The sequence below is a fragment of the Alligator mississippiensis genome, chromosome 3 (assembly GCF_030867095.1).
Source record: "Alligator mississippiensis isolate rAllMis1 chromosome 3, rAllMis1, whole genome shotgun sequence".
NCBI classification, from domain to species: Eukaryota; Metazoa; Chordata; order Crocodylia; family Alligatoridae; genus Alligator; species Alligator mississippiensis.
Window position 1 is genome coordinate 246,206,607 of NC_081826.1, and position 72,089 is coordinate 246,278,695.

A 72,089-nucleotide genomic window follows, 5' to 3' on the forward strand; every position below is an offset into this window, starting at 1 on the left:
TTAGAACCGGCCAATAATGTGGCACGAATTCTCATACAAATGGCGGGAACTCCTTGCACCGTGCATTTCTTAGATGCAAAAGAAATGCATCATGCAAAGAAAGCTTCAAATTGGCGGGAAATTCTCCGTTGCACCGGGGTTCTTTTCTGCAGCAGAAAACTCCATTGTGCAAAGAAGCTGCAATTTAGCGGGAAAATAATTTAGCAGTGCTGAAGCACACACAAACAAAAAATCACAACTTTGGGTTGTGACAAGTCTGTCTACCTGTGTGTCTGTCTGTCCATAATGCTTTTGGACAACTGTGCATGCGCTGCCAAGAGGGCTGGAGGAGATTGGCTGCAGGGGCTCCACCCCCTTAGGCAGGGAGGGAGCTGCTGCCACCTCAGGCAGGGAGGCAGGAGCCCCACTGCTCCACAAGAGGAGGCTGAGGTAGGCGGGCAGGGGGGAGGGAGGAGCCACTGCCACCACCACTGCCACTACCTCCTCAGGTGGGGAAAATCCCCACTGCTCCACAGGAGGAGCTGCCACCACCACTGCCACTTTCTCAGGTGGAGGTAAGCCCGTCTGCTCCATGGGAGGAGGCAGAGGCAGGCAGGCAGGTGGAGGACGGAGGGAGGGAGGGAGGGAGCTGCCGCTACCACCGCCGCCACCTCAGGTGGAGGGAAGCCTTGCTGCTCTACAGAAGGAAGCAGAGGTGGACAGGTGGGGGGGTGGGAGCTGCCACCACCACCTCAGGCAGAGGGAAGCCCTGCGAGAGAAGGTGCAGGTGGTCAGGGGGGAAGGAGCCGCTGCTACTACCTCAGGCAGAGGGAAGCTCTGCTGCTCCATGGGAGGATGCAGAGGCGGGCAGGCTGGGGGAAGGGACCTGCTGCCACTGCTACCACCACTTGCTCAGGCAGAGGGAAGCCCCACTGCTCTGTCGGAGGAGGTGGAGGCAGGGGCAGATGGTGGGGAGGGAGCCACCGTGCTGAAGGCTGGAGAAGGCAGAGGGACAGTTTACATGGCTGGCCCCCGAAGGGTGAACGGGAGGCAGGGGAGGGAAGGAGGGGCATGTAAACACTCCCAGAAACACTCCATCATTCATGATGGGCAATTGGCTAGTTAATACAAATATTTCTCTAATAGGTTTTTTTTCTCTGCCACTGCCAGAAGCTGTACAAAAGATAGTCCGTTAAAATTGTCATGTCCAGCATCACTATCTATTTTAAACAATCAGACATCTATTTTGAAATCACTTGTTGTTTTATTATCCTAGCAGTGAAAGTTTCTTGTCCCTGTTAGCAGAGAAATAACAAGCAACCATGTGTGAAAAAAGGAAAAGGGGATAATATTGAGAAGCAGAAACTAAAGGAGGGCACAATGGATGATGAGGTCATTCCACTGTTTGGATGAACAATACATGTCTCAGCATTGTTCTTTAGACAGGAAAACAATTAAAAGGATATAACTCATCTTGGTCTGAATTAAATTTTAATAAGTCTCTGAAATGAGAGCAAAAGCTGTTTTTCTAGTGGGACTGCATAAATAATGGCCCTGCAGGTGGGCGGACAGACATGTGCAATATATGTAGCACTGAAGCTGTGTCAAGCACTGTGGCTGCTGACTGCTACCTTTTGCACTCATTCAGAAGATAGATTGATGAATTAAAATCCCATTATCTGAGTTACATTATGTAGCCTTGTTATTTGCAATTATCAAAGTCAATTTGCAGCTACAATGTGATGACCAAATCTTAAAAGAGCTCCTTCAAAATGCAAGCAGTCACTAACAGTATTGTAAGATTTCAATAGTTCTTTGGGTAGATTTGATATCTTTTATTAGACCAATTGAATAGTTGGAACAAAGTTCTTTGCAAGCTTTTGGGCACAAGCAGGCATACGGAGACTTTATAGTTGTTCTGAGATCTCCAAGGAATGAAAGAAGATAGAAGTGTTACAGGAGATGTAAACATAAATAGGTGGAAATTAGGAAAGCAATGGGTAAAGAAGGGAAAGGAGGGGAGGAAGTGGGGAATGTAAATGGTAAGTTCAGGCAGGTACCTGATGAATCTGATGTCAAGCAGGTTGTAATGTGTCATAAATCCAATATCTATATTGAGTCCATGATTTTTTGTATCCAGTAGATTTATGAAGTGAAGTTTGTAGGCTCATCTAAGGAAGGTATTCTGTAAGTCCCTTTGAGGATTAGAACTGAGAGGTCAGAAAGGGAGTGATTGTCTTGTGAGAAGTGGGCACCCATAGGTAATTGGATATTTTTGTCTTTGATGGATTTTCGGTGTGCTTTCATCCTGGTGCGCAGTTCTTGTTTGGGTTCTCCTACATATTTTCCATCAGGGCATTTGGTGCATTGTATGAGATACATAACATTTCTGGAGGTGCAGGTATAAAATCCAGGTGGTGTTTCTGTTGTGGGGGGTGGTTATTGTGCAAGTGAGGGTATGTCAGGTTTTGCATTTCTTCTCCTGGCATGGTCTGCGTCCATTTGGTGTGGTTTGGATCATAGCGAGTTTGCTTCTGGTGATGAGGTTAGCAAGGTTTGGTGCTTGTTTAAAGGCTAGGATGGGTGGTTCTGGAAAAAGCTCTTTAAGAATTGGGACAACTTCTAGTATGGGTTACAATTGTTTGAGGATTTTCCGTGAAGATGCCAGGGAAGGGTGGTATGTGTCATAACTAATGGTGTGTCAGTATGCTGCTTTTGTTAGCATATTTTCCCTTTACTTTCTGTCTATTCAGTCATGGTGTGCACATTACTTTAATACATTTAAAGAAACAGGGGATGCATCTACACATGCACTTCACTGCAGATTTGACTAGTTAGCTCTACAGTAAAGCATCACCATTTACAACTGTGTTGGTATTAGGGCACAATAAATTGACTCTGCCGTAAGATAGTAACATCGGGGAAGTACAGCAGAATCATTTACTTTGTTGAAATGCACATGTTGACAGTGACAGGGGCTGGTTGGGGCATGAGGGTGTTAATGTGCAGGGGATGCCTACCACATGGCTCTGCACTTTAGCACTCTTGTGCCCCAGCCAGCTCCTTCTCTGCCTGGCTTGACCCCTACCTCCCCCCCCCCACAAGCCTGCTGCCAGCTTGGGGCTACTCCACCCTGGCTCCAACTGCTGCCATCCCAGGTGGACGTGCAGACACTGTGCCTGGGAGCCACTGACCCCAGTGCAAACTGAGCCAGTGTTTATCACATCACTTTAATAGCAAGGCTGGAATGTTGTAGATGCACCTGGTGTCAAGTTATGACTAAAAAAGTTCAGAAAATAGAAAAAGATCCTATTTATGGAGACAGAATTGAGGTATGTGGGGAAAACAGCATATATTTGGACTTTAAATTACACTCCCTTTAGGCCCTGCTTATGGCGCCAAAGCAGCATAAAGCACCATTAGTGTAATTCACACTTGTGCCCCTTCTTAAAACATTGAGACTACCCCTTCTAAATAGGGCTTGATATGAGATTCTACACTGGTGCAGGAGTCCGTGGCAATAAACACAGAGTCAGGAAGCTGTAGATAGCCAACTCTTTTCTAAGTAAATGACATTGGATATTGAAGCAGCAGTTTCTGAAAGTGAAAAGCATTAGATAAGTCAATGAAATCATTTCTTCTGAATGCAATGTATTTTTAGAAATTACAGCATTTAATAATTAATACATACTTTCCTTTTGTCCTACATGGTGTGAAATCCTCAGAATAATTTAACAAGTCAAGAAGACCTAGTTTCATTGCTGAGTCATCTTCCTTTCTGCTCTTTTATTTATCTCAGTTTATTTTGTTCCTTGTCTCCTGGAATTACAAGGTCTCTAGGATGGGGAATCTCTCTTTGTTTACTTTATCTTCCCCATACAGTATAGACTATATCAAAGATTTCAAGAACATGATAAAAGCTTATGCTGAACATATTATTGAAACATATTGACCTGTGTCTCTAAATTAAACAATGAAGACTATTTAAAAACATAGAATTTAGTCTTCATTTTATAGGGTAGTTTAAACACACAGTTTAAACAGTTCTAGGAAAATTTCTCAAGTACTTTTGAGATATCTATATTTATTTCCCTTCTTTTCTGTGAGATGGAGCAGTACACAGTTTAAGTAAGTTGGATTCTCAGCATGCCACTAAGTAGGAGCTCTGACAACAAAAAGCGGCTTCTTAGTCCAATGTTGGTAGTGAACAATTGTTCTTATAATTGGTGCCCCCATGCTTACATACATTCAACTCTGCTGCCACTATATTTATTACCTTTTAAGTGCTTTGAGAAACCTTCTCTATGAAATGTGCTTTAAAAATGAAAATCACTTCTACTTCTTCTAGATTAGGTTTTTCATTAGGAATTACTGAAGCATAGGATAATAGAACTGACATTGATAGCTATCACTACTAAAAAGTTAGTGCAGATAATTATCTTGTCTTGGTCACTGGAGTCTCTAGTTTAATTTGCAATGCAAAGGATTGAAGCAAATGTGGGAGCTGTACTAGTTATTTAGGTATCTAGATCTTGCCAGCTTTATTCTCAGGGAGTTAACACTAGGCCTGTGCAAACAGGCAGCTATTCAATCCGGCTTCAGATCCAGCCACTTCGGATGCCAGTGATCCGATCTAGAGCTCCAGACTGGGTTCCCACTTCAATCCGGCTGAAGCGGCTCTGAACCTTCGAAGCCACCTCAGAGATCTGGCCATAGGGTTTAATGGCAAATCAATGAAATATCTATAACTTTGTTGTTTTTCGTCTGATTTGGATGAAACTTGCAGGGTGGTAGCCTCTGCTGACAGCATGAAGCCTGCCAAGTTTCAAGAAGATCGGTACAGCGGTTTGGGGGGAACTGCACCCCAAACTCTTGAAAGAAAAATCATGTCACGTGCATGTTACACCACAGGGGGGTGAAAACTGCAGGGGTGGTAGTTAATCCTTGCTAATTAACTTGTCAACACCGAATTAACACCTACAAAACCACAGACTAAGGAGAGGAAACAATCAAACTGCCCCAGGACAGAGACAGTCAGTTGCACAAGAACCCATGGTACGAGTTTTGTCTGTCAGCAGCTTGGGGTGCAGGGCCCCAGAACCCCCATGCACCTATCTCCTTGACAGCTGGCAGGCTTTGTAGCCACAGCAGGGGCTGCCATCGCTGCAGCTGTCACCCTGCTGCGCCTTAACACACACAGTGTCACCCATGTCACGAGTTTTGCTTGTCCACAGCTTGAGGTACAGTTTCCCCCAAACCCCTGCACTTACCTCCTTGAAACTTTGTATGCTTTGTGGCCTCAGCAGGGGCCACCACCCCTGCAGTTTTCATCCTGCTGTGCCTTAACACACACAGGGTCATCTATGTCACGAGTTTTGCCTGTCAGCAGCTTGAGGGGCAGTTCCCCCCAAACCCCTGCACCAATCTTCTTGAAACTTGTCAGGATTCATGGACTCCACAGGGGCCACCATCCCTGCAGTTTTTACCCCACTGTGGTGTAACACTTACATGTGACATGAGTTTGTCTTTCAAGAATTTGGGGTGCAGTTTCCCCTGAACCCCTAGATCTATCTTCTTCAAACTTGGCATGCTTCATGCACCCAGCAGAGGCTACCATATTTGAAAGTGTCATCCAAATCAAACTAAAATCAACAAAGTTATAGATATTTAATTGATTCCTCATTATACCCTATAGTCAGATCTCTGAAGCAGCTCCAAACCTTTCTGAAGTAGTTCGGAAGCTCCAAACCACTTCAGAAAGCCTAAAGAAGACAGAACTTCAATCCAGACATGCTCCAGATCTGAAGCACGGTCCAAAGCCTCACACAGCCCTAGTTAACACCTTACTCTCTCCATAGTCCTATTGATTTCATTAAGGCTACTTGAGAAAGAGGGTACTGGTAAAAACAGATAAAAGTGTAAAAACAACCCCATGAGCTTTGTAAAAGTGTATGCATCTCACAGCTAGGGTGAATAAATGGAAACATCACTAGGTGTTTACCTTTCTTCCTTTTTCTTTTTTCCCTCCACCACCCCCCATTATATCATTCCTTGTGGCAAAGAGTTTCATAGTTGTTAGGGGCTGGGAAGGACCTTACAGATCATCAGACCAATTGGCTGTGTGGGCCGGGCAGCTGGGGGTGGTGCCAGCTGAGTTAAAACGTGAGCCCTTGTGCCAGTGACACCTTCTCCTGCAGCCCACAGTGCAGCAGCTCCCTCTTCCCCACCTCCACAGAGGCAAAAAAAACCAAAACAAATTGTGTAAAGCACTTTAAAAGCAGAGGGACCAGCTAAGGAAAAGTGATAATGCTCCTCTCTGCCCCCCTTGTAGCGGGGTCAGATCTGAAGGGGGATGGGAGGAGGGTGACCAGCATTGGACCTGAACCAGGGGAGAGGGGAGTGGGGTCGCACCCAAACAGGGGGATAGGCTGGCATCAGACCCAAACCAGGAGGGGGGGTTAGACACAAATGGGGGAGGGGGTCAGTGTCAGACCCAAACAGGGGGGGAGGGGAGATGGGTTTGGACAGTGGGGAGGAGGAGTGGAATGGGGTCAGACCTGAAGTAGGGGGAGAAGGGGGGGAAGTGGGATCAGACCCTAACTGAAAGAAGGGGTAGGCTCGGACCCGAAGGAGGGAGTGGGTGGGGCGGGTTCAGACCCGAACCAGGGGGAGGGGGTGCAGAGTCAGACCCAAATGGGGGAAAAGGGGGGAGTGGGGTCGGACCTGAAGGGTGGGGGGGGGTGGAACGGGGTCAGACTTGAAGTGGAGGGGTGCCAGGCCCAATACAGGGCTCCACCCCTGCCAGCCCCTCTTCCCCTGTCATTCTTGATGGGCAATTTGCTAGATATATATATATATATAGTACACACACACACACACACACACACACACACACATGATAATTAGAGCATGTATAAATTGTAAATCCCTAAATCTCATTCATCCTATCCCTTGGATCATTTGGCCTTTACTCTACTTTGCTTCTCTGTAACCACATTTAACATTCTAAACACTACAATAACTTAAAATAACTCTCCCATCTTGAAATTCTCTTTAAAAAGATCCCTAAACATATGTGAAATAGATGAGATTCAGTCTAGAGACAGCAATAATTTTTCTCTTATTTTAAATATTTCTATGTCCAGCACCTTTGTAGTCAAAAGGGATAAAAGCAAAATATTATACCAATAGATAGGAGAAGAGAATAAATCATAGCACACCCTGAACACTTTCCATTTACACAGGAGAACTCCGTAGGAGACTCAAACCCTGCTCTTTGGTTCTGGGAATCATAGCTTGTCATGGCACTAACCTTCTTTGTAAAGTTCCTTACAATATATTGATGATAATTGCTACATAGGAGTTAAGGTTTATAATTTCACTTCCACAGCATGGGATATGAATTAATAGATGTAATGGAACCCAGTGGAGCTATTAACGTAATATGTCTTTAATTTCAATGTATTGATAGTATGCATGATTTATTTTGTTACATTTTGGTTAGTTATGCATGCAGCACCCCTTGGAAATCATGTGAGTAACTGATAGTAGATATTGCCCAGTATTCCACAAATGCAATTTGAATTAATATGAGCAAATGATTAATTCAGAATCTGTTCTAAAATCTCTATCTGTGACCACTTCACAAAATTATAGATTGAAAATCTTGCTGTAATTAAATTATTTTTGTACATTTTTATATGACTTGTCATTACTACCTAGAAATAGTTAATATTAGGATTACATTATTTTTAACACTTGGTTATTATTATTAATAGATATTCACTGTACTGTTGCATAGAAAAGTACATTTACCATTTTGCAGTGAACCCTATTAATAACCATTGTAAGAATAGCTATTCTAATTCTAAATTACAAAACATGTATTTTACATCATTAACCAATCCTTTCTACTATAAATCTGAGTTAGAAGAAAAATGCATTGCAGTTTGGGCAATATACTGTTATAGTAGCCAGCCAGTCTACTAGTGCACTCTTTACAAAGTGATGAAATTGAACTGAATGGAAATTTACCTTTGATAAAAATATATACAGAACAGGTTCTTGCTTAGTGAGAACAAATTAGAAGGAAGAAAAGATAAAAATCTCCAAGTAAAGGCTATGCTGAAACACTATTTTTTCTGTCATACACTGGTATTACACAAGTAAACTTCATTGACTTTGGTAGAATTATTAATGCAGCTGGGTTAGGCCTATTATTTTCTGGGATGTGTATCCATGATTTTGAAACAGATAGAAGCAACTTGCCATGACAGACCAAAAGTTGCATTGCCCATTGAAGGTGGGGGAAAGAAGGAAAAGCTGAAGGGACACTTAGCATATGTAACTCTCAGATGCTCCACAGTGAAATTCATGTGCTAACATGGAATGATTCTATGTACCCACAAAATCGAATGATGCAACCCCTCTCTTGCTTTATGCAGATGATGCACTCGCTACTAATATCAAAATCTCAGCTGGGTCTCTATAGGTTATTAGATTCTTTTTAAAAACATAGTGTCTCAGATAGCTTTGAAATCCACACTACTAAATCCAAAGTAATGATTTTTACAGAAAAAAATAGAGGTCGTGTCCTCATTTAAATACCTCAGAATTCATTTTATAAAAATCTGTGTTGGAATAAATATAAAAAAAGTAAGTATTAAAGTAAAACAAGCCTCAGGTGGAGCTTTATCCTTTTACAATAAGACCAGTAGAAAAGTGATACTAGAAGCACTAAAGTTCTAAGATATAAGGTAGAATCCATTTTATTATATGGAGCAGAACTAAGGTATACTGATCCCCTGGTTCATTTCAGAATAGGAAAAAATATTGTAATTACATCCAAGGAAGTTTTTATCTTTACTGAATTTCACAATCAGAAAACTCATGTGATCTCTGTCATAACCTAATGATTTTTAGTGCCTCGGCACATTGGAATTTTCCCGCCACATGGAGCTTTCTTTGCACGGTGGATTTCTCAGCTGCAGAGAGAGAACCCTGGTGCAAAAGAGTTCCCTCCACACGTATGCAAATTTGTGTCCCACTATTGGTCAATTCTAAATCATTCCTACCTGGCGGCTAGCGATTGGTTTGTTAGCCGTATAAAAGGTTAGAGCAGTTTCCGCCCAAGTTGGAGGACCCCTCAACCATCTCATGGGGAACTCTAAGCACACTGTGGAGCCTAGCAAACTCCGCGTGTGTCTTGGAGGAGAACTTAGGGACCTGATCAGACTCTAACCACTCCCCGTCATCGTGGAAATATTGACGTATCCCCGTGTTGAGCGCTCGTGGAGTCGCACAACGACGACTCATCTCAGTTCGGTTCGAAGAGAGATCTCACCCCTGTGTGTTTGTGTGCAACTGTAATTCAAGCAAGTTTTCTTCCTGCACTGCGACCATCGGCAGTGTAAGTAAAGCTTTCTTTATACAACCAATACGCTTCCATGCCTAACTCTATTCCATCATGGAAAATACCCACCTGACGGTCTGGGCTACTGGCCATAGCCTTAGACCGCCCTTGGCTCCCACAATCTCTAATGAGGCTTCTTTAGCTCAATCGAGTGAGTGAGTACTTCAGCTCAATTAAGACCTCAATTAAGACAGCCTTTACCCCTATCAGACACCCTAAGTCATTTTAGAAGCCTCTTTTCTTCCAAATTAGGGTTTATTTGGATGGTTAAATAACATTTATACTCTCCCCTAGACAAATGGCCTGGGAAATATGCTGACAGCTGTTGAACTAATATTTCACCCATATTTAATAAAAGATATAAATTTAAGAATTAAACACCCCAGCATGCAGACATGTGTAGGCAGTAAGATTTTTTTCTAACTTCCCCTTTTTAAAATTAATAAAGCAGTCTTTTGACCTAGAAATCAATCTATCTTGTACAAAACCACAAACAATGAGAGGTCATTACAAGACTGCAATTCACCCTTATGAGATCTGTAGATGTTACGGGAAGGTGGTGTCAAAGCCCATATGCAGATAGGTTATGTTCTTGTGGAAAGAATGAGATAGATGGTATAAATCACTATTTCTGGGCTTGTTCATTCTTTTAAGAAATAAAAGGGAAATAGATCTTCCCATTAGTGAAAAATATTAAGTACTGGGCTAATGAAGAAAAAACAATTTGGCTCATCTCTAACAACGTACATCCTGTTCCTCTGTAGCCATCTTTGCACTAATTGTATAAAGAATAAGGGCCAAAATCAAATAAAATTCCTTCTTTTAATCTTTTCTTCTACTATTTTATACTGCTTCATTCTATTCATGTTATGTATCATCATATATTATGTTTGATTTTATTTTAGTAGAAATTAATAGATTGTGTAATTTTATTGTTTGCTTTTACCAGTAAGCACAAATCATGTAATTTTATAATTATACAATTATAATTTTATTGTTAGTTCTATTGCATCATTTTAGTGAAAGCTGCAGCCTGCTATTGTATTTCCTTTCCTTATGTCAGTTTCATAGTTTCATAGTAGGTAGGGTCAGAAGGGACCTGAGCAGATCATCAAGTCTGACCCCTTGCCATGGCCAGGAAAGGATGCTGGAGTCAAATGATCCCGGCAAGGTGTCTATCTAGCCTCTTTCTAAAGACCCCCCAAAGTAGGAGCGAGCACCACTTTCCTTGGAAGTTGGTTCCAGATCCTAGCCGCCCTGACTGTGAAGTAGTGCCTCCTGATATCTAGCCTGAATCTACTCTCCGTCAACTTATAGCCCTTATTCCTTGTTAATTCCAGTAGTGCTCAGGGGAACAGGGACTCTCCCATTGCCTGCTGGTCTCCCTTGGCCAGTTTATAGACGGCCATCAGATCCCCTCTCAGTCTTCTCTTGTGGAGGCTGAACAGATTCAGGTCTCGTAGCCTCTCCTCATAGGGCCTGCCCTGCTGACCCCTGATCATGCGGGTGGCTCTCCTCTGGACCCTCTTGATGTTGTCCACATCCCTCCTGAAGTGCAGCACCCAGAACTAGATGCAGTACTTCAACTGCGGCCAGACCAGTGTCGCATAGAGGGAGAGGATCACCTCCTTGGACCTGCTTGTGATGCATCTGTGGATGCATGACAAGGTCCGGTTAGCCTTCCTGATTGTATCCTCACATTGGCGGCCTATGTTCATCTTGGAGTCAATAATAACTTCAAGATCCTTTTCTGCCTCTGTGCTGATGAGAAGGGAGTCCCCCAGCCTGTAGCTATGCTTCCAGTTCTTTCTCCCTAGGTGCGGTACCTTGCACTTGTCAGTATTGAATCCTATCTTATTCTCATCCGCCCACCCCTGTAACCTGTCCAGATCCAATTTCAGCCTGTCCCTCCCTTCAGTGATTGTCATCAGTGTACCACAGTACCTTTATACATTTTTAAGTGTTCTGTGCAATATCATCAGTGTTAGGTATGCAAAGATCTAAACATAATTCAAAGATAAACTTAGATATTTCAAACTAGAATCCATAGTGACAGAAAAAAAAAATTCAACTGTTGTTTTTATGAGTTCTTTGCAACAGAAGAATTGTTCATTTATTGTTGCATAGTCAAAAATGAGTGAAAGCAAAGAGCTGGCAGTTTCTAAGGTGTGCCTTGAGTCTAATGTGGGATGAGTTGAGTCTAAAAATGATGAAGGCCATTGCTTCATGGCTAGAGTTACATAGAGCTAGTTAGAACTTTCTTGATTTAAAGACATGTAAGATAGGGGATCCAGGGGGCAGAGGAACCAGTTGTCACTCAGACATTTGGGGAGCTGGGAGGTGTGCTGCTGTCTGGAGCCCACATTCAGGACATCACAAAGAGTCTGCCAAAGTTTATGCATCCTTCAGACCACTGTTTGTTTTTGCTTGTCCATATAGGCCCCAACAACACTGCCAGGAATGACACTGAGCAGATCAGAGGTGACCATGATGCTCTTAGCAATATTAAGGAGCTTGGAGCACAAGTGGTATTCTCATCAATTCTTTCCACAAAAGGCAAGAATCAAGGTAGAGACCATCATATCCTAGCCACGAACACATGACTGAGATGCTGGTGTTGATGTGTGAAGGCTTTGGCTTTTTTTGATAATGGGTAGACATTTTTAGGAGGAGGGCTGCTAGCAAGAGATAGGATCCATTTGACAGCAAAGGAGAAGAGCATCTTTGAGTGTCATTTGGCCAACCTAGTCAGGAGGACTTTAAATTAGGTTACATGGGGGGTAGTGATCAAAACCCTCCAGCAACAAAGCACACGGTCCAGAAGGGAAAGTAAACAAAAAAGCAACCTAACGCTGGGAAAAGGAGAGACGGCTAAAGGACTTCAGGAAGCAGCACAAAAGGAAAAAAGGAGATCATCATGTAAAATACATCCAATTCATGTACACAAATGCAATAAGTATGGGCATTAAACAAGATGAGTTGGAACCTGCAGCCTTTGAAAAGTATTAAGATCTGATTGGCATCACTGAGATCTGGTAGGACAGCTCTTATGACTGGAATTTCAACATGGAGGGTTACACTTTCTTTCTGAAGGACAGGATTGCACTGGAACAGGCAGTTAAAGACAACAAGAAGAGGCTCTATACCGCCCCTACACATTACAGGTATTATGCAATAAACTGGTCAATTGCACAATTACCTTAAGACCAGCTACACATGCAAAATAGATCTCACTCGATAAAAAACTCAAAATCAGCTATAACATTAGCCCTTGAAAATGTATACTAACTTCATAGCTGGTTGCTATCAAGTTTGAACATGTAGCAGGGTCTCCCCGGCTGCCAGGAGTCCCATCAGCTGACAAGCCTCCCATCTGCAGGGATGCACCTTGCTCAACATGAAAACCCCTGAGCTAAGGGAATCACAGCTGCTATGATTCCCCAAGGCTGGAGCAGGGAGATTGTGGGAAAACTTTAGCCCATATGGGGTTCTCAGTCCAGCTCCTCACCCATAGCAGGGACAGAAAGACCCCACACTGGAAGGGCTCCCAGTCCTACCTGCACCTCATGTGTAGCCAGGACCATGAACCCCACAACTGATGTGGCTTCTGGCCCTGGCTGCATCTCATGCATAGTCCAGACCAGGAACCCCATCAGTTGCAGGGTCTCTTGGACCCAGATGTGCTTGACACCCACAGCTGGGAGCCCCCTCAGAAGCAGCAAAATGGTCCAGAAAAGGACCAAGGATTCTGTGGGTCCACTGTTAACAAACCAGGGAAAATCATGCTGCGCCTCTCATACACGTGATGGGCAAGGCTGCCAGAGTGCATCAATTTACGTGCACCTGCAGACTCAATTAATCAAGTCTTCTCCAATACACTAGATTTCCAGTGTGTTGGAGCAGGCTCCCCGCATATGTGTAAGTGCCTGTAGATGCACCCTGTAGGTGTGCCCACACATGCAGGCACATGCGTTTGTAGCAGCTCAAATAGAAGCGGTGCAAATTTGAGCTTGGGCTTTTAGCCTCAGCACACACGCCCAGACATGCACTTTGGTATGGTACAAATTGTGCCACTTGGGGCAAAATAACCCTGCCTGGCTTCTCCGAGATCTGCAGCCAGGGGGAGCTAGAGCCAGGTGTTGGCCCCAGCAGTGTAAAAAGCTGCCCTTTCCTGGTCCCATCAGTACATAAAACTGCCCTAGCAGGTAGCTCAGGGCTGCTCACTCTCAGGAGCTTCTGGGGGGCCCCACCAAATCCTGAGACCTCCTGGTCAACCTACCCCTGGCCCTGGCTAAGTGGGCCCTGTACTTAAGCAGGAAGAAGGCTTTGGCCAGAAAGATGCCCAGAGACAGTGGCGTCACTTTCCTCTCACTTGTCTGTGTACATCTCCAGGTGGAGCACCAGTGGGCGGTGTCCACTGGCTCCTTGGATGCCTTTGAGGACTGGTGGGTGCAGCCCAGGGGGCTCTAATTGGTGTCCCCCTCAGGCGCAGTTATTTTCACATTTTGACCCTTTGACCCACACAACACTCCTGTCCTGTTTTTTGCCTAAGTTGTCCCAGTAATTCTGTTGTATCTTTTACCCATTGGCCCCACACAGTAGGGGCTATTAGTTAGCCAGGTGGGCCTTAGGGCCCACGGTACATGAATGATACAAATTGACAGGAGCTTCTGGGACCCAGCCAGTTGGTATCTAGGGACACTACCCCTTGTGCCAGCTGGACTGCTGAAGCAGCCCTTAGAGTTCCCTGCACCCTTTACCCACTGCAGCAGTGGCAGTGGGGCCTGCTGCTTGGCTGTGACTTGCTGCATACCTGCCAGACCCGCATGGGGACTGCACAGCCAGTAAGGCATCTGCTTCTCTGGGCCAGCTGCCAGTGGGCTGTGGCTGCAGAGTTGGCCTTTGTGCAGCACTACTGCCATATGTGCCCCTGCCCAGCCATCTGGGCAGCTATCACCTGGAAGACGTTCCCAGCATGGTGGCCTGCTCTGAACTGTCAAAGCATGTCCTCCTAGCCCCAATTGGCCAGAAGGTCAGTCACCTCCAGCTGGGTCCAAGTTGCCAGCTGTGAGCAGGGTCCTCTGCCTGGGTCCTGCCACTTGCCTGCCTAGCAGGAATTCTGGTGTTTCCTATTTGAAAACTGAAAAATCCCAAAGTCACTGTTTAAAATACCCCCAAATCCATGTTCCTCCACAATTAAAACAAAAGACTACTGCTGGTGACTGTGGGACTTCTTTTTTTTTTGAATTGCCAAGATGCTGGGCTGGGGCGGGGCAGCGATGGGGGGGCTCAGGGAGCAGGTGGTGGATTGCGCTGGGTGGGGCAGTAATTGGAGGTCTCAGGGGGAAGACAGGGGATGGGGCCAGGTGGGGCAGTGATCAGGGGGCTGCAGGAGCTGGTGGAGGATGGGGTACGGTGGGGCAGTGATCCAGGGAACTTGGGGAGTCAGTGGGGGATGGGGCTGGCAGGAGACCTCCATGATCCCTCCCCCCCCCTTACTTACTGGCATGGAGCCTGGGTCTAGCTCCCTGCAGTTGGCACACTGCCTGCCCTGCATGGACAGGCAGCGTGCTTTAGCACCAGGGCGAGGGCCAACCATAGAGATGCTCTGACTGGCTACCAGAGTGTCTCTGTGGAGGACTTGAGCTTCTGGTTGCTTCAGGGCATGGTCCTGGACTGTGCCCTGCCTTGCTTTTTCCCCCTGTGGTATTTTGTGAGCCCTGGATATCCAGGGGTGTAATTTTGCCCCCGTGCTGCAAATTTGCAGTGTGGGGAATATTTTTTTGTTCCCACCCATGCCTCTTGCAGCATCTCAAGGGCTTTGAGATGCTGCAAGAGGCACATGTGTGCTCTGGGAGTGTCCTGTGAGTATTAAGTGTTTAGCCTACTTTATTTTTTATGTTTTACTGAGTTGTTTAAGCAATACAATTTCTTTACATATTTCAGTTTCTCATCTCAAATCTTTTCATTGTTCACTCAATTTTCAGATTAAAAAATGTGCACAGAAGTAAAAAATACCCAGAAGGACCATGGACTACAAAGCACTGAAGGCAATAATAAGTGCTAGATTTACTTCAGTCCAAGATGAGTTTCTCCCCTCCCTGCCCATCAATGGGGGATGGGGAGGAGGGCGTGAAACAAGCCTTCTCTTGTATTCAAGTACCAGGGTTCTGGTATACCAGGCACTGCTGCCCTATTGTTGGACCTATGCTGCTGCTAGATCCCACCCTGTGCTGCTGCTGATCAGAAATATGGGTTAGAAATGGGATATCAGCTTGCTGGGGGGCAGGCAAGCAATGAATGTACTGTTGATCAGGTAGCAGTGCCTGTTGGAGATTTATCTGATACCAGTATCCATGCCAAAAATCTTAAATGAATAGTTGATATTAATTTACCAGAACCAAGTTGAAGCTTACACAATGAAATTAAATTTGTGAAGCCTGAACATTCCACAGCTGAATTATCCTTTAATTCTGTCATTTCATTTTTCACCCAAATGTTCAATTCACTGCTCCAACTGATCACTTGTCACCAGAAGATATTACTTAAAGCATCATCATTTAGCTTCTCAGTGCCTGCATATTTTATTTAACTCTGTGTGTAAAATACTGCCAGGCTCTCAAACTCATCAACATTTTGAAAACTACAAATTAAAAGAATTCCCAGTTCCTCTCGTTAAGCAACAAAGCCTCTAATATGAATACCATATAACTACAGACAAGGTTACCGACAATGACTGCAGATTTGGGTGACTGAAACCTAAACTACATTTCTCAATAATTAAGATTTGACTTCATGCAATATTGTTTCACATCCCATCCCCTATTTGTGCTTGTCTAGAACACAGCATTGTTCTGATGACATTGATATAATTCTATGCTTACATGCACAGTATAATGACTTAAAGTGCATTGGAATTGTGTGAAGTATGATCTGATTTACATTCCTATTGACTCAAGTTTGTTGAATTTATTTTTTTCTGAATAAGTTTCAAGCGCTACAGCTTTGTCCTTTCATCTTCCCCATATAAGCCAATGAAATATTATCTATAAAATGTGCAAAATGTGTGAAGGTCTGTTATGCTCTCAGTTTCCTTTAGTGATCATTAAAAAGATTTTGGAGAGTTATTTCCATGTTACTAATGAAGAAATTCTATTCCATATAAGATCATGTTCTGCTGGGGTTTTACCTCTTTAGCTCTGAGCAAGGAAGTGGAGAGGCTCCTGCCCTGCTTTCTCAGCTGTGTGTTGGCTAAGTATACTGTCAGTTCTTTTCTAAGTTAGGTTCATTACCAGTGCTAGCCACTCAAATAAAGCAGTGAGGTAAAAATTCACAGTACTTGCTCTCCTGACTGCAGAGGCAGCAAGCATGTAAGGGAATGCATGGTGCATCCATTGAAAGAAAGCAGGGTCTGCATTCTTCAAGGGCACTTGGAGGAATTATGACACTTTGCCAGATCTGCATTTCAAGTCTTCGGAAGAAGGTAGGGTTCTTATTTCTAGTTACAGTACCCACAGGGAGGAGATAGGCAGGTAGTAGTAGTACAGATTGCCAATACAATTCTGTCAAAACAACAGTGGTGTCAACTATCTATACTAGCCACTGCTGAGCAACCTGTGGAAGAATTACACTTCCCACAGAAGTAAAACCTCATATGAGCTGACCCTGCCATAATGAATATGAAGCTGAGCAATGTCAAATCAAAGAGCTCTCAGTTTGCTTCCTTATAGTCCAAACACACAATCCAAATACTGGATAGAACTAACACTAAATATGTTATCAGTCAGATCAAAGTAGATACTCATTACACAGGGAATATTAATTTGGTTCACAATGGGTGCATCTACACATCTCCGCACAGTGATGTTGCTATGGCACCGTGCTTTAGTACTTCCCTTTGGAAGTACTAAAGCACAGTGCAGTACAGGCAGTTACTGTGCCATGCGCTCAGCACACAGATTTTTCTGCTATGCCACCGTACCAGCCCACTATACTGGGAGAGTGCATTGCTACAGCGATGTAATTACTGATCATGTGTAAACACACATGATCGTTGCATCAGTGTAGCATGCCGTATGGTGATGTAGCAAGTTGCTACATCACTGTAGGGCTACATGTAGATGTGCTCATTATGAATGGGATAGATATTTGGCTGGGGTGATATGACCCCAACACCCGTTCCTGCCTGGGGCAGGAGGTTGAATCTGATGATCTGTTTAGGTCCCTTCCGACCCTAAGCCCTATGATACTATCAATAAAATGGGGTTTTACACAAAGCAGTATAGTACTAGGTTCCTCTTTCATCTGGATAGTCTACATTATCTTAAATCATTATATGTTTTTAAATATGGATTTTTAAATATTGTTTAGATAGTGGAATTGGGAAATGCTCATTTATCCTCATCTGCATTTTTTAAATCATTTTAAAAAACTGTATGTCGTATCCTAAAACAAGACTGTAATATGAGGTTTCCACTTAGTAAATATAGAAAAATGCTACTAAAAAATTGACATCTAAGGTGTCTTATTTTTAATTAAATAATAAGAATTCAAAGCCAATGTGCCTTTCCATCAAATAATGTATCTGATACTAGAATTATAAGGAGAAATTGCCATTTCATCTGGATTTCTCTCTTTTCTTACGTATGTATAGGTATTCAGGGGGAAGGAGGGATGGGGGGAAGGATTTTATCATAGTAAAGTCCACAATTTGATTTAGGGTCATTGACTGGATAGAATTAGAGTAGTCAAAGCAAAATATTTTGTTCAATGATCTGTAATAAATACACTTTTTGTTGATATTACCCTGCAGGCATTTTGCCTTGTTTCAGTCCTTTTTTTCAGAAGAACACAAAGATACAGGCTAATTTTTAGCAATGGAATGAGTATTAGAGACTGGATTCAAATAAATCCTTAGTTGTAATAATATTATTACAAGACATTGGTTTTCCATTTTTTTACTGGATTTATAATAAACTTGAATTTAAATCATGTAGGAGAAAAAAAATGTTTCAATTTTTAGAGCCCAAAAATGCTGCCAAGCTGTGCTATCTCACAGCATGCTGACAAGAACAACTGTACTTGTAAGTTTGAGAAATGTCCAAAACATACAGGTGCTCTAATATAGCACTTTTATTACCCCACACACCAACAAATTGATGCCAGCTCTTTTTTAGCTTTGTTTTGTCTGTGCTTGAGACAGAATAAAATACACAGCCTTAGAAATATAATGTTTAATTCAACAGAAAAACTTTGTCTAGGCTCCATTTTAAGAAGAGGTCTCAATTGAGACCCTAATCTAATGACATACAAATCAAAATTAAATTTCAGTTGTTCCATTGTAGTATGTTTTATTGTTGCTATTTGCATAAACAGAATAAAACATGTTTAGAACTATAGAATTGCTTGGCTTTACAATGCTTTTAAAATTCTAATGATTGTGAGGCCAAGTGTAGAGTTCTAAGCACAAAATTGAGCGTTCAATTTGAATTTCCAGCCTTGTGCTTCTCTGATGTGCAGCACATTTGGAGTTTTACCTTATTTAGTACTTAAGATAAGAACTTCTTCAGACACCTCTTTATAACTGTAGACAATGGGAGAGGTAATCTTGAAGTCAAGTGTGCTTAAATGATATTTAGGAATTTTTTGGCTTTTGTCTTATTACAAGTGCTTGGGGGAAAAAACAATGAAGCAAAAAAACTTAGGCTGCAATTACACATTATAGTTCATGTGTGAAAGTCTCATAAAACAGGATCTGAAAAAGATGACCTAGGTGCCCTCTGAGGCTGTGTTTAGATGAACATAGTCATGAGGTATGTGGTGCTGCAGACACATCTGAGGTGGCACATACCACATATTCAGCTGTTCTCCATGCTGCAAGGTAGTAGGACTGAGGGGGTTATGACCCTGGGAAATCCTGGGGTCAAAAAAACCTGCACAAAAAAAAAAACAAAAACAAAAAAAAGCAGAGTGGCGCATGCAGAGGTAGTGTGCTCCACCCAAAACTAGCACCTGGCCAGCCAGGGCCATGCTCCAGCTGTCAGGCAGTCTCTGAACAACAGGATAGCCACTGCTGCAGAACCCCAGGTAAGCCTGCTGGGACCATCCCAGTGCTAGCCCCAGCCTCCCCTACTCCACCCTGGGTAACCTGCCACATGCCAGAGAGTGCATGATGCAGGCATTCCCTGGGGACAACTAGCAGTGGCACAAGGTGTACCACTGCTTCTTGTTCCAGGAGAAACAAGCATCGACACTTGTGTTGATGTGGTCTGAATATTTCAGAAATAATCCTCTTTAGGAGAATATTCTCTCTCACTCATTTTAGACAGCTCATGTTGCAGTAACATTAGACTACAACACAAAGCCAATGAGGGTTGGGAATGGTCCTCTAGTATCCCGGGAGGCACTGCTTCTAGCCCCCCTAAATGGATTCTGTATCCTACAAAACATTAGGAGTGAGAGCTGGAAGCCCAGAGAGTCCCAAAAGGGAAGAATTCCTCCCTTACTCCCATCTCTTCCCCCTCTACTCACCTCCCTCTCCCATCTCCTCACTCACCTGAATGGAAACTCCTGTCCCATTCCAAGGACTGTATACAGCCTGGGCTCAATCTGGGGAGCTTTGGGCATTGTAACTGGGTGGGTTCCCTCTCCCTGCTTTCTCCTGGGCTAGTAAGGAATGCCCAGAGGCCTGATCTGGGCCAATGAGTGCAGCAGTGTCCAGTCTGTGGCAATGAGGTTCAAACCTGGAGTCTATGCTACCTATAGTGCCACTAGAGAGCCAGGGCAGGCATGGAGAAGACTTGGCAGGTCCTAGCCACGCGTCTGTTCACCAGCTGTTTAGGTAAGAACTGTGCATGTTGGAGAGGGTATTAACCCTTAGGCTAGGGACAGAAGTTGCACATAAACCAATACAAGTGATCAGAATCTGTTTAGAATCTGTAATACAACAGAAGTTCAGTGTACATAAACAGCTTTCAAAGTGCCCCCAACCAATTTAAGATGAATCTGGATGGATATAGTATCATTCTTAACTGATTTAGGTTAAACCAGTGTATTAAACTTTTGCCCCAGATCCCCTCCAGATTCAAGTTAACTCATAGTTGCCCAGCATCCCAGAGGACTTTGCATCTGCTCTGCAAACACCCCTCACAGAATGGGCAGACTAGCCTTGACTCAGCCTGCCTGCTTCTTAAATTTGATTAAATCTCTTTTCAGTGGGTGCCGACACAAACACTACATTTGTGTAGATTACATTGGTTTGTATATCAATGTAAAATTTCACCATAATAGGAATAAATATATGTGCAGTTAACACCTATTTAAACTTAGCCATAACTCTTGCATCTCCCTTTACTGATAGCTATATCACACAGCATTTCTGTTGCCATGGCAACAAATCACTTTGTTAACCATCAGTCCATCTTTTCTGCGCTTTGGTACCATAGATGATGTAGTCCCAGTGTTCTCAGTACCTCTTACTTTTGCTACTTAATCAGACAGCTAGGAGGAGGTCCATGACCTCCTTTTGGCTCTATCTCGTCATATAATAGTGGCTGTATCTACATGAGATGCTGACTTTGCAGTTCCCTGATACTACTGTGCAGTAGCATCACATGGGAACAACCAGGATGCAACTCTACTGCACAGTAGTATTAGGCTACAATGGAGCACAGTCACAAAAAGATGTTCTTTGGCACTACTGTGTAGTAACTCAGGTAACTGCACAGCCATTTACCAGTAACAACAGCCCAGTCAGCATCTTGTGTAGACACTGTGAATGTTTTGCTGCTGGGACTGTTAGGTGGCTGCTTGTAACAAGATATGAAACAGGGTGGCCCAGGACAAAATGGTGGCATGACCCCTTTGCACTTCCTTTTAAGGACCTGGGTCAAATGTTTTGCCCTTGTTTCAGGGTAACCCAAGTTGAAAGGTAGGTCAGAACAAAGGGCAGTGGGGATAAGAAAACAATGTGTTTCTGTCTGACTAATCAGCCACACTGCTGTGGAGGTGTAAACTGATGGTACCTACACCAGTATAACTTACCCTGATATTGTTCTATCTCCAATTCATTCCATAGCAATTCTACAATGAAGCTGGCGAAGTTATGCTGGTACATTGTCTTCCCTTAACTTTTATGCACTTGTTTATTTCTGATAACACCAGTGTACATTTTTCATCAGTCCATGCCCAATATCTCTAAATACTCCTGTGGCCATGCTTGTTAAGTTTGTTCCCACTGGGAAGAAGGATTTGAGAGCAAGGAATCATGATTGCATATGCTATTCTAGTGTGATTTAAATAGAGCTTATCTGTATTCCATAGCAATACTGCGAAGTACTTAGTAAATAATGTATTTGAAAAAGAGACAGAACTTTGTTGATGGAACTGATTAACATATCAACGTGAGCAGCCAGCTTGCAGACCTTTGTGTTTACAGAAGCATTTACTGGTTGACCTTTTATAAAAAGTCACACAGATAACTGATATGAAGTTTCACTTCTTTTTTTTCCCTCTGTTTTTTAACCTTTAATCTAGATATCCCATACATAAAATTAGAATCAAACCAAACATTAATCCAAGAGACAAATCAAATTAAGATCTCTTTTGAGCATCACAAAAGTTCCGTATTTTGTTTCTTTATGTAAATTTTTTTGCCTCTGGGCCCTGGAGGTTAAGCCAGGTCTGCAAGAGAAAATAGCAAAGAATGTAAAGGATGCTGTTTTTTAATATTAGAAGTCATCTTTATTAAACAGCACAAAAGACTTTAAAAGCAGCAGAACGGAAAAGATGTACTAGATAATGTGCAATTGTGGGAATTGGAGTGAGGAGAAGAGGAAGACAAGAGAAATAGGGAGAAATGGATGTTGAGCATGAAGACCACACAAAACAAGGAATAAAACTAAGAACAGGTAAGCATGAGATCTTTCACAACCCCCCCATTTATGTTTTTATTATATATTCAGTGAGTGAAGCCACATTTTAACAAAACCTTTCTTTCTCAATCACTGATACACGTAACATTGCCTAAGTATTCAACCTTTAAAAATATATCAAAGCTATATCCTCATATATACAAAAATAATTAGTTCTAAATACAGTACTTTCCTTTAGTATCCAGATCCACCAATGCTTCCATTCTTGACGCTCTTAACTTACAACACTTCTCTTAGGTACTTCTCTTGATTTGCACCTCATGGAGGTTTCTTTATGTGGTTCAGAGCCTAGCAGCTTTCAGTTTCTTTCAGCATCAGCAGTGGAAGCTAGTCATCCTGAAGACTAGTAACAGTAATAGTCCCAAAGGGTTCATTTTGCAAACTGCAAAGAGAATAGTTGATTAGGGTACAGTTCCATATGTTAATTGGCTGGATGACTAGTCAGTTTTAGTTCTTAAGAAAAACGAGTCTTCCCTGTCTACCCCAGCAGATGTGGATGATCAAATGGGAAAGCTGATTTCCCTCACTAATGTAGAACTAGGTGCTAAATGTGCATCTGTTTATTCCTATTCTGGTGTAATATTGTATTGATATACAAACCAATGTTGTGTTTTGCCATGCCTATTGCAAAATGATTTAATTAAATTTAAGAATATCCATGTACATTCTCAAAGTTGTATTTGAAGGAACACTGCCAAGTTAACAAACTGAAAATTCCACCCTCGCCTGAGTATGGGGGAGGGTCTTAAAGCAAGAGAAAAATGGGGTTTATTGTAAAATAAAGAAATAAAACATGTAAATACATTACATTTTCAAATTGAAAAGCAATTTCAAATGAAAAATCCAAGTATTTGTTTCTTTATTAAAGTACTTCATTTTGATTTCTTTAAAACATATTCTGATGGGAAAAGTATCAGGAAATGCTCTTTCAACTGCAGTAAAATTATCAGTCAGTCTGAAGTTATCCATGTGATTTTTGTTAGCAACTGTCACTAAGCTGAAATAGTTTCAGGCAGGATGGGACCATGACAAAAGACATTTGAAGAAATGGTCCAATGGACCTCTTAACTGAGAAATTCCTTTAAAAAAATAAACCATCACAGAAGTTGGAAGTAGTTCTTCTTCAAAAGCAGTTTTCTGTAGCTTCTAGAGTCTTTCTTTATAGTATCTTCTTTTTTTTAGTTGACCTGTGTGACCTGATTCTTTTTCTGAGAAAAACAACATCCCCAAGAATTCCTTGGGGCATAGTGGTCCTTTTATTACTGAAGAAAAAACAAACCGCACAAAACTGCATCATCTATATCCTAACCTCAACTATCCTTAGTTTATTTAGAGCACATTCATGTACGCTCCTTTTCCACTATGTTGATCTGAAGAAAATGGACCTGCCACTGAAATTGGATGCCAAAAGTGAGAAGGAAAAGTCTTCTAAGGATAGATGGTCTCTGATGGACTGTTGCCAGTTGACCCATGTACACTTGGTACACTACAGCCAGATGTCAGATAGAGAACAGGGGAGGTCTAAACATGTAACAAACTTCTTGAGAGTGATTTGTTTTCACTATTCCTCTTTTGTCAGAGTTTTCAATTATCATTTTATAGTCTTCTGTGTAGTGATCAAGCTCTTAAAATATCTTGCTGCTGTTTCAGAGGTATGAGTCTACAACTCACCCTGAACTTATGCTAGCTGACCCATCTGCAAGTTGCCACCTGGTCATTTGAGATTGGGGCTGTGGTAGTATAAAAGGTAACCAGATATAACTTTAATTGTGTCATCTCCTTGTGTTCTGTTGGCTATGGTATACAGTGAGTCTTATCCTTACTAACCCAATAAGTCATTAAGCTCAGGTGAACCTTGGATCTTGCCTTTCAAGTCTATTCAAAATCAGGGTTTTCTCATTCCCTGATTATAAACAAATGAGACCACAAATCTTATTTTTCCTTTGGAGTTTATGGCTAGGTACAGACATTCCAAAAGCCTGAGCTTGAATTGATTCAATCTTTGCAGGTTACTTTAACCTGCCTAGGTTGAACCAGTTCACAACTGCAAAATTCCCTCTGGACTGAAGAAATGTTGAAGAAATACTGACACGTGCCTGCAGTGGCTCAGGCTAGAAGCTGGGGTGGGGGGGGGGGGCAGTGCTGGAGCATCCCTCCCTTCCCTTCCAAAGTGCTGAGCTGAGGGGAACCATGGCCAGGCTCAGCAAGACCTCTGATTAGGGAGGGGTGTAAAACCCTGCACCCTGTCCTCACTGTCCCAGGCTTTTTCCCACTTGCTGCTCAAAGGGCAGGAGTCTTGCCAGACCCTGGCCCCCAGCTAGCACTCTGAGGCAAAGGGGTGTGTGCAATCGATGCATCTGTTGATGATACTGAGCTTTTCAATCTCCCTCTCCCTGCTTCTTCATACTATCTGCAAGCCTGACAGTTGAGGGAGCCAGCAGGAGTCTGATTACACAGCATTTATCAGCCCATCAACAAAACAAAAGCCTCACTCATTAGTTCATGCTCTTCCTAAATAGTTTTTTCCAAGGTACGAACAGAGGGACATTACCAGCTGACCTGTTGATTAGCTCTAGAAAGCCCTAAGTGGACAGTATTCTGTCTGCCCATCCCAGTCAAATTGGAGACACACACACAGACACCTCTCAGTAGTAGCTGTCATACACATGCCTAGGGTCCATGGGGCTGGGATCCATGCTGTGGGAGATAAGAGGGAGGAAGGTGGGGATCCCTGCTTGAGCAGCAAGTGGCAAGGTGGGGGTGGGGCAGGGGGAGCCAGGCAGACCCTGCTGTGCCTACAGTCTCTGCCAGAGCGCTGGCTACAGAGCAGAGGGTCAGGGCCAGCCCTGTTCTCTGGAGCAGACACCCCTGCCCAGGGCTGCAAAGCATCTGGGATGCTGGAGGATTCTGATTTAACTTAAACCAGGAAGGGGTCTGAGACAGACATTGCATAAACTGCTTTGACCCAAATCAATTAAGTCTGATACTACATTCAACCAGGTTTATCTTAAACCAGTTTCAGCCATTTTGAAACTGGTTTATGTGCACTGAACTTATGTTCTGTTACAGGTTTAAACCAGTTTCTAATCACTTAAAGCAGTTTATGTGTAATGTCTGTCCGTAGCCTATACGTAAACCTTGCTACAGGTCTCTTCCCTCCTGACTTCTTTAAGAGAACACCTTGGGTGTTGGCCCCTTGCCCTTTCTTCTCTCAGGCTGAAAATTCACAAGTCTTCTAGTCAGAATGGGACTGACATGTTTTTTTGGGTTTTTTTTAAACCCTTACATATATATCTGCTTATCAGGAGGTCTACTGGGCTTGGGGCATTTCCATTTTTCCCTTTTTTGGAACTTTTGATCATTGATATTGTGTCCCCCACCCCTCTTAAAAAAAATGAATTTCTATCATGCAGTTAGGACAAAGTATTAGATGACAATAGGGTTTGGAAACTAAATACCTGTATGTATATTTAGTTTCACCAGTGTGTATCCTTTATTGTCATCTTAGTTAGAAAAAGTTAAGTTCAAGGAACAGAAACTGGCCCAACTCAGATTTTCTGTGCATCTTTTGGTCCTGGTTACCTTCTTATTTTCCTGGAGAGAACCCGTCCTTTTCATCAGATCCATACTCATCATCCTTTATCCTTCTAGGCTCATCCCCTTTTACATGGAAGTACTGGTCTACTCCATCCAAATTGATTTTGGGGGTATCTAGATTAGGTTAGAGTACCATTTCTTTTTCCATTCAAAATGCCCCAAATCAAGACACATACTTTGTTTGGGGGAAAGCAGAATAGGGGAAAAAAAGGTGTTTCCAGAGTTATGGCTCACAGAGCAGGGACAGAGACTAATCTTCAGCTAAGTCAACCTCCTTTTTCTGCTTAACTAAAAGCTGAGACCCTAGCTGCTGCTGAAGACAGGTCTCTGTGGGTCAAGCTACAATTTTGAAAAGAGCTATAGAGTCTTTAGGCCTGTTAAATAGAAGAAGAGAGACCAGGAGCAACCAACAGACCCCAGCATTGCCTCAAACATCAAAATGGCAAGATTTTTTTTAAACCTCTGGAGTGAAAAAGTGAGACATTAATTCAGTTGATTCCCTCAGCTGTTTGAATAGTAATGCCACTGCTGGGGCACTATGGAACAGGAATCATAGTGGGGTGCTTCTATTCTGAATATAAGATTGGCTTTCACACTTAAGATATGCATCCTGATTTTGGGGGCTGTTTTTTTGGTAGGACAGCGCATGTAGTATATGAGTAAATATGGTAATTAGAATTATTTATCTTTCCCCTTCTCAGCAGAGCTTATCAGGATGCTCATTGCACTGCACTGGCATAATTTCCTGTTTCCTGTTCAAGAGTTTCATTTTCATGTTTTTTTGAATTGCAGAAATATAGACTTATTTGAGATTTTATAATTTGTAAGGTAACATATTACATCCCAAAATGCACTAAATTATGAATCCAAATACAAAATGGTTATTAATTTGGCCATTGTGCAATCCATTTAAAACCACGGATGAGGAAACCACAACATTTTTGGAGTCTGATTTAGATAAACACTCCAAAATCAAAATTGGACAAAATGCAGTTTTCTTGGAAGTATTTTTATATAACTGTTCCCAGGCCCAAATCAGCTCCTATTTAATTCAACAGTTTTTTCAGTGAGAACACAAGATATTGTGAGGCTCTTGGTCATGGCTAGAAATTCAGAGCCCCTTGAGAGAGATAAAAAACAGTGTTGTTATTTTTAAGTATAAAACTTTGGGAGTTCTGAGTGAAAGCTTTGAACAACAGCAGGGTGTAAAAGCCAGATTTAATCAATCCTACTTTGAAGTCCATCAGTACAACTGAACCCGTTTGTGACGTAGTGAGTATATTTACATGAGCTATTAATAAATCTCAATAAACTGCAGTGCAGTGCAGTGCAGTTTGTGATGGAGTCAACTTCTCCTGGGTCCAGCATCTTCATTATGCCTGGGACTGCAACAGTTTGAACTGGGGTGGAGCAACCCCAGGCTAGCAGCAGGCTTGTGGCGTCAGCCCTGGGCTCCAAGGGGTGGCATAGGGCAGTGGAGAAGCTTACTAGGGCAGGAGACTGTTGAAACTGTGGAGCCATGTGGTTGACTCCTGAGCCTGCTGTCAGCCTGGGGATGTTCCACCCTGGTTTAAATTGCTGTGGTCCTGGTCACCATCCACACATCAATATCTGTGCCGTAAATGACACCATAAGATAGTACTGTCAGGATGGAATTATCTGACAGTACTATTTTATGGTGAAGTTAATTGATTTACTGCACCATAATATAAGCACACATGTAGACAGTGTTTCTTTACTGCAGGACTAATTAGTCAACTCTGTAGTAAAGCACACATGTAGATGCACCCAATGTTACCTAATATTCAAATTAAGAAAAATATTATTTAATAATTTAAATAACACTTTAAATTTGGAATTGAAAATATTAGAGGTAACACATAATTAAGAAGTAATTAATATTTAACTGCCCATGCTGGAGTTAATTCCAGATTAAATGACCATTTTCTTGAAACTATACCAAAAAGGACCAGGAGGGGAAACTGTTAACATACTATTTCAGTAATGAGACTTTTTTTAATATTAGTAAAGAAATATTGTTTCTTTTTTTAATCTGTCTTCTCTCAACACTACTTGTCAGCATGAAGGACTACACCGCCTCTACAGCAGATTTGAGTGAGGCTTTGTTCAAACTGCATGTGATATGGGAAAATTAAAATGTAACAGTTGAAAAACAAATTATATCCTGTTTAAGAATATTGTCTCCTGTTAAAAGCACACTGCCCTGCAATATACTTAAACCTTGTCATTTTAACAACAAGTGGGAGACTGGAGCTTATAAAGAGGGACTGAAATTAGTTGACCTCCAGTCAGTAATGTTTATTGATAGCCAGTCTCAAAATGCTAAGAGTTTAAAATGCAAGTTCACTTTAATTAAACATCTGAAAGTCTGTCTGAGACCCTCTGGCCTGCCAAATTGGCACTATGCGTATCTTCATGATTTCTTTCTACCTTTTTAAAAATAGTACACAGTTAGGAGCCCATCACTCCAGGCTTTAAAAAAGGGGACATTAGTCAGTGAAGGATGGGAAGAAAGAAATACATAGGGGCTGCTCTGCAGGGTCCTAAACTTTGAGAATGCCTCTAACATAAAGGCATGATGGGATCAAATTAAGGTGACTGTATGTCCTATTTTAGCTGGGACAGTCCTGGATTTCAGATGCTGGTCCTAGCTGACAGTTGAGAATTATAATGGGCTTCCTGGGGTGTGGGTTGTAGTGTAGCCAGAAGTCAAAGTGGCCAGAAGTGTCTTGTAGGCAGGCACAACTGCCTGCCTGGCATGCCACCCTGCCCCTGGCAGCTTGTGAGAGAATGGGGGGAGGGGAGGTGGTCTAGGATTGTCCTAGATTTCTGGGATTTCCATATGGTTAGCCTCAATCTAATGTGCAATCCACACAATTGCATCTCCTGCTGTGACACACGTGCATAGCAGGAGGTGTGATTGTGTGAATTGCACATTAGATCCTATTTTAGTATACTGTAGGTGCAGGGAATGCCTAATCCCAGGCTCCCCTTGAACCAGCAAGAACCAAGGTCCCTACAGCTGGGAGCCCAGGTCATCTGATGGGACTCCAAGACACAGGGATCCCTGGCCACACATTCAATTCATTGCATGATAGGAAGCAGCTATGAAGTTATTACATATATTTTATGGAATAACTTTGTAGTTTATTCCTTTTTTATCACACCATTAATTGATTGAATATATGGCCAGGTAACCACTTAAGGCATGATTAACTGGTTAATTATGCCTTAAGTGTAACATGTAGATGGGTGTGACTCGCACAAGCATCATCCAGAATCTGAATACAGGCAGAAACATGTGAGTATATTTTTTCTTCAGGAATTCCAGAACTGCACATTGGAGATCCATGGAGAGAAAAACAAAACTAAACAGAACCAGCAACAACAACAAACCCTTGGTAGTGCACAGAGGCATGAACAAAACCAGGGTTTTAGTTTAAATGAATTTCAAAACAAAGAAGAAAAAGTTCATGAAACGTTCTCATTTATTCAAATCAGTTTACGCAGCCTGAAATGACTGTGATGCACAAACCTGACTTCCTTATTTATAGTTGTTGTAGTTGTTGTAATTGACACATGCAGTATGCATGTGTATGTTCCTCAAAACATCAAACAATCTTGTACTCATATACAGAGTGTGGGACTAGGTAGAGAAATAGAGCCATATTAAATCTCTAATCAAATATATGTACTATACATGGTGGCATTCAATTCAGAGAGTAAATACAAAGTTCAAAATACTGTGTTTTACAAACAAGATGTTTTTCAAGTATGATCATATTTAGAGTAATTATGCTAAACATTCTAATTACTCTAACAGCTTTCTAAATCTTTTAATTCTCTTCAAATGTTATTTTAAGCAATGCACAATTATGTTACCATATTTTTCTGAGAGTATTAATGATTCATAGATGCAAAACAATTGAGGACAGTAAAATAACAACTTGCTGCAAACATTATACAAGCATAGCATAAAATAATAAAAACCTACTCTAATCCTACATGCATGTGTTATGTATTTGGGCTATTCCTTATTACTTACCTAAGAAATGTGTTTCTTTTTAAATTATTATTTAATCAAAATTGGGAAATACACAAGGAAGTTAATACATTTTGGACATAATCAAGAGGGTCTACCATCATGAATAATAATGAAATGAAAAGTGGAAAAAAGAAGAAACTGGTTAATTAGCAGTTAGGTCTTTGTGCATATTTAGGGATGAGATTAGATATACTTGAATGTGTTTGGCTGCTTATAGGAAAATGGGATGGGAAGGATCTTCCTGGGATATTTTCAAATGGATATTTACCCAAAGATTCCTAAAAAGTACTCATATCAAATTTCCATACACCATAACTACATGGAGCAAAACCAGAAACACCAAGAATAGCCTACAATATGCCACAAGTAGGAGAAAAATTGTAAGGACTGTATGTTGCCAATGGTCTACAATTGCAATGGTAAGCACAGTGGCAGAGAAGTGGTTCCATCTGTTCCTATACTAATTTTAAATTTACTGAGCCACAAATAATCAATCCTATTTCTATAATTATAGAGGACCTTGAGTTTAAGATGCACACAAATATTCTTACTCTCAATTTAACACAAAAATTCAGAAAGGACACATTTTCAAAAACATAACCTCTATTATATTTATATATGTCATTAAAATTTAAGATATAGATGAGCTCTAGAAGAAAAATTTCATTTAAAAAATTGTGTCATATTAGAATAAATATAATAAGTAATGTGAGCTTTGTTTACAATACAATTGGACCAAATTGGGGATGTTACAAATAAGAAATGGTCTCTGTATCTAATTAATTAAGACTTAAAAGATCACCTCAAGTTTTTTACCTAAGGGATTACAGAGAAAAAAATAACACATGAAATCTAATGCATTCTGCACATAACTATCTTCAGATGCAAACTAAAGACAGTATAGGCTCCAGAATAAAATCCTTTATACCACATCATATATCAAGGGATGATGACACTTGTAATCATTGGAAAACTAGCTAACAGTGTAAAACATCACAATATTCCAGAGCATTTCTCCAAAGTAAAACTGGTCAGTAATTCTTTCAATGCAATGTTTTATTTCTGGAATATAACTGTTTGCCAAAACCTCAACATTTTATTACCAATGTATGATGGAGCAGCTTTAGTGCTCCGTCACTTTAAGGGCTGGAGCAGGCAGCCACCAGGGGTCTGGTTGTGGTGGTCATTTTCAAACATAGGCAAGAAAGGCAGCAGTCTGGGTTGTGCAGCCAAGGAGGCAACATCAGGTTGAGTTCTTCCTGGAACACCTGGAGGTAAGGGCAGGACCTATGGGGATGGTTTGGAGGCTCCTGGTCCTGGACAGGACCTAAAACTGCACCCTGGCCAGGATAGGAAGGCCTGGTGGGACTGCCAGTGGTATGGCAGCCCCCACATAAATACCAGGACTGAGAAACTCCCCAGTGTAAGGTGGGCCAGGGTACAAAAACCCCAGTCCCCACCATCCAGTGGGTTGAGAAAGTGTGTGGTGGTAGTTAGGCCAGTTAGGCTTCTTGAACTGCCTGAGCCTGTAGGGGTGGATGGCCCTGGTGAGTTGGGCCAGGGAAACTTTAGGAAGCACCTGAGCCTATAAGGAGGGGAAACCTGAGCCCTGTGAGGGAAAGGGCAGAGTTGTGGCACCAGCTAAGCTTATCAGGAAGTGGCTGAGTCCAAGTGGGCATTTGGGCCCAGGCCCCAAAGGAAGGGGCAGAGTGCTGGCCCAGGAAGGGGCACAGAGGTCTGGTGAGGGGCCAGGGAAGAGTTAGCCCTGAGTTAGGTGAATCAGGCAGTTGCCACTCAAATGAGGGCCATGGGAGAAGCCCAACAGGCTGGCCTAGGGCGGTTTGAAGTATGAGAGCACAAGCCTAATGATCTCCATGGAAGTAGGGCAGTGTGTATGTGGCCTAGAGGGCTGAGTGAAAGAAGTTCCCATGAGAGGGGGTGGTATGCTAGAGACCTTATGAAGGTCTGGATTTGGCCCAGCTGTGAGCCAGAGTGGTTTATTATAACAGCATAGCATCTGCGAGGCATGGGACATATAAGGGGTGGTTGGAGCATGTAAACATTGACCTGTTATAACTGGGGCACTCAAAGGGCAGACTCCCACCTATTTAACATCCTAATTATTTAACAACAAGGTATGGCAGGCAGGCAAGGCAGGCAGTTTACTCAGAGACAGGGTTGGGAAGAAGCTAACATCAGGCCCAGAAGTTGCCCTTGTCACACAATGATATTTAATTGGAAAGTTTTCTTAGGGTGAAACTGAAAGATAGAGAAAAATCAGCTATAGTTAAGACTTGGACATAGATATTCACTCTTTCAGATATATGCTTTGGCTACTAGTTTCTTAGTTGTTCCACTGTGGGTTTGTCACACAGCAGCCATAAAGGAAAAAAATGCACTTCTGAAAACTAATGCCTTAGTATCTTCTAGTATTCTGAAAACTCTGCCTAAGTATTTGATTTAACATGACTTTAGCCATGTTCCTAAAGAGAACCTCATTAAAATGCTAGATATGTGGTAATAAAAGTGTCTTTCACTTTATTATTCTGTCTAGGTCACAGTGTGTAGACATTTTGGCCAGGCTTTCTGATGCCTTTGATTTTATGTGCTGTTTTACTATAAAGTGGGTTTAATGCTTCTGGATAAGAAAACTGTCATGTTACAGATACATTGTAATCACTTTACACAGATGCAAATGACAACACAAGGTCTAAGAAAAAGGGAAAATTGGCCCAATTTCTTTCACTGAAACTGGTTCCAATGTCCCTTATGCTGTTTTTATATTAATGGATTTCACCAAAATTAAACAGATGTACAGGCTAGAGAGAAGGTTTTTTTCAATGGACTGCTGCTGTTGGGCTCAGGCACCTGCTAGTGAGTGATGAGACAATGAGGCAGACGGAGGCAGGATAGTGGGGTGACCAATGACAGTCACAGAACTCCAGAGTATGAGAAACCACTTTCATGATGAGCTTGACTTATAACTTCAGTGGCAAACAAATCTAGATATAAGGTCCCCTCATAGGGAAGAAATGCATGCCTATCACTGCCTGGAAACTCACTATCTTGCGCCTACTCGGTAGCTAAGAGGATTTGTTATGTCAGATCAATCATTGGAGTTGTAATAATGGATATGTGTGCTGCCTTAATGACAAAGATTTGAATCCTATACCTGAGCATTGCATAGAAAGACATTGCTGCACTGATGGGCCGCATACCGATTTGTTGCTGCCTCATCCAAGCCACATTTTGGAATTTACCAACAGACAAGTAATATTGATCTAGGATACCAAAAGACTTTGTTGATCACTGTGGCATGTTTATATTATTTTTGGTAATCTTGATGGGTACATGACACCAGGATCTTTAGAAACTGTTTACTGATGGGTGAATTAAAAATGTTGTTCTGATAATTGGTATGGACATTGGTGGTATCACTGTTTCAATTCCTTAGGTCACTATGAGAGACCCGGTTAACTCTCTGCTTCCTTATTTGAAGAGGTTCTTTACTGAATACTTGCTTAGAAGAATGGGGTTAGTTCAGGTTATGTATATCCTGAGTGGTAACAGAATGATAATGGAATGTACATATGGGGGATTGAAAGTGGATGGATGGGAACCTCATATTGAAGTAGAAAGCTGATTTAAAAGATATTTCTGTCATGACTGATGTCTTCTCTGTTTTACACAATCTTTTTGAGAGAAAGGAAGAGAGCCTAGCAAATGAATTGAAAGAGCAGACATGCAATTGGTTTGAAATTACATGATTGTTGTGGGCATAGAATCAAAAATTCACTGTGCTGCTTCTTTGAGGCTAGGAGCTAACGGTGACATATATGCTTTATGCAAGGCTTTAATTCTGATTACTGTATGTGTCTTAAGGGGAATGTGTAGTGGTGCATGGATTTTATTTACTTTATATTAGGATTACAACGTGATGTGTGCAAGAATTTTATGACTTTGAAGTCAGGCATTATAATACACATAACTTGAAACCACGAATGCAAAGACATTTTAAATGATAATTTAATAAATAACAATGAATTCACCAAGATGAATATTATGAGCAGTAAAAAAACAGATATAACAGAACAGATATAACTGAACAGATATAACTTGCTGCAAAGTTAAAAGCATGACACCAAAGTGTTTCAGACATACATACTTGTGCCTTCAGTGTCAAGGGTGTCTGCAGGATTTCGTTTCTTTTCATCATCTTCAGCAAACATACTTTGGCTGCCCTAGCCACTTCTCTTCTCTCTTTCTCTGAGAAAGACTTTCAGAAGTAAATGTTACTTACCCTCCCTGTAATGAACACAACAGCAAGGTGCTATGGAGAAATAGAGGGAAAACAGAAGTGATTATTGTCCAAATTGTAGTGTCCATTACAGTGATAATAGGCTGGGTTTTCCCTGTTTATGGAATTCTCTTCCCATAGGCTGTTCAAAATCCTAGGTGAGCTTGAAGGTTTTAATATGTTTTTTCACAATTTTCCTCATTTGTAGAAGCATTTTTTGGCCTGTGGTGACAAAAGGGTTGCTGAGGGATGCTTGGTTTTTAACTTCTTTTTCTTTTTACATTTGGAGAAGATAATAATTGTCAGGTCACCGATGGGCATTAAGAGAGTGGTTATTGGGTAGAAGTCAAGCTGTCTAAGCAATTACATATGTGCCTCTTCATATTGTCAGTGGGACAGTCAGTTTGGCATTACAGTAATAGCAGTCTAATACACCTGAAAGCTGTCTTTACTTTGGAATTACTCTGGGTGTCCCCAGATGTCCCCAACTGACAGCGAATTGTGTTAAAAAAAAGAATAGAAAGAGATAGTATGTTGCTGTTCTCTAGAATGGTGCTCCCACAATTTGCCGGGAAGAAACTTCAAGCTCCATGGGCGGCACCAAGAAAACTGCATTGCCATTAAATTTCCACAACAAGTTACAGCAGTACCTTTGGCTTAATTATTTTTTTCCACCACCTGTAAATCAACATAAAGTTCACTGCAAAATAAATAGACTTCTTCAGTAACACAAAGAGCACGTTGTTTAAAGTTCCCCCAAATCCCCCTTATGAAATGTCAGTGCAGTGTAAGATACTCCTTTTATCATGCTTTAGGTCAGAGTTAAAGGGTTTAATGAATCAGAAGTGAGAGGCAAACAATATAGTATATTTTCTTTTCTGTATTTCACAGTACATTAAAAGTGTCTTTCCTATAAGATGTTTCCTATGCAATTTCATGCTTATGTCTTGTGTCGAGTTGTGTGGAAAGCCTATGGTTGACAGAAGAGTAACAAGTACTGTGGTAGTGTGATATACATAGAGACACAACAAGCTTAAGTGGTGATTAAATGTAAAAAAAAAAAAAGGATGGAGTTTGTGTACTCTCTGGCATGGCTTTTATTTTCAGCAATACACAGATGCTTGAGAGAGAGAGAGGAGGGTAGATCAACTTGGCAATATTCTGACCCTACATAGGACTGGATTGCTTCAAAACCACTGTCTGGTTGTACTATAACATACCATAGAGTATTAGAAGGAGTGCCCCCAACCCTTCCAATTTGGGTTTCTGGCTATTGACAATTGTGTCTTTTAACCACTACAAAATGGGAGGAGGAGTTGCCATTCAGGACCACACATCATCTATTACAATGGGATTGTTATGTCTGCATGCTAGTGTAGTAATGTAAATTAAACTGGCTATAACGTTTACCCAAAATGAAACAAGTTTTGTTACACCAGGATAACTACAAAAGCTTAGAAATAAGGTACATGGGAACAGTGTATATCATTTGATGTTGATACAATTGTTACATTTATCTATACCATCTCTCTTTTCAGATTAATCCTCCAGTGGTGATTCACAGATTTTGTGTTTGGATTTTTAATGATGTCTGTCACAGGGTACACTGGATCAATAAGATTCTACAAAATACAAACATACAGTCTAGGTCCATAAATGTATGGATTTTAGGTAACATATAGTCTAGGTCCTTATAGTAACTTCAGATCATGCAAGCTATCCCAAGAAGTCATTACTGCACTCATCTTCATGTACATCTGACTGTGCAGTTGTTACTGCACAGTGATTTAGTTCTTGCTTTAGCTTTAGCAAGTACAAAATGACTGTACAGTAACTGTGTTGCTGTGCAGTCCTGGCAGTCCACGGGTCATTTTCAACCCTACTGTGCAGTAACAACAAGCTACTGCGCGATATCATCCGTGTCATGGTTCATGCCCAGTGAAGCTAAATCACCATAGTGATGAGATACACTGCTGTAGCTTGTTGCTATGGCAATGTGGCATTTCATGTAGATGTGCCCATTTTTTATATTCTTATAGCCTGGTGAGACTTTCTCTGCTTTTCTTAGAGTATTGGCTTGGATCCAGGTTATATCTCCTTTCCTCCTTTAGTTGCAAAAACCTTTTGTAGACTTGTGGTAAGTGACTGTCATTCAGAGGAGCCTCAGCGGGTGCATCTACACATGCATTTGATCCATAATCAATTTAGTCATGAGTAAGCTACTCATAAGTAAAAATTTCCGGGCATGCGTCTACACGGGAAGCAATGTGGGAGTAGATTTCCTGCTCCTAGCAGCATACTGCTCCCACTTCCTGTGGCTCTGAAATGGGACCCTACCACCACCAGATGAAGCTCAAGGCCCTGACCACAGCTGCCAGCACTGTCAACAATTTCAAAAAGTCGGCCCCACTCCCTGCTTCATGGCCAGCCACTTCCCTGTAGTAGCAATTTTTACTGCACAGTAAGCATGTGCACCTGTAGATAAGGACACTTACTATCCTACTGCACAGTAAAGCATCTGGTGTAGATACACCCAGTTCATATGACAGGCTCAGGCTTAGCACTATCACACTGGGAAATGATTGAAAGGAAGTAGATAGGCATACATTTTAATTAATAAACATAAGTCAGTCATTAAGAGAAGTCTACTCATCATGTAGTTATTCTTTTATTTTTCTTGAACGTAGAAGATGAACCTGAGCCTTAGAGATTTTCTACAGTACTGTTTTTAATTGTACTCACTATAAAGGGGAACATATGTTGTGAAACAATTCTATGTTTTTTAATATATCTTTGTATAAGCCGCAACATTTACAACTATACCGTAATACTTTCTATGTACTTTTTAGGAGCATTTCAATCCATGGCTTTTTTATGTTTAGATCACCTTTTCTTTTCTTTGTTTAATCATATTCTTCAGTCCTTGGCCTTACACTAAGTAACATTTCTAAAACCCCCTCCTTTGATGCAGGCTTAAAACTAAATGGCCACAGGGAAATAGCAAGGCTTGAGGAATGCTATTAAAATAAAGCTGCTTATGGTGTAAAAACAAAATAATACTAGATGAGCTGCAAAGGGGATCTTAGACCTTTTTTTCTAAGGAAAGGAAGAAGAGTATATGATTCAGAAAAGTAATTTGTGTGAGGGAAAAAAAAAACAAACAGTAAAACAATACAATAAAATAAAAAGGAGCCCTAAATGAAATATGAATATGAAGAGGGGAAATAGGATGTTATACTCAAAAGGGAAAAAAAAAAGCCCAGAATTTAAATTCTTAACAATAAACTATATGACAATCTGGGAGCTCAAAAAGTTGTGCTAGAGTGTTCATAATGACCACACAACCAGTTGAAAGTAGCTGATATGCTGCTGCAAATTTATGTATGCTATCACCGTAACAACTTAGATGAGAGGATTCTGTTAGATTTCTGTAAATTCACTTTTTTTTCTTTTAATGTAAAAAATATTTTGTACACTTCCAACATTTAACAAGACACATTGTTCTGGAGAAGTATGAGCAAATGTTTATGTTCAGACAAAAATTGCTCTAAAATTCTTTAGAAATAAAATTCTCATTTTCATTTTTTGATAGTTCATCAAATTTAAGATTCAGCCAAGTTAACTTTAGATTTACATTTGCAACTTTAACACTAATAGATTAAGTGTTTATGGTCCCAATGATCCTTATATTCAACTATTAAATTTCAAGGATCTTGTTATCATCCCAGTAACACATTTTGAAGTCTTTGTTCTGGACCATGGTGTTTTCCATAGAATAAATGTCTTTCATAGTATTGGAAGGTGATACTCACACATTAATAGAAGAATATTACTGGAATAGCTATAAACATATATGCCTATAATGGAGCACTTTATACAACATTATACAAGGTAGTACAACATCTTGAATAATGCTGTCAACTACATTCTGTGAATTAACAGGTTGCTAGCTTTCTCAATTTCGTTGAAATTTTTCTGGAGATTGTTTGTACCAAAGTCAATTACACAAGCTAGTTATGCTTTTAATTAGAGAAACATATGTTCAAATCAAGTTCTCCAAGTGCCTTGTTGACATTGCTTCAATAGACTTGGGTTGAAATCCTGGCTTCTTTGAAGTCATTGGCAAAATTCCCATAGGCTCTAAGAGAGTCATCCAGTTTTATTGGGTGTATTTATATGTGCATATTTAATGTGCATTAGACTGATTTCAGGTGATTTAAAGCTATTTGAGCCTAAATTTGATACCTGCATAAAGTAGTTGGAGGTACTTAAAGCAGATATCAAATTTATGTGTGGACAGTTAAATGACATTAGTGATCAATAGGATCAATAGATACACTAATGCAAATTAACACAGTGTGTGTCCATTGACTTGGGACTAACTTTAGTCCCAAATCAATCCACACAAGCGTGTTAATGCACATTAACATTTGCATGTCTGGGCAGGTGCCTAAATCACCTTAATGCACATTTGGCTAATGTGCATTAAGTTTAGGCATGTGTAAAAGGATGTGTAGACACTCCCAATATGTACAAAGCTACTCAACCTCTGTTCATTATTGTTAATTGAAGGTTAAATAAAATTGGTAGGAAAGATATAATATTAGTAAGAAAAGTAGAGTAAAAGAGAGAAAAGAAAAGGAATAAAAAGGGTAGAAAGAATGGATATAGAAAAAAAGGGGATGATTAAAGAGAGCTAAAAATTAATGTGGCTATATGCCATGGGTAAAACTAGTGTTTGCATTATGTAACTCTAAACTTGAATTACATACACAAAAATGGAAATAGATACATGCTACAAATAATAAAATTCTTCATAGTTATATTTCTGAAATTATAATCTTCAATAAAAACCTAGTGGCAAAAATGCATGAATATTCATTCAGATTTTAAAATGTATTTGCTTTGATTTTGTATTATCCCTTTCTGTTCATTTAGACCCTAGTATTACAGTTGATGTCATGGGACAGCACTTAGGAGCTTTAAAAAACTTCCAGAAGAGTAAACAATGGAGCAGGAAGCAAGCTGTGAACAGAACATCTTACAACATGGAGGAACTAGGCTGCTTTGCTTGGGCCTGAGCCAAAGAGCTCCCTTCCTAGTGTTTGGGACAGGCCAGAAAGGCATGGATTTGTAGTACTGTAGAAATTAGTACTGTAGAAATTAGGGAGCAAGCAGGGCAATGGCCTCAGATGCCAAAGTGAAGAGGCGTCAACAGGCGCTGCCCAGCCAGGGCAGGGCATGGGACAGAGCTGTGAGTAGCTTATGGGGGGAAGGGGGTGCACAGGGACAGGGGAGGGTGGCTCCTGCCACCATGTGCACTCCTAGGCAAGCAGGGGGAGAGGGGCAGGTGCCCCCTGGATCTGAGTGTGGGATGAGGGTGGGCTGCCACTGCAGGCTTTGCTCTGGGCACTAATCTTCCTTGCCACAGTACTGTGTTTGTTGTTTTTTGCATAAAAGCTGTGTTTTATTTGGGAAGATTGTGCAGAGCTCCTCAGGGAAGAAACCCCCCCTGCAGAAGAGTCAGCAGAGTAAGCAACCCAAGTATAAGGCCTGTGGTGGAAACTCAGAATTGGACTACATTGCATGATGTACATTTCCAGAACTAGATTAACAATTTTTCTCATACCAGATTTTTTGGTGGTTCACCATGTGCAGATATTCCTTCATCTGTTATACCTATTTTTCCTTATAGATTCAGCCCAGCTTCTCCTCCCTAGCTATCCTCCAACTACTGATTTTTCTTCTTCCTAAATACAACACTCCTTCAGTGAACCAGGCAGGGATATGTGTACAAATCTAAATACAGACAATTAGATCTGGTCAATAAATAGTTTTTTATCACATAAAAATAACATTTTTCTTCAATTATATTCCAGACTTTTATTTTTTTTTTAAATCCCTTAATTTCTCTTTTTTTTCCTCACAAAATTCAAGAATCTTTAATGTAAAGAGAAATATTTGGGCAAAATTCTTATTATATCAAAACCCTTTTTTTTTAAAGAAAAATATTTTTATGGACATTTTTATTCCCCCTCAATACAAAATGGTAAACTTCACCACTATATTTGCAGGGAATACAATTATTACCTTGTAATTACTATATTTGAAAATGTCAAAATCAAGCCAATTGGGGGATTTTTATATGCAAAATGTTGAACTCCACTGAATTTGTCCATTAGTAGTTGCAGTGCTTTGAACATATATATGTTCATTATAGCAAAACATATATCTTAAGAAAGACATAAAGACTACAAGACATAAACTACATAGTACACAGTTATAAAAGAGACTTCAATTAAATTTTCATGTTTGCAAGACAGGCATATTAGAACTATAATTCATCATTTTAAAACTTAAAGTTAAAACTACATTAAACAAATGAACAAAGATCTCTACCTTACAGCTCTAATGCTCTCTGCTTCTTTGAATGTTCATTCAGATAGCTTCTGACACCATTCTTCAAGGAAAGAAAAGAATCGCTCAACCAGCAGAACAAAATATGTGCATGATGAAATGTTTCCTTGGGCAAACATCGTTGTGAAATGCTGACAGGCAAAACAGTAGAATCTTTAGACCTTCCAAACAGACATTTCAGAGGAAACATGGTTTTTTTTATTTATTGTACAAAACTTTTGAGTATTTTCAAGCTCTTTCTTGTTTTCATCAACTGTGATCATGACATTGGGCCTGGAGAGATCAAGACTGGATATATACTACTGTGAATGACAGCACAGGTCAATGATTTAGCCTTCAGTTTTATTTTAGCTCTAACCTTCTAGAGATCCACTTAGAATTTATAAATTATTGAGCCATCTAACTGATGCTAGCTGGAGAAAACATATATCTGTATTTTTAATGTGGACATAGTGGGGGATAATATCATGTCAGTTACAATGATACTGTTAAAGTTCCTTAGATGTCACCTGGCATAAATCTGAAGGAAGTATAAAAACCTACTTCAGCCTTGAATGCTGGCAATCATTTCTCCCCAAGGATCCCTGTTTTCCAAAAGATTCATAACTTGTTTTGTTCAATATGTGATTTGTAGTCTTTGGACATAGAAAGCATGACAATTTGCAGGTTTTTGAAACAAGCTTGTAGAATGGTAACATTGCCCTGCAGTGAAACTTATATTCCCTTTGTATTTGGTTCCTAAAACAAACCATTAGCTTCTTGATCTAGATGTCCCTGCTTTTGAAAACAGGGATATACTTTTGAGCTCATTTAAATTTGCTTTTTTTATGTGAAAGTCACTGGAATGCCTGTGTGGAATTGATTTTCTATGCACATACCTGATTCATCAGTCATCCCAAGACTTCCATTTTGATCATCCTTGAAGCGATCAACTGATAAGAAGCTTGATATCTGCAGTATTACTGTAGCTGTTGTTAGATTTGTTGTATGCTTTTTGTAGTCCTGTAGTGTTGTTACAATATTCTTACCAGTCAAATAAGGCAGCAGAATTGCTCTGCAGGGAATAGTTTTCCATTGGGCAAATTCTTCTCTGAAGTAGCTTCACTGCAGCTGGTGAAATAACACCATAGATAATTTTGTCCCAGGATGTTCTAATGTAAGTCTATACTAAAGGGATAGAAACTGGAGAAATGCTTAAAAAGTAATAACAACAGAAACTGAAAAGCTTTACAGATGTTATTACACAATAACTTATTTCCAATAGATTTTGGACAAACCTTTACTCTAAGGAAATGCTTTGGGCATTCATTTTTTTTCTGTTTTGAGAAAACAACCCAAGCAACAAGAAGTCTGTTTTAAAATTCAAGCCTGTCATTTTTTTAAAGACAGACTCCTCATCCAGCATTGAGGCATATCAGCTTTGCTTCAGTTCCTTTCAATAGAGAAGCATATTCAACAGTCACTCTCCTACTGATAGTTTGTTGAATATAAATAAGAAAAGAGGAGGAGGAAGAATAGGAGTAAATGGAGTAGAAAAATAAATCATATCTATAAAAAATCATAGTTATGATCTCTTAAGGTGGGAGGCCAGCCTATGGCAAACAGGCCACAAATGGTATAGGTAGCCTCTGTGCATAGTGTGTAGTAGACTGGGGATGGGACAGACAATAAAATGGCAAATAGGGCAGGAAGCAGAAGAGAGCAGCAGATCAGGTAGGGAGCACAAGGTAGGAAGCAGAAAGCAGAGCAGAGAGGGGAAGAGGATAGGAGTGTCACTCCAGAAGGGTGCATGGCTAATTTGTGGCATGCCTGCCAAAATGGTCAGCCCCAACTGTCTATTGGATTTATCCCTGTGAAGTAAGTTAGCATATGGAAATCTCAAAGAGAGTTTTCTTTGTGGATACTGTGAACATTTATGGTTGCAGAGGAACACCCAGCCTAGCAAACTAGATGCCTAGAAACTGTTAAAAATCTCCCTGGCTTCCTTTTGAAAATCTTGTCCACAGGTTTCTGTGTCTTACTGAAAAGCTTGTGTGTCATGCATGCATTAAAAAACAAATAATAAAACAACCCCCCTCCCGCCACATATTGTGAGGTAGGTTGTCAAACATTTAAATGGCTACATAAATAAACACCCAATTTCTCTACTTCTGGAGGCATGCTGTGCATATGTGTAGTTACATTTCGTCCTTAACTCAAGTTTCTGGACCTCAACTGGTTTTAATGCAGTCTCATGGATTTTAGTAGGGCTATATTTTGTTATACCAGCTGAGGATCTGGCTTGCTATCTGGTGCTTTAGGTTACTGCTCATATTGTTAGGGTTTTATTTTTTACTCTGTTTATCTCTATCTTTTCACATTTCTGCTCACTTTTTATTAAATAATTAAATATATGGAGTGAGGCATAATGTAGTATGAAAAGCTGATTGTCTAATCCTAAAACCTTGTTCAGTGTTTCCTTTAATTCTTTAGATAACATTAAAGGACAATACTGAACTGTCTCATCATTTGTGAATTAATTTTAGTTTAAAAAAGATGAGCATTGGACATCGCTATCCAGTCTCCAGGGAAATCCAGTGACATAATTTTGACATTGCGATATCACTTCAATAGACATGCATTGGGATTGATTTCATTTTTTGCTTAGCGGAACATTCATAATATCATCTCCCCAGGCTTTGTAATTTCATTGTTTTTTCTTGGCATAATAACAGAATCTGCATATATCTGCATAAAGTCATCAGACAAAAGTGAAAGTCCCAGGCAACTATTGTATATACTCTGAAGTTTTACCTCAACTGGAATGTCTACAAAGCCTTTAACTGGATGTCCCATGGGGAAATAAAGCTAAATTTTAACTTATCCAATATATATTCTACCTATTCTATGCCATATTTATAAGACATACACCTGTCAGCAGGTATAATTCTCGTCCTGCTCTGAATAGAATTTAAAACTCACCTGAAATTTTCTACTCAAGTTTGGCTCTTCCTAGATTTTCCTCTAGAGCCCCTAATAGAAGCTCTATATCTTTATCTCCTGGTTGGAGCTAACAATATCTACCTGTATGTTGAACATCAAAGATTATACTGCATTTTTATTGGACTGTTTGGGCATGTCTGCTAAGGCTGTGAGAAACAGCGCGGTTTCATTTCAACTTCTGTTTCAATGTTTCAGTGGGACAGTGTTTTGTTCTGAGTTTTGTTTCACTTCAAAACCACTGTTCCATTTCGTTTCGTCAAAACTGTTTTGCTGTTTCAACATTTTGTCCATAGGTTATAATGGAGAAGCACAAAACTGCCTATTACTTTGTCATTTCTTGCCTACCTTGGATGAAACTTGCAGGAATGAAATTTTCATGGCCCCTTCTGAGGCCATGAAGTTTGCCAAGTTTCAAGGAGATAGGTGCAGGGGTTTCTGGAAAACTTCACCTCAGGCTGCTGACAAGCAAAACTAGTGACATGGGTGACAATGTGTGTGTTAAGGCGTGCCCTCACTGGCTCTGGGGTCCCTACACAACACAGTAGTGTACTCCAATGAGGTATCCTCCTCCCCTACAGCCTCAGTATGGTCCACCACTTTAAATGACAACAGGTAAAGTAATAACATAATGAGAGCAGCAGCACAGTAGCACCAGCAGCATCTCAGACAGCCAAACTGTGACAGACATTTTCTTTCCTCTCCTGCAGGAGCTTCTTCTCCAGCAGCTACCAGAGAACTCTCCCTGCCAGGCCCAGCCCTGGGACTTTGATGTGTCCTATGTTCTTCCAGTCAGGTGCTAGGGGTGTTGGTCTAAGGACATGGCACTGGACAAGGTCCTTTCCTTTGGGTCAATCTAATCTGATATCTTTTAGCAGACCAACTGAATAGTTAGAGAAATATATCTTAGCAAGCTTTTGTCTTTATCATTAAAGGGAATTTACAAACCACTTTTCACAGAAGAGCCTATGAACTGCACTTTAACAACCTCCTAGGTACAGAAATGGACTCAATATAGATATAGGAATTCTGACACGCTACAACCTGCCGGGCATCTGACTCCCCAGGTACTTCTCCACTTTTACCTGTGCTGCTACATTCCCCTCCCCTCACTCACAACAGCCTGTCCCTCACCCCCTGATGCTTCCATTTCCATTTTCACTGACTGACTTTCTTGCCTGAATTGCATGCCAGCCTCGGGCTTCTTTACTATTCCTTCCATCCAGGAAGAGCGCGTGCGCGCGCGCACACACACACACACACCCCCCCCAACTGCAGGTGATTCCTCAGCCTGACAAAGGGTTTTTCAACCCGAAAGCTGGCATCCCAGGCAGCTAAGCTGAGCTCACCTGGAGCCTCACAACTCCACTGCAACCAGCAAGCCTCAGGCCTGTCAAAGACATGACAGGTCTGGGTTTTCCCCAACCAGGACTGTGTGCATGCGTGTGGTAGCTGGAGGTTATGGCACCTCCAACCCACCTTTCACCAGGGGGATCCTTGGTCCTGGCATTTCCTGGGGCTGCTGCACTGCCAGCAGTCCCACCAGGCCTCCTGACCCTGAAAGAGTACAGTTTTAGTGGTCATGCCTGGGCCTCCTCCTTCCCCGCCCATAACTCCACATTCATTTTGGCACAGGAGCTCAGCAGGGACATGTTCTTCCCCTGCTGGATGGTGATGCAGTGAGTGCCCCCCTCCAGCTCTGAGAGCGGGGCATTAAATGGATTTAAAAAAATGAAAAAAGGAAATAGGTGCAGACAGAGTGAGGAGAGTGGCATTCACTCCTTCTGCACCTGGAGCTTGGGGAACCCCAGCAGTATAAGGTTCACCTTGAGGAACACCAGCTACTCCACCAAACCAGGATCCAAGCAAGGGTGGTGGGGTGTCACTACATCCCCAGCAATACCGAACACCCTCTCACTTGAAACACTGGTTGGTGGACAGGACAGGTGTTCATGGGCAACGGTGGCCAAATCTGGCCACATCTGTATGTGACTTGCCTAGTAGGCCAAGGGGTTGCATAGCAGAGGTTCTATATCCTCAGTGAGATAGGCAGCCACCAAGGCCTGAGTGCTACCTGCCTGATGGTGGGTTCTGGTGGCCCACCATTGCAGCCCACATTGGCAGCCACATTGGCATGCCATTGGCCCACATTGGCAGCACCTGTGATGGAGGAGGAGACTAACTGGTTGAAGGTGTGCTAGCATGGGACAGTAGATCCCCCTGTTTCACATCCCCCCACCTCCACTATTCTGTCTTCCTGACTCTCTTCAGCAGCACCTCTGCCTACTGATCTAGGGTTTGGCTGCTGCATACGCTGCCCTTCACCCTCAGGTAACACATGGCATCCAGCATGTGGACTGTACTGGACTGCAAGGGATCAAGCCATTTCCTGATGTCCTTTTTCAGCCGTCTCACCAGTGCCTGCACATCTGGTGACAGCAGCTTGCCCCAGCCAGGAACATTGATCCCTTGGAAGCTCTCCATTTGGCTCTGAAGTTTCCTCACTACAGGGATCACCAGTCTAAGAAAGGCATCACCAGTGCTGAGGGTCTTGGTGGCCTCAACAAAGGGCTTGAGGACCACTAAGATCTGGGAGATGGTACCCCACTCAGCTCTGTTAAGGAGGCTGCAGATCCCAATCTCCCCAAGCAAGACCATCTCATGGATGGCCTTCTATTGCTCCACCATCCACTTGAACATTAGGTATGTGGAGTTCCACGGAGTCTCCACATCCTGCATAATGTTGTGCTGTGGGATGTTCAGCTCTGCTTGTCTGTCCCACAGCATCTTGCTCCCTTTGATGCTCTGGGGGAAGTAGCCTGCCACCTTCCTGCATTTGGAAATGAGCTTGCTGGTGATGCTGGTGCCATCACTGCCAGCCCTGTTTCTCTCCAAGGCATCTCTGACAATGAGGTGGAACTTGTGTGTCACACAGTGGATGTTAACAAAGTTGGCATCATGGACTGCTTTGACCATATTGACCCCATTGTTGATGACCATGAACCCATGGGTGATTTCACCCTGCCCAATGAGCCACCCCTGCACCAAGTGGTTCATAGCTCTCATGATCTCTGTTGCCTTGTGGGACTCATCCATAACCTCAGCTTGAAGGAGAGCCCACTGATGGCCTGACTGGTTGCACCAGTGCCCTGTGAGGGAGAGGTAGGCGTGATCTCCACCCCGGCTGCTCCAGATATCCAAAGTGAAGTGTAAGACTACCTGTGGACCTGCCTTGCACAGCTCCTCCCTCAAGTACCCCCTGCATGCCTCATACAGGAAGGGCAGCACCATCCTGCTGAAGGTAGTGCGTGTGGGCAGTTGGCAGGATGGGGCCATGAACGCCATGAGCTTGTTGAACTCTGGCCGCTCAACTAAGGAGAATGGCTAGCCATCCACAGCAAGCATCTCCCCAGTGCTCTGGGTGATCTCACTCACCCTTGCAATGAGTCCCCCTTTCTGTCTGCCTTTCCCCCACTGTTCCATGGTGGCTTGCCTCTGCTTTGGAGGGGCAGGAGCTTTGGAGTGAGTAGGGGACTTCCCTTTGGGCATGCTTCTGCTGGTGCCGGGCTGAGGAGGAGCAAGGGCAAGGGGATGGTTCCTGTGGAGATGCATCATTATCCCTGTGGTACTCATGTGTTTTGTTCCCTTGCCCTGGCTGGTTTTGGCTCGGCACTGCAGGCAGATAGTGTATGTGGGATCATATGCCTGCTCAAAATGATCCCAGACCACACTACCCAGTAGCTTCTGGGGTCAAGTGCATGTGTGGATGCTGCACTTTCCCCCTCCTCAGCAGGCAGAGGCACAGCAACAGGAGGAGCAGACTCAGCTGAGCCACTTGCCTCCATAACCTCTACCTCAGCCTCTTCCAAAGTGCCTTCTGGGGAAGAAGACCTGTCTCTAGGGGAAACTTGAGGGGTGTGGAGTAGAAACTCAGCTGATTCCCCCTCCTTCCCCAGAATTTCCCTTGTTAGGGCACTTAGATACAGGTCCAGCTCCAGTTCTTCCTCTGGGACTAGAATGCTTAGGAACTGAGCAGCACTAGGACTGAGGGAGTTCCCCATCCGCTGTGACCCCATGGTGTTGGGGCTGATAAGGACCAAACTCACTCCTGTTCATAATCTGCACATGCCCTACTGTGCAGTATCTACTGTGCAGTTAGTTTACTACCTGCATTACCAATAGACAGATCTGTGTCAAGCTGGCAGAAGGTAGCCAGTGGGATCCCCCAGGATTCAATACTTGGACCGGTGCTTTTCAACATCTTCATCAATGGTTTGGATATGGGGGTTAAAAGCATACTGGCAAAGTTCACCGATGACACTAAGCTGTGGGGAAGTATGGCCATAGATCAGTGTGGGCTGACAATTCAGGAGGAAGGAGGACCTAGACAGATTAGTTAAATGGGTGAACCAGAACAAGATGCTGTTCAACACTGAGAAGTGTAAAGTGCTCCATCTGGGGAGGAAAAATCTGTAACAAACTTACAGGCTCAGTTGAGCTACTGTAGCTAGCACCACATCTGAAAGGGACCTGGGGTCATAATTGACCATAAAATGAATATGAGCCACCAGTGTGATACTACAATTAGCAAAGCAAACAATATGCTGCCATGCATCAACCAACGCATCTCAAGCAAAACTAGGGAAGTTATTCTCCTAATCTGCTCAGCATTGGTGAGGCTGCAGCTAGAGTACTGTGTCCAGTTCTGGGTGCCACACATCAAGAAGGATGTGAAGAAGCTTTAGAGAGTCCAGAGAAGAGCTGCTCATATGATTAGAGGGCTGAAGAGCAAGCCATATGAGGAAGGGCTGACAGATATGGGACTGTTCAGCCTGGAAGAGAGAGGACTTTGAGGGGATTTGGTGGCAGCTTACAAATATATCAGGGGTGAGCATTAGGGGCTAGATGAACAACTGTTCACCAAAGTGCCCCAGGGGAAAACCAGGAGCAAAGTAGATCATAAACTCCTAGAAAAAGGTTTCAGACAGGATATATGGACAAACTTCTTCATAGTTCATGTAACCAGACTTTGGAATAAATTCCCAGTGGGGGTGGTCCAGGCACCTACCCTAGAGATCTTCAAAAGGAAGCACACCTTGCTGGGGTAACTTAACCCCCATCAGTCTTTCCTGCCCAGCATAGGGGGGCTGGACCCAATGATCTCATCAGATCCCTTCCAGCCCTAAACTTCTGTGAATCTGTGAATCCATGAATCTGTGAATTTACAGGTGCTAGGTAGCTTCACTTGTTTACTGAACAGTAAATGGTGCACACATGTAGATGCTGATGTATTACTGTGCAGTAGATTAGTTTACTGCATACAAAAGTATCTCTTGTAGACATGCTGAGTATGTGCTTGAAGTTAGGCATGTTGTTAAGAACTGAGACTGAACTGAGACTGAAATTTGCAAATAAAATGTTAGCAAAATGACTCAAGATGAGTCATGATTCCTGTGCTGAAATCTCATTTTCATTGTCATAAACATATCTAGTTCTTTGAATCTGTTCTCATGATTTGCATTCATGATTATTTGTATTTTTAACATTTTTCTTGCTCTACTTTGTATCCTCTCCAGTCTTTCTATATCCTTCTTAAAATGATGTACCTCAAACTGGACATAATACTTCAGTTGAGGTCTAACAAGAAGTGGACACAGTAGTAGCATTGCTTGTCATGTCTAACATGCAAGTGTTAAGGATGGAATGCAAAAGTGCTTTTGCTTTTGTTGCAACGGTATCATGTTTGTGATCCATTCTAATCCCAGATACTTCTTCACAGTGCTAGTGCCAAACCAATTATACCCCATTCTGTATTTCTGCATTTGATTTTGATTACTTATTTGTAGAATGTTACATTTGTCTTTGTTGAATATTATTGGGTTGTCTGTTTCCCAGTGGTCCAATTTATCAATTTTGCCTTTGCCATTCTGACATTGATTTGTTTATAGTTGTTTTTGCTTGCAGTTATTCAACCAATTATATATCCACTTAATAGTATTTCTGTCTAGGCAAAATGTTTCTATCTTATTTATAGGGTGATGTGTGGAACTGTGTCAAAAGCCTTATAGATACCCAGGTATATTATGTCCACCTGTAACAGGAAGCCAGGAATTCCTTGTAACTTACTATTGAGAAGATGCCAGCAGCAAAGAGACCCCCAGGTGGAGCAGGCTGCTTGCTAAGAGTAGCAGAAGAACAGGCTACTTTAGACTAGGCCAATGCTTACAGCAGAGCTAGTGGCACTGAAACAGTTCAATAGGGCAGACTACCTAGGACAGTGGCCTGCCTACTGCAAAACTGGCTGTACAGAAGTACCAGGAAGCAGAGCATTAGCTGTTACCCCAGCAGCTGGAAGCAGTTCTGAAGACCACGCAGTTAGTCTAAAGAAAAGCACCTATGGCAGCTGAGAGGTCATAACATGGAGTGTGATAGGAGGAAGGGGGGGAGTCTAATCTGCATATAAACTCAGGGTTTGGGCCCAGGAAGATGTCTGTCTTGCAGGCTGCCAGGGAAGCAGCTTTGCACAATGATGACTGAGGATGAGGGACTGGGATATCCCCACACTGGACTGTTTACCAGTAAGGAACTGAGAGTTGACTATGAGCAGGACTTTCCTATACAGCTATAGTGCTTGATTTTATTTATGGCATGAGGGATGACTTTTCTGTCATGGTTCATACTGGAGGACCAGGATTGAACCTGACAGGGGAGGTGGAGGTCCTAGAGGCACTAAGGGATGCATGAGGATTTCAAGCCTTGCCAGAGGCTGGACTCAAAATTCAGATAGAATACAGCTGGGGAAGGCTGCAGCCCAAAGGTAAGGGCACAGGCAGAGGCCCTGAGGGGTACAACCGGGGCTTTAAAAGGGCACTACCAGAGTCCTAGGTGCAAAACTAGAACCCTTTGGGAATGAAAGGGAAGTTTGGGAACGATGAGACAAGAGCTTTGAGGGATGAGAGCAGAGCCCTTAAAGAGGAATCTGGCCCCAGGAGGGGGCAGACCCAAGCTCCAGGGGGTTTGACTAGAAGCTAGACTAGATGAAATATTGAACTGGGGTTGAGGGTTCCTCCCTCAGGATGGCATACTGTTAAAACCTGCAATGTGTGTGTGTGTGTGTGTCTAGAGGGGTGGTTGGAGGCCACATGTCGTCAAAAGGCACTAAGTTACCAGAGTCTCTGTAAGGATGAGAAGAAGGCCAGACCAGTGATCCCCTGGAAAGTGTGCAGCATTCCAACTCTTTTAAGTTAAAGCAGCATCAAAGATATGGCAGGTGAGGAAATGGGGGAGAATCCAAACCCAGAGAGGTGGTGAATGAGAGGCCACCAAGGAGAGATCCAGCCAGCCCTGGATTCAAGTCACAATACACCACCAGATTCCTTCTAGCCAACAAACCAGTTACCCTATATAAGAATCCAGGTATCTCTTGATTTTTTTCTATCTACTTGCCTTCAGACTGCTGAAAGTACAAAAACATTTTTTTTTTAACTAGAAACATGATTATCTCAAGATTTTGGAAGTCATCTGGAACATTCTGATAAACACTCAAAGGGATGAGGCTGTAAGGCTTTAAAGTTTGAGTTCAGCAGTACTTACCTGCACATGGTAAGTACACAAAAGTATAAAACTTTCATCTTCCAACCAGTTTGATTGGCAAAGGAAGGTGATTTTTGGAAGACTAAATTTTCCTTGAGGAGGAGACCCTGACAGGAAAGGAAGCATCTTTGTAGCACCACTCCAGTGGATTTTAGGAGATTTAAAAGCAAAGCATTTGAGTCCTTTTCAGTGTCTCAGCTGCATAAAAACCATGGCCCATTTGTCCACATCTCCTAAAGTCTGTAGGAACAAAGCTAAAGGGAGAATTCTTTTCTCCAGGATCCCAATCGCCAGTTATATCTATGTGTACATATCAGCTGAGTTACTCCAGCATCATTTATCCATACCTTCTTACTTTCCCTGTAATAATACTATTATTAGGGGGAACATTTCAGTGTAATCATTGATCTTGAATCTGCAATTTTTGTAAATGGGAAAATTCCTCAAAATTCTTTATTCAAATAATATTTGTAGGATCAGCCCTACAGTACATTTTTATAATTTTTTATTATTTTCTTTTATGCAAAGCATTATATTATCCCCAGTTGTATTTGAAATAGTACAGGGGACAGGAAACAAATCTTGATGGCATGAAAATAGTGTTACAGTTCATGATAGACTTTGTGATTTGTAGAACATACAGAGAAATTGGGATTAGACCTTGTTAGGTTTTTCATCATGTCATCGTCTTGGAAGATTTTCTTTTTCATCTGGTTCAAGACTAACGGAAATTCTCTCTCTCAGAAGGTTGATGTTTTAAGAAACATCAACCTGGATTCATCTTTCTTCACTCCTAGCTGCTGTAGTTGAAGTTTTTTACTGACACTGTTATATCAAAAAAGTAGAAGGTTAAACATTGGCTCTGGACAAGAAGAACAAGGGCCTATCTATAATAGTGTTATATTCTTGTGTGTATATTTGTTTGAAGGCAAGATATATAATAATAATAGTAATAATAATAATTAAAAAGTAGAATTCCACGTAATTATGAATGGCAGTTTAGGCTTCTCAAACTAAAATAAGAAGAAAAGAAAAAGGACCTTAACCATAAATCATGTAATTTTAAGCATTGATTTCTATCTGTTTTCTAGCAGGTACACTCTTTCTCCATGTGACTTCCAATAACATCAGAACTGTTACCCATCACCCCTTGGGCTTTAATTTGAAAAACTGCTGAGCTCTGCTATATTGTTAACTCTTTGGATTAGGAACCATCTTTTGTGTTTATCCAGCAGTTATCACAGTGGAATTCTGGTCCATGACTGTGGCTCTTAGGTATTATAGTAATATAAATGATCAATAATCCTAATATTATTGAACAGAGAAAAGAAGGAGAAACTGAGCACTCTGGTTGTGCTGTGACCATGAATGCAGGATGGATGAGCAAGCATAACAGTCATCAATACGAACAAAATTTAACTAATCTGAACATAGGTGAGTAGGGTGGAAAATAGAGGACCAGCAGTAGAGTGTAGCCAAAATGTAGATGTTTAATAGCAACCAAAACAGCACAAATAATATATAAAATAAACATTAAAAAATGTAGTTAACCCTACTTATTGAGTGAATTCGAATGTGCATAAATTATAAACTTAATAAAATTGGGTAGCAGAAAAAAAGGGTTTAAAGAATCTGGACAATTACATAGAAATGCATCCAACTCTTCTTAGAAAACAGTACATCTCAGCCAGCTGCTTGGAACCTTATGATGTATGCTGAGCATAGTGTTCTGCTATTTACACAGTCTGTAAAACAGGTTCAGCTCAACCTACTTTACCTTGATACATCACGTAAGTGACTCAGTGTTGAACTTTCACTGCTCTCATTTATGTCTCTGCAGGATCATGACTGCTGCAGGTTTTGATTCTTTTTTACAGGTTTTCCCAAAATATTTGTTAAACTATCATATTTGAAGGACTGCATCCTCAAAGAAGCTTCAATTCTATTTCCAGATATACCTTTGCTACTTAAAACAAACACAACCTTCATATGGTATTTACAGACATTACAGATGCAGATGACTACTGCTCATATTTCCAAGTGCAGATAATACATTTTATGTTTTAACAGCTTAATATCAATGGTGCATTAATTGTTTATACTGAAACAATGTTTTCAGGTATCTCCATTTGCAAAAGTACACATACACTGCCATGGGGTCTTCTGTACATACAAGCACGTAAAACACTGCAGTTTACTACTAAGAATACAATTTGTATGCACACTATGGCTAGGGACAGACATTCAAAAGCCTGAGCCTGAATTGATTCAATCATTGCAGAATAGTCTAACCTGGCTAGGCTAAACTAGTTTGTAACTGTAAAGACATCCCAAGCATGCAGGCACATGCCTGCAGTGGCCCAGGCTAGAAGCCAGGGGGCGGTACAGCATCCCTCCCGTCCTTCCACAGTGCTCAGCTGAGGGGGGTGTGGCCAGTCTCAGGCAGGATGCTCTGATTAGGAGGGGTTCCCCGCCCCCAACCAACCAAGCAGGGAATTGATGACACAGTGTTTATCACCCCTAACTGAGTGTTTATCACCCCATTAAGAAAACAAGGTCTGGAACAGCCTGCCACCGGAGGTGGTTCAAGCGCCTTCATTGAACACCTTCAAGATGAAACTGGATGCTTATCTTGCTGGGATCCTATGACCCCAGCTGACTTCCTGCCCTTTGGGCAGGGGGCTGGACTCGATGATCTTCTGAGGTCCCTTCCAGCCCTAATGTCTATGAAATCTATGAAACAACAGAGGGACATTACCAGCTACCTATTGATTCTGCCTTTGTCCTGTCTGCCACAGCATGGACCATAGCCAGTATGTGGTCCACTAGCTACTACTGATAGGTATCTGTGTAAAGCAGAAGGGATGGGAAGGGGAGGGTGGGGGTGGGGGTGGGAGTGGAGTGGGGTGGGGGAGAGCAGAAGCCAGGCAGATACCTGCAGTCTTTTGTGAGCTCCAGCCAGGGGAGGGGCAAACTCTGTGTGGAGCAGAGAGCCCAGCCAAGAGAACATGCCAGGATGCTGGGGGGAGTCTGATTTAACTTAAACCAGCAAAGGGTCTGGGACAGACATGCATAAACCAGTTTGACCCAAATTAGTTAACTATGATACTACATTCAAACAGGTTTATCTCAAACCAGTTTCAGCCATTTTCAAACTGGTTTATGTGTAGTGAACATCTGTTCTGTTACAGATTTAACCCAGTTTTTTCTCACTTCATCTGGTTTATGTGTCATGTCTGTCCCTATCCTATATGTTTTTAAGCCTCTGGCTGTTCAAAGACTGCCTGGAGCTGAACATACTGGGGCTGTGTACAATCATTCAGGGAGGTTAGATCAAGTTAAAAATGTCCATCTGATCTAAGGTAAGTTGGGATGAGATGGGCTTGTGGGAGGTGGCTGTGGGGATTGGAGGGGCAAGCAGGCTTTGGGGAGGGTTAGGGGGATCCATGAGGGGACTGGGAGGGCAGGTGGGATCCATGGGGGAGATCAAGGAATTGTGGGAGGGCAATTAGGGGTTCCAGGGGGATTGGAGGGCAGGTGACATCCATGGAGGCATCAGGGGGGCAGGTGAAGACCTTGGGGGGAATTGGAGAGTCTGGAAAGGTTTGGGAGGACCAGGCAGGGTCCTGGGTGCTGACTTATAGTGTTAGCAGGAGGGATGGCGGAGTTGTCTTCTCCACCCCCAAGACCAGGGGATATTTTTATCCCCTGACCCTCCCACCCCCAGTTGAACAACTCTCCCACACAACAACCCCCGTATCCTGCATGCCCCTACCCCCACCCGGACTTACTTGCTTGGTTCCTGGCACTGGCAAACACTGGTAAAACAGGCATGGGATTGGCTTGCAGCATAAGGGGTTTGGCAGGCTGGTGTGGGTTGGGCTAGGTGAGGCAGGTGTTGTATGTCTGCTGGAGGAGGCAGAGTACCTCCTCCCGGACCCAAGTGGGGGTCTGCTCCTGGGAAGTGCATGGTTGCCAGGGGGCAGGTGGGACTAGTATCAGGGGCTTAGCAGTGCAAAGGTGACTGCCAGGGTCAGAATGGTGTCCAACACCCCTCAGTCATTGTCCATGGCCTGCATTGCCCAGGCCAGGATGGCATTCTGTTTCTGCAGGGCCTGAACCCGCTCACAGTTCAGGACCAGGAGTTGCACCTGGAACTCCCCATCCACCTGGTCCTGTGCCTTCTTGCAGCAGTCCTTCATGTCTTCGCAGGCAATGTTCTCTGCCTGCCACCTGTCCTGGCATGACACATCCTCTGGCTGTCACCTACTCTGGTAGCCCGTGTCCTCCACCTTCCAGATCCAAGCATCCACCAGCCAGATCCTCCAATGCCGTGACCAGGCAGATGAGCAGGAGGGTCCTGTCCAGGGTCCTCCTCTGACAGAACCTGCACATCCACAGGTCCCCAGCTGTGGGTGGCAGTGACCCTGAGGCTGCATGCCAGCTGCCAAGGGTGGCTTCTCCCCCACGTGTGGCTGCAGGCCCTGTAGATCCATAAGAAAGAATCTATTTGTGAGAGTTTGCACCGTTTTAGAGATAAGATGCTCTGTACCAGGGGCCGTGTGCTGCCCAACCTCAGATTGGGGATCAAGCATGCGCGGGTGGCCAGGGCCATGGTAAGTTGGCCTGGGAGGCCTGGTCCCAGGCAGCCGCACCCAAGCTCTGCATCCCCAGTTGTTCCTCTGTGGGCACTGGGCCATTGGGTGCTGGGCACAGGCAACCTGTTTCCCCTGTCCTTTTCCCAGGGCAAGACAGGGCAGGTTCCTGACAGCACATGCTTCCATGGTTCCAGACCCTGCTGTCCTTCTGCAGGTCAGCCATTGTCCTCTGCTGCCACCCAGCCCACAGCTCCCAGGCTCGGGAGGCACAGGGCTCCTGGATGACTGTGAGGAGGAGCTGCCTGTACCCCTTCCCTCCCCACAGGGCTCTTCTCTGGGAAAGCACCTGAGGCCAGCCCCCCCTCCCCCTGCATAGCCACTGCACCACGAGTGTGCCCCTATTGCACATGCCCTGGGCAATGCATGAGGATCTGTTTGCACGGACCAAGAGGTGCCCAAACCACTACATCCTGCTGCTGCTGATGGCCCCAGGCACACCTGCACACCTGGTACAGGACCCTGAACCATGAAATATGTGTGCCTCCAGCAGCTGCGGGAGGGCGGGGGGCACGGTGGTGGCAGGAGTATGGTGGTGGTAAATGAGAGCTCCTGCAAATGCCACCAGTGCTGTCGGCAGTGGAAGATGGGGTGGCAAGTGCTGATCAGGAGTCGACAACACACTACAGACACCAGCAGCAGCAGCAGCGCTGACCAGTGGGGATCACTTACTGCCTGCAGATGCCACTGGCTGGTGTCAGTTGGCAGGGGTGGTGATGAGGGGGTGGTGAGTGGCGACCATCCACAGGTGCCACCAACAGTGTCAGTGGTGCATTTTGTAAGGGGTGCACCACCACACCTGGGGGGTGCACATGCACCTGTGTGCACCCCCTACGCGTGGCCCCTGCCCTGAACTATGACAGTGTAGGGAGCAAGCCCGGGCTGCCCTGCAATCTCTGCCACTGGCTGGAGGGCTACCTATGGTTGCACTACATGTCCCTGCCCCCTGCTGCCATGGAGGACATCACTGCTGGCATCAACACATTCCTCAGCATGTGAGAAGTTGAATCCCCACCTAGCTGCAGGGGCATGGGCTGCTCACTAAAGTCTGGCACTCTCTCCTGCCTCCCTATGTGTAGTGGGGGGGGATCCAGGGCCAGGAGAATGTGGGTGGACTGGGCAGGGGGTCAGGGTAGGGGCTGCTGAGCTGGCATGGCAGGCACAGCCCTGGACTCCCTGAGCTGCTAGTGGAGCATGCAGCCAGGAAGCTTGGTGGGATGGGCTGCTGGATACCCAAGGGGACCTCCCCTGGTGATGTTCCACCAGGGCTGCGAGGCTAGGGAAGGAGCTCGGGCAGGATGCCCATGCTGCTATAGACTGCATGGCTTCAGCATTGGTCCTGGGGCATGAGAATGTCTGCCAGTGGCTGCATAAAGGACATGGACTTACAGGCAGCCCCTGACCAATGATTGTGGTCAGTGATGGCAAACCAATGTGCCCAAAAAGCATTGATCTTTATAGGGCACTTCTGCGCTGACCAGTTGTGCCACGCTCCAGCATCTAGCCTGACAGCCTCTCATAGACATGGGCAATAGAGTGCCCACCCTGCTCAAACTCGCTCTGTACCACTACCTTATCCCACAGTGTCACAAGGTTGTCAGTCTCCTATGTGGACCACTTGGGGTGCTAGGTGGTAAGCACAGGTATGGACACAGACGTGGATGAGGAGGATGTCATTGTGAGTCCCGCACTGGCTCCCTGGGTCCCCACATGACTGTTTCTATGCTGCCAGGCCAGGACAGCTGCCTGTACCATCCAGCGCAGAAGCCCAGTGTGAGACTGGCAGCTGCACACCAGAGGCAATGCCCCGTAGCACCTGAAACCCCAGGGCAGGCTGCTGGGGGTGGGCTGCAGGCAGGTAGAGCTGTCCTTGGCTGCCAAAAGATGCCTGCAGCTGGGCCTGGGGGCTGACAGACCTTGCTGGAGCCTCAAACAGCCTGCAGGCCTGGACAGTATGGTTCCAGGAAGCAGCACTGGGATGCAGGCAGTCTAGAGCAGCTGGACTGTGGCCTGCCCAGGGGGACACAGGGGTCTGGAATAGCCTCAGGCTCCCTGCTGGTGTGCCCCAGGGCTTGGAATGCCTCCAGTCTTTTAAAGCCAGAGACAGGGGCTGGCATAGAGATAGCCCATCCCTGGGGCAGGCTGGCTCCCTAGTGGCAGCTGACCCAGGAGCTAACTACACATGTGTCTGTGCATGCATAACTGTGCAGTAAATAATTGCACACAAATTTGCTACCTGCATTTGCAAATATCAAATTTACTCTCAATTAGGGGTTTTTACTGTGCAGTAAGCATGTGCACATATAGAGAGTAAATTATGCTACTGCACAGTCAAGCATCTTGTGTAGACATGCCCTGTGGGTATGTTTATACTACAGTCAAAGAAGAGATGAACTTCTACAGCAGCATGGAGTATAGTGTTGCATAATTTACCCACCTCCTTTGTGCATAACCTATTAGTTTATTTTGAGCTCCGTGCTCTTATGGATAGATTATTACTAGTACCCTCACTAGCTTATTACATTTAGCTTGGGTATCTGCTACACTATAGACATTTCTGGAATTTGTTTTTTGACCTGATGTAAAATACTCTGAAATAGGTAATATTCTAAACATGCTGAAAGGACAGTTGATTGAGATTTTTTTTTAGAAAGAGAACATTAGGTGGCGGTTAGCTGGCTAGCCGAGTTCCTATAAATACACCTGAAATAAATTTAACTGCATAGTTTTGGAACCCTGTTTTGTGTTTTCTATGAAGTGGGAAGCTAAGTAGTAAATAAGTCATGGAGATTCCCAATAAGAAAGTATAATACTGTGATTAAAGCAGTTCCTACAGAGTTCCTGAATGGTGCTAAGCAAGACATTTAAAATAGACTTTTCATGGGTGGTCTCCGGTTATGTGTTCCTCAGTATTTTATCGCCAACCTTGTGACAGTCAAGTTTGAGGTACACAAATATTGAATGCTCAGAGCTGTGATTGCAGCCAGTGGAAGCATGTTAACAAAAGAAAAGAAAAGAAAAGAAAAGAAAAGAAAACATTCAATCTGGATCAGGCCCAGAGAAGAATTACTAGGACAATAGCTAATAGAGATCATACCTTACAAGGTCACTGGCAGATAAGTCAGCCACCCAACAGAAACTGTTTTCACATGCTTTTAACCCACAGTAGATAAGTTCATAATGAAAGTCTTTCTTTAACTTAGCAAAAAGAAGGTTGGAAGAAGATATGGTTGTTGTCGATAAATACATTGCAGGTGGGGGGGAAGAACAATGGAGGGAGAAGAGGTATTTAAACCAGGACCGCTCTGCAAGTTACAGGTATCATGCAGTTAACTGGTTGAGACAAGCTATCACACAATAAAAAGCCTCAACCAGCTATACAGTTAGACTTAAAACAGGTGTACCAACTGAATAGCTGGTTGCTATCAAGCTTTAATTTGCAAATGTAGCAGGCTGTTCCCTGAAGCTGGAAGCCCCATCAGCTGTGGACTCCCAGCCACAGGGGTGAAGCTTGCAGAGCCAGGTGCAAAGAAATCTATAAACAAAACAGATGGCAGGGATGACACATTTGAACTTAAACTCCTTTGAGGTATACAGTGGCATCTCCAAATTAAATTTTAATTTTTATCTGAAAGCTTTCATTTTCCAAGTGTAAGATTGCATCTTTGTTTAACTGTTTGGAAAACATACTAAGACAGAGTACCAATATGAAAAATCCACTTCAATGTTAATTAAGGTTAAAAGTAATAACCAACATGGCTGCTGACAGTTAACCATTTGGACCTTTGCATAAGTGGCTTGATTTTCAAAGTTGATGAGCCTCCTAGCAATCATTGATTGCCATGCCTTTGAAAACTGTTGGCTTTCTCAAGAAAATGTACACCTTTTTGTTTGACTTGACTTTGGTTTGCTTATGGTCTTCACCTAGGATATTATCTGTATTTTTGTTCCCAAAAAGTATATACAGTAATCTAAATATTTGTCTTCAATTATGCAGAGAAGGCAATAGCTAGAAAATAAAGAGGGGAGGGGGATGTCCCCTAAAATTAAAATAAGAAGCTACTGTTCTATACAGTGTGTATTTGCAACTTGTTGCCTATATCACTGCAGTTTGCACAGATTTCACAAAATAGTAAAGAAGGACTGTGTTTTATTGACTTACTTCATGCACTAAGGGTTAGTACTTCTCTGTTTTAAACCAGGGGTGGTTAGCAACCAAAAAAAACCAAAAAGATATATTCATGCAGTTATATCCAAATGTGATTTGTCCTGGTGTTTAACTATATGTTTACATTACAAAACAACAACAAAAATCTCAATACCTACTCAAAAGAGATCATCATTCAAAAATGCATTCCATTTGCTCTTTTAAATAGTTATTAGAGAAATAATTTTAAAATATTTATATTGTATGAATACTACTATTTTTGTATGAAGTACTGCTATTCTCCAGACTAGTTGGAAATTTATGGCTGGCAACTTTTCAGATTTTCTTCAAACACCTTATGTATGTCTTTACAAACTACTGTATAACACATTACATTTTCCATTAGGAACCCATGTCAGTAGAGGCAGTGTTGTGATCAAAGCTATCTCGTGACGCAGAATCACACCCTAGCCTTTAACCCCAGGCCAGAGCAGAGAAGAGACAACAATAAGCCAGAGAGCAGAATGGGAAGTCCAGGGAAGAAGCACACCATAGGAAATTTGCTGCACACCCCATTTCACATAGCGTGTGGGTGTGGAAGGAAATAGAGGTGTAATATAAAGCAAGCAAGACTATAATGAAAGAAAGAAATGCTCAAAACTGACAAATAAATTTGTAATTATTCCAGTAAAAATAAAGTTAAACAGCATCAAATGTACCCGTTTTATTACATTATGTTTCAATGAGAGAACAAAATATCTTGTAAGCTCCCGTCAAGTGCCATAGATTTGCTGCATGATTAGAACAGCAGATTCTCCACTTATGCAGGTAATTGCATCTTTTAACACATCACATATGGTCTGTTGCTTTTTTTTTTTTTATGGCTGGGCTGCCATGTCTGTTGATTTTTCTCATCCTACACAGATTGATCAGGTATTCACCCTGGATGCATCTGAATTGATCAGAAATTATCTCGGAATCAAGCAAAAGCTGTGGTTCTTCTTCATGGTCATTACTGTCATGATTATTATTTTTTACCTTTATAAGCTATAGGATGTTGTAATATGCCTTATGTGAGAGTGATGATTTAAAGAAAATTGAAAAGATAAGGGAAGAAATGTATATATGTATGTATTCTACTTATATGTTACCCTTCCCAGCACAGACGTTCAGGTACTGGGAAACGAAATTATTATTTGAATATAGTTTAATTAGTTCTTAATAAATACATATTAAAATAAATAAATATAAAATTTCCTCTTGATACTCATGCATGCGGAACCTTTCAGAGAAAGAAACTGTTTTTTACATTATATAGCTACAATATTTCATATACAGGGAATATTGTTTCCTGCTATATTGTAAACCTTGAGTACACTAAGAAACAGAAGCCATTTGTGGTTTAGAATGATGGTTTGTCATACGATAAATGGATACAAAAATATATGATTCTTGCCTTGCTTAGCATGGGGATATAGTGTTATAAAAGAAATAAACAACCTAATACAGTCAGATATTTTATCTTATTTGGCAGAACAATGTTGTTAAGATACTTCTTGTGCTCTGCCTCTCCAACTCAAACTATTCCTTCTTAATATAGTAGTATAAAGAGCAGACATGGTGTTCTGGTTATAGTAGATAATGACCTGTAAGGAAATGCACTTTGTTCTTTTCCTGCCATAATTTTATCACCAATTTAGCTTCAAGGAAAAACCTGCCTAACAAAGAGCTGGTTTGTAACCATTTTTTAAATTATGACAGCAATGTGTTGGACCCATGCAAAGAATGTATGCATGACAAAAATCTTAGAAATGAGAGAATGTAGAATGTATACTATATGAAATCCCATGAACCTAGAAACCAAAACAATCTCCAAAAGCAACTTCTACAAGTAGTTTACTACAATGCCTTCTCTTGGAAGTTTTTCTCCTACAAACAGAGAAAAGTAAGCCAGGCAAGAAAGCCATACACCAAAGTGAGGGTGTGAACAAGTGTTCAAATTATCTGGCTTACTCTGATCCACCTAAACTTGAATTGGTTTCTGCTGTATGCATTTTCATGGGCAGCCAGAGTGAGGGGGAAAGGGCTGGTGAATCTACAGGGTTGGAGCTGGTGGGGTTAGCCAGGAAGAGGTTGAAACAGCACAATCCTGGGGCTGTGAAGAGTGACTGGGTTGTCTCAGGTCTGGAGCTATCTGTAACTGCATGTAGGCATTTGCTAGTCTGTGTTAACCCATCTTAGATTGAGTTAACCCAGGCAACCTACAGTAATTCACCTCTGACATGAACTAACTTTAGATCAGGTGCACCAATTTTACGGTGAATTAAGCCCTATGACTGCTTGTACGATCAGACATTTAGATTGCCTTAACCTCAGTTAGGGCAATCTAAATGTAATGCTTGTAGATACACAGAGTTATTTTGAGCAATTCTTTACTACCTATTGAATCTGCAGCGAGTCTGGATTTATTTTATTACCTTTAGGGTGCATCTACACGTGCCCATATGGCAAAGTTGCTACTGTGCCATGCTTTAGTACTTCCCTTTGGAAGTATAAAAGCACAGTGCAGTAGAAGCCCGTACTGTACCATATGCTGGGCGCAGTTATTTCTAGCCTCTACTTCACCATAGCAGTGTGTTATAAAAAGGGAGCACACCGCTATGGCAGTAGCTGCTGGTCACATGTAGACATATGTGGTCACTGTGTCACTGTAGTGCATCACTACAGAGATGCAGCATCATGTGTAGATGTGCCCTAAGTCCCAAAACTCAATACTGGTGTTTCATGGAGTTGTTTAAATCTGCTATTATTTGAAGATGTTTACCACACTCTTCTGTGGGAGTTAGTATTAGCTAACAGTGGGAGTTACCTCAGGATTTTGAAAGCCCCACATTTAATTTTTGGTAAGATAAGCAAATAAGATTTGAAGATTCACAATATGAGGATGTCATGATTAAGAAAGTACCATTTTTATGCAGACACATATCAGTATAAGACAATGCTAGAATGTGCCCTTCCCTATGCATCTCTCATTGCTAAACAAATTCCTCATTTGCCCTGTATTTTACTGAATCAAGTCATACCTTCCTAATCTGATCTAATGTTTTCCTATCTAATAATTTAAAGGAACAATGTGTATTTTTATTTCCAAAAGTGCACTTTTGGCTTATTTTGGCTAATTCTTTACCTCCTTCAGAATTACATACTCAGTTCAATATGCACATCTCAGAACCAAAAAAGGCTGTCAAGAGAAAAATAAATCAGTATTAAAATAAATTGTCAAACTTACAGTGCTTACTGAAACTGCATATTTTCAATAAAAAGAAAAGGTTATTTTGACAAACAGCACACCATTTTATTGATATTTAATATAAACAAGACAGATAGTGTAGTTTTATTTTTGAAATTGTACTAAGGTTGTATTTTACATTCTTTAAAATGAAAGTTTATGTTGAAAAAAGGTATTCATTTCTCACATCTAGGTGCAAGATTGTCATTTTATATAGTAAAAAAGGCATTACAGTACTAAAGATGAAAACCAAGGCAATGTCAGCACCTAGAAAGAAAATGCAAGGAATAAATCAAGAAAAAACAAAGTAGATATAGGACACAAGTGAGATTGTATCATGTCTATTTCTTGTTAAACAATTTCTCTTATGCTTTTGAAAGAGCGCAAATTTTGATACTCAAATCTTTGCAATGGTTTTGTTTATAGACACATGGTAACAACCTCTATTCTGGCATACCTGAGACACCATATCCATCCAGCATCTTTAACACTCGCATAAAGATATATCTATGTTATGCATAGAAAGTGGTTAAAAGAAAACTTTAAAAAAGTTAAACCATAAGGAGTTAGGAAATACCTCAGTTCAGTGGGGTAACTGGGGAGGAGAAAGGGGGAACAGGGGCAACATTCCTGGGCACTATCTTTGGTGGGGGGAGGGGGGGCACAAAAATGGCCACCATTGCAGCAGTGACTGTCTGTACCATTGTGATTGGCACTGCTGCATGTGGCACTGTCCTGCACATTGAGGCTGCCATGGGCATGCAGCTGCCTTGCCATACTGCTACTTGAATTAGTGCTGTCTCGTCAACCCTATTTCTGCCTTGCTGATCTTATGGATTATGATCCAGTCCTTAACTTTGTATCCACATCTTATAATTACACAGGGCACATGAATAATGAAAGGGGCAGATTCAGAACTGCTTCACAGGCAATTATCCATCAGAAACTTGGGTTTGTCAGGATTTCATCAAAATCATCAGGTATCTGTGGAATGTTTTGCTTACAATAAATTAGGAAGCAGATCAGAACATTTTGTTGATATTTTTGCAATATATAATTGCAATCTGGATTAATAATTGATGGTATAGCATATATGTAAGAATCTTAGACTTAGTGAAGAGTTAGAATCAGCATTACATGATATTCTGATTAAACAAACATAGTACAATGCAGTCTCAATATGTTAAATATATAAACCATCTACATATCTAATGTAACTTTTGACTGACGGATCTCAAAAAAGAACTGTCAGTCATCATCAAAATGAGATTTTTCTAGTGTTTTTTTCCCAGAAATTGGTACTAGGCTCAATACTGAATAGTTTTATTTGTGATTTAGAAGTAACAGAAAATCATTGGTGATGAAATTTGCAGATGATAGAAAGATTGGCAGAATGGTAAACAATGATGAGAAAAGGACAATTGTACAGAGCAAGCTGGATCACTTAGTAGCCATCCCATTCCAACAAAATTTGGTTTAATGAAGCCCAACACAAAGCATATATATAGAAACAAGGAATATAGATCAAACCTGTGGAATGGGAGATTGCATCTCGGAAAGCAATGACCCCAAGAAGAATGTAGGGCTTGTAGCAGGCAAGCAATTCAACAAGAGTTTCCAGTACAATGCTATGGCAAAAAAAAAAAAAAAAAAAATCATAGAGAAGCAGGGATGAAAAAAACATCTCCATAGGTCATTTAGTACAACCCCCATGCCTCTAATCTAAGTAGTTTCTTAGAAGTATAAATAGAGTAGTGAACAGGAGTGGGAGTAGGAGTAAGAATCTGTATGCAGACGTGATAGGGCTAATGCTAGAATATTATATCTAGTTATGGTATCTGTAGTTTCAAAAGAATATTGAAAACTGTAGAGGATCAAACTGGACAGAGAGTTGCAAAAGTTATTTGAGGGCTGAAGAAAATATACAGTGAGACACTCAAAGAGTTTGATCTGTTAAAAATATCAAAAAGATGACTTAGAAGTGACTTGATTCCGGAAGGGAAACAGAATTTGGAGTAAAAAAGGAATTTTTCCCCTAAATCAGATTTGTGAGGACTGTGGGCTTTTACCTTTGTATTTATTTATTTATTTTTTGGTCTCCCTCTGGAGTCTAGATAGTAGTTTTTGTCCCAGTCTCTTGAATATTTACCAGTAAATTCACTCTCACCTCAGTGGAAGACACTAGCAGTACCTTTGTCTCCCCCGTGAATCTGTGTAATTTTGTAGAATATTCTTGTTGTTTCTGATGTTGTGCACTGCATTTTTATGCAAGAGGTTGCACTGGTTAATTGGGTAGTATTCGTGGAAATGTTTGCCTGTGAGTGAAGGAACCAGCATGGGACTGGACTCAATAAACTGCTGTGAGGAGGGATAGATTCTTTATCTCCTGTCTTCAAATCAGGATACTTTGATGTAAGATTTATCTGAGCAAATCACTAAGGGTGTTTGTAGACGTGTTGGGAGGTGGTTCTGATGCACTGTAATTACAGCTCATTAGAGCAAACTCAATTAATTGAATCTGCTGGAGCATGCTAATTAGCATGCTCAAGCCATTCTCTACATCTCATGTACCAGCATCCCTGAACTTCAAAATGGCAGCAGGGCACTTTAACCAAAGCTCAATTGATGAGCTTTACTTAAAGTACCCAGACCACCATTCTGAAGTGCAGGGACACTGATACATAAGACGCTGCAGCATTTAATTAGAGTGGCTTTCAGGGTGCTCCTCCTCGAGCACATGGAAAATGCCCTAATTACTGGAGTAAGGATGGGCAAGCATGATGAAATTCTTTGTTCTGTAGGCCACACTAGATGATCTCGTGATTTCAGCTTACCTTAAAATCTATACAGTAGAGCAGTTGTGTGTGTGTGTCTGTGTACATTTCCTAAGTTTAAAAAAGTAAACTGGAAAAAACCAAAAACTAAAAAACCTAATGTGTGGAATTATACTGTCCCTCGGTATGGCTCATCTAGTAATGTGACCCTTATAATGCCTGGACACAGGAGGAGGGGTGGATGTCGTATACTTAGACTTCAGGAAGGCCTTCGATACAGTATCTCACCCCATACTGGTGAACAAGTTAAGAGGCTGTGATGTGGATGACTACACAGTCCGGTGGGTGGCGAATTGGCTGGAGGGTCGCACCCAGAGAGTCGTGGTGGATGGGTCGGTTTCGACCTGGAAGGTTGTGGGCAGTGGGGTCCCGCAGGGTTCGGTCCTTGGACCGATACTCTTTAATGTCTTCATCAGTGACTTGGATGAGGGAGTGAAATGTACTCTGTCCAAGTTTGCAGATGACACAAAGCTATGGGGAGATGTGGACACGCCGGAGGGCAGGGAACAGCTGCAAGCAGATCTGGACAGGTTGGACAAGTGGGCAGAAAACAACAGAATGCAGTTCAACAAGGAGAAATGCAAGGTGCTGCACCTAGGGAGGAAAAATGTCCAGCACACCTACAGCCTAGGGAATGACCTGCTGGGTGGCACAGAAGTGGAAAGGGATCTTGGAGTCCTAGTGGACTCCAAGATGAACATGAGTCGGCAGTGTGACGAAGCCATCAAAAAAGCCAATGGCACTTTATCGTGCATCAGCAGATGCATGATGAATAGGTCCAAGGAGGTGATACTTCCCCTCTATCGGGCGCTGGTCAGACCGCAGTTGGAGTACTGCATGCAATTCTGGGCGCCGCAATTCAAGAGGGATGCGGATAACCTGGAGAGGGTCCAGAGAAGGGCCACTCGTATGGTTAAGGGCCTACAGACCAAGCCCTACGAGGAGAGACTAGAGAAACTGGATCTTTTCAGCCTCCGCAAGAGAAGTTTGAGAGGCGACCTTGTGGCTGCCTATAAGTTCATCACGGGGGCACAGAAGGGAATTGGTGAGTATTTATTCACCAAGGCGCCCCTGTGGGTTACAAGAAATAATGGCCACAAGCTAGCAGAGAGCAGATTTAGATTGGACATTAGGAAGAACTTCTTCACAGTTCGAGTGGCCAGGGTCTGGAACGGGCTCCCAAGGGAGGTGGTGCTCTCCCCTACCCTGGGGGTCTTCAAGAGGAGGTTAGATGAGCATCTAGCCGGGGTCATCTAGACCCAGCACTCTTTCCTGCTTATGCAGGGGGTCGGACTCGATGATCTATTGAGGTCCCTTCCAACCCTAACATCTATGAATCTATGAATCTATATCTTCTATCCAGACCTCTGACAAGCTATGGTACATTGTAGCATAAGTAGTTTGTCATCTTTCCTATAGACCAGTCAAATTTGATAAAAAACACATCAGGCCAACCCTACCCACAAATCTTTACTTTCCCCATGATGGTCAGATTATATCCTTTTTTCCCATATCATCTGTATGCATGGGAATTGTTGTTTGTTTGTTTGGCTGGTTAGTTAGATTATTTTTTTTTTTTTGAGAAATAACATATTCAAGAGAAAGTATTTGGATTCTTGATATTACTAAGTATCACTATTAGGCAGATTAGCTTGCTAGATAAAGACTACATATAAAATATCTTTCTTCTCCTTCTGAAAAGCTATTACAATTCTCCCAGCTAATCATCACAACAAAAGACTCCAAACAGAAAGTTTCTTAAATACTGATTTCTTAATGGATACCAAAGTATTACAAAATAATTAAATAGGTGGATGGATAATTGTTGTCAACATTTATCCAACCATCTTTGAAAAGACATCATAACCACATTGATTACTTCAACTTTTGGGGTCAAAAAGTTTCTCTGTCTGTAAAAAAGTCAGTACATAATGTTTACCCACTTACTTCACAAGATGCTTGTGGATTACTTAGTTAATATCTATAAAGGACTTTGGATACATAAAGCACTCAAAATACATTAACTGTTAGTTGTACTATTACCATCCTATTTCCTCATTAGGTTACAATTTGTCACTCTGTTCTGCTTTTCAGTTCTTACCTTGTTCAGGTCAGTTCTGCTTCGGTTATTAAAGTGTGGTATTATTCTGAAAGTAATCTTTTTTTTTCTCATTTCTGTGTTGCCAAGCTTACATATATTTAGACAGCATGTGGGAAAGGATTTAAAAATCTGAAGACTTAAAAATGAGAATGTACTGGCTGTAGAGTTTAGGCTGATGGAATGCAACCTTACTAAATCCATGTTCCTGTAGGATTTCACTTTTCATACACTCTTAAGTTGATTCCATTAATAGTATTACTGTTTACTGATAAAACATCTTAATATTGATTCTCTACCTTATGTACTCATTCACTCCTACACAGGGGGTGTATCTACATGTGCAATTATTGCATATGAATAAATTTTGGAGCTTATTGCTCCAGAGTTCTTTGCTCCCAGGTACGCTGTCTGAACATGCATCTGGGAGCAAAAAACTCTGGAGCATATTGCTCAGGAGTTTATTTGTGCACAGCACTTGGAGCCCGGTCAGAGCAGTCTGGGCTAGCAGGGGACCTGGAGGTCAGCCTACCAGTCCAGGGCTGCTCCAACCAGGCTCCACATGCTCGAAAGGGGCTGGATGAGGCACGAGGGTGCTTCAGTGCAGGGCTAGCCAGCAGGAGCTCAAACTCAGAGTGAACCCAAATCTACCTAGGTAGTAATTTTTCAATGGGTATTTCAGATATCTTTTCTAATTAAGTGTCACACAGGCAAGACATTAGTGCTACCATATGGAAGATATGTGGAAGAAGTGATGTGGAATATGCACAGAAGAAAAGAGATATGCATATTAATGAAAAACAAAAATCCAAATGAGACTTCAGCTTTATAATTAATTTAAAATTACCTATAGTTGGAGCTCTTTTTAAAGCCAGCTTTTGTTAATTATGAAAATGTTCCCTAAGAGAACCAGAAGTTAATTTTAATTACATAGTTATGCCTCAAGTAATACAATATAGCTAAAATTTGAATACCATCACTATAGAACAGATGCTGACCACCACTATAAAAATAAGATCTCATTTACTAGTGTGGTATTTGAAATTTATTAGTGCCACACTAATTGATGTTTCTTAACATGTCTTTTCATGGATATGGTAGGAAAGAATAAAACTGCAAAAACAAGTAGTAATAATGGTTTTCTGATTTATGAAATACATACACATAGATAGATAAAATAAATATATAGCTATTTTATTGGGAGAGAGGTGTATTTTATTAATGAGAAAAAAGGCCTGAAAAATAGATGTTATAAAGAATATATTTTTGAACTTCAAATTCTTGTAATTTCATTTTCTGTTGTTTAGGGAGGTTTTTATGTGCTAATGTACACATATATGTGCAGAAGTCTGGTAATTATATATTTTTTCAAAGGTGGCATGAAATGATAAAAACTTACTTAGAGTGAAGTTGCACATTACATATAGGCCATACTAACTCTGAGGAATGTTAAGCAGTGATCAAGTTAGAACATGTTGTGAGCAGTCACACATTAAGGGTTAATACCATATCCTACTTTTACAGCTCTGACTTTCCACTAGAAGCCTATCCAACAGATAGGATCCAGGACACCTGGGCTCCATCCATGCCATGGGTGGGGAGAGGGGCTGGGAGCAATGCATCCTGAGATGCTGGAGGACTGCAAATTGCTATTTTTATCTCTGTGGAGCAGACTGGAGTTACACTAATATGAGCTAGGTAACACAGTCCAGAGCACAGCCTTCTCCTCATGTGTCATAACTTTGAGATGCTCAGGGGGCACTTAGCATTAGCTCAGGGCCATCCGGGGAGTGGTGGGGGGGGATGAATTGGGGCAACCACCCCAGGTCCCATCCTTTCGGGGGCCCCACAAACAATGCTGTACAGGCCCCGCCATGGCTGCCAGCTCTGCGCTCTGGCTGCTCACTACCCCATCTTCTCCCCTGCCTCACTCTGGCTGGTCGCCAGTCACCCAGCCCCACATTGGCTGATATGCCTCAGGCCCCGCACACCCCAAGGGATGGCTCTGCATGAGCTAATGAACTTTAATAGGTGGACTCTTGTGCTTTAAGCGCCCTTAGCATGGTCTAAGTGTAATGTGCAACTTTCCTCATAGTCTTTGTGGATATGCAACATATTCCTTCTGGGCCTAGTCCAAATCTGTTGAAATCAATGGGTCCATCTACACGTGTTGATTTAACGTGTTTTAGTCTGATTTAAGGTGCATTAAAGCTATGTGTCTACACATGTACACCCTTAATGCATCTTAAAAATGGCAATTTTTTCTATCCAGGCTCCTATACATGTGCATGGAGCCTGCTCCAACAGTGCATTGGAGTATACACAACTAATTGAGTCTGCTGGAGCATGGAAATTGGCACACTCAGTCAGCCTTCCACAAAAATGTGTATCAGCATTCCAGGGCATCTCTGTGCTAAAAAAATGGTGGTGGGGTGCTTTGAAATAAAATACATTCAATGAGCTTTAGTTAAAAGTGTGCCATTAACATTTTTTCAGGGTGGGGATGTTGATACATGCCATGCATGGGCACTTTTAATTAGCACAGCTCACTAATTAAAGTGCCCAGTGCTGAGTCTCACACCACATGTAAAAATTCCCTTTGTGCCTAAATTTGATACCGTAACCTCCAGATCCTTTTCTGCAGAGCTGCTGCGCAGCCAGTCAGTCCCCAGCCTGTAAAAGAGCAAGGGATTATTCTGTCCTAAGTGCAGGATTTGCACTTTTAGTTGTTGAACCTCATGAGATTTCTTTTGTCCCAATCCTCCAATTTGTCTTGATCACTCTGAATCCTAACCCTACTCTCCAGCATATCTACTACTCCCACCAGTTTGGTGTCATCTGCAAATTTGCTAAGGGTGCACTCTATATCATCTTCCAGGTCGCTGATGAAAACATTGAACAAAACCAGTCCCAAGACTGACCCCTGGGGCACTCCAATCCACTTGATACCAGCTGCCAACTAGACATCTAACCTTTGATTACTGCTTTCTGAGCCCAATGCTCCAGTCAGCTTTCTATCCACCTTACAGTCCATGTATCCAACCTGTACTTCCTCACCTCATTTGCAAGAATGCTATGGGAGACCATATCAAAAGCCTTGCTAACGTCAAGGTATATCACGTCCACTGCTTTCCCCACATCTACATAACCAGTTATTTCATCATAGAAGGCAATCATGTAGGTCAGGCATGACTTGCCCTTGGTGAATCCATGCTGGGCATATCTATACATTCATTTATGTGCTGTAGTTACTGTGCATTATGTTTACTACTGGGTTAACCAAGTACTAAATCGGTGCGCAATAACTCACACTATTGTGCAGTAACACTGGCACATGGGTTTTTAGTGATGCTTACTGTGCAGTAGCCTAATACTACTGTGCACTTGCATATTAGCATGGTTTTTGCCCAGCATGCTGCTACGCAGTGTTATTAGGGTAGTCCTCAGTAAGTGTCTCATGTAGACACACCCGCTGAGTGTTCCTGATTAATTTCTTAACCCTGATATATGACTTATATGATCCATTATGTCATACATTTCAATATTTTATTTTAATATGGAAGTACTATATAGATGTAGATCCTGAAAAATGACGTTTTTTTCCCCCAGGAACTAAGCACACACCACCCCTCTGACAAGAAAGAATTGGGGGATTTAAAGCCTCACCCTCTACTTATTGCTATGAATGGCAAAGCCCTGACTGACTTCAGAAGTGCAGGATCTATCTTTGAGCAAGGTTCACTACCTGTAGGGAGTAAAGAACATCAGTCTTACACCTATTCCTCCTTTGAATT